General features: G+C 46.0%; 2 protein-coding genes across 7 annotated transcripts; both read right to left on the bottom strand.

The window, feature by feature from the left end:
• Positions 1–43,687: 43,687 nt before the first annotated feature.
• Positions 43,688–68,654, bottom strand: ZNF274 (zinc finger protein 274). Of its 6 annotated transcripts, none has more exons than XM_081030902.1 (8): positions 68,308–68,654; positions 67,831–67,903; positions 66,968–67,094; positions 66,127–66,222; positions 50,809–51,291; positions 47,829–47,929; positions 46,693–46,819; positions 43,688–46,228 (listed from the first exon to the last, which is right to left on the bottom strand). In XM_081030902.1, exons 2-8 carry the CDS (start codon positions 67,861–67,863, stop codon positions 45,306–45,308), a joined length of 1,890 nt encoding a protein of 629 aa, XP_080887028.1. In that variant the 5' UTR covers positions 67,864–67,903; positions 68,308–68,654; the 3' UTR covers positions 43,688–45,305. The 6 variants fall into 6 exon arrangements, with proteins under 6 accessions (XP_080887028.1, XP_080887027.1, XP_080887029.1 ...); XM_081030901.1 differs by having other exon boundaries at positions 68,218–68,320; XM_081030903.1 differs by having other exon boundaries at positions 68,233–68,319.
• LOC308489567 (coiled-coil domain-containing protein 127-like) lies at positions 52,656–53,519 on the bottom strand. The gene is given in 2 exon segments (XM_081030907.1): positions 52,656–53,286; positions 53,290–53,519. Coding segments are annotated over 2 exon segments (780 nt in total). The 5' UTR covers positions 53,491–53,519; the 3' UTR covers positions 52,656–52,707.
• Positions 68,655–72,089: the final 3,435 nt, after the last annotated feature.

Here is a 72,089-nt window from a genome sequence, read left to right as displayed (position 1 = left end):
GCATGTAGTGGACCCCGGCTGTCCACTTGAACTTGATTGATGTTCATGTAACCCACGAGGGGTACGGATGGGGCCTCTGACAACAGCAGGAGCGGCTCCGGTTGCCAATGCAATTTTTTTCCCAATTATGGAAAGGAGCGGAGGTCCGCTACTCTCTAATAGAGAAACAGCTGGCCGCTGTGTACGCAGCGCTAGTGGCCACAGAAGCCATCACAGGAACGGCACGGGTGTTGGTTCGAACAACATGTCTCGTCCAGGGGTGGGTCTGTACGTGGACCCAGGGACTCAAAATTGGGGTGGCACAGACCACCACCCTCACCAAGCGGGGTGCTGGTAAAGCAACATAGCACCCTTAGTTCAAGCCCCTTGGGCACAGAGCTGCAACAGGTCCTGGGGCCTGTGGAGCTTGTAGTCCAGGCTGAGCCAAGTGCTCTGCCTAGAGGGGAAGGACTTGGAGCCCTCGCCCTACAGAGAAGGACAGTCCCCAGTACCTGAGGATGCCTGGTTTACTGATGGTTCTAGTCGAGGAGCTGCAGCCGTTTGGATGGTTATTGTGTGCAGCCCGAAACAGACACCATTTGGTTTGATACTGGGATGGGCCAGAGTAGCCAGTAGGCTGAGCTACGAGCTGTGTGGATGGTAATCAGCCATGAGCCTGGGCCCCTAGTTATTTGTACTGACAGCTGGGCGGTGTTCCAGGGCCTAACGTTATAGCTCCCCACGTGAAACACCAAAACTGGTTGGTAGGACACCATCCACTGTGGGGTCAAGCCATGTGGCAGGAAATCTGGGACCTAGGGCAAAGAAAGGAGGTGACCCTAATGCATGTCACAGGTCACTCCCCCTTAGTGTCCCCAGGTAATGATGAAGCAGATGCCCTAGCACGGGTCTGATGGTTAGAACGGGCTCCTGCCACTGATGTGGCCCATTGGCTGCACAGGAAATTGCAGCACGCTGGAGGCCGAACCATGTGGCAGGTGAGCAGATGCCAGGGCCTGCCTTTGAAATGGCAGGAGATAGCAGATGCCTGCTATGACTGTGCCGTCTGTGCCCAGGACAGCTCCAAAGGTGGGGGCTCCCCTGGGAGACACAGCAGATTACGCGAGGGAGGGTGCCCCTCACTCGCTGGCAAGTGGATTACATTGGACCCCTGCCTAAGGCCCGCAATGCAATGTATGCGTTCACAGCAGTGGACACTGCTACGAGGTTGATGTTTGCTTGGCCATGTCCGGCTGCGGATCAGCGGCATACAGTGGTCGCTCTTACATGGCTGTGCGCCCTCTACGGTCGCCCCCAAGTCATTGAAAGTGACAGCGATACCCATTTTACAGGGCAAGAAGTTCAGCGCTGGACTGCCAGGATGGACGTGCAATGGTCATTTCATGCTCCGTATAACCCACAAGCAGCTGGCATGATTGAACGCTATAATGGCCTTTTGAAGCAAGGTCTCCGGGTGTCAAAACACCCTCCCACAATGCGTAACTGGGCCTCGCGTCTATGGGACATCCTGAGAGTCCTGAACGAGAGACCATGGAAGGGAGAGCCTGCACCAGTAGAAGCTCTGCTACATCAAACGGCCGCTCCCATTCAGTTTACTGCAAGTTACCACCAGTGAGACTCTGGTAAAGCTGGGCTACGGCAGAAATGGAAACATTTTGCTGCCAGCACCCACATGCTTGAAAGCAGGGGAACAGCAGCAATGGACTTGGCCCTGGTGGGTCAAAAGCCCCACTGTCGATGGTTGGGCCTGATAGCCCCATGGTGGGACTGGTTTGACTCATGATTTGCAAGTGACGCCATGGGTGGTGGCTGAGTGGCCACCGCAAGTGACTGTGGTGTATGGATGTCCCAATGCCAGGATGATTTTGCGGGGAAACTATGTGCTGTCACTATGGCCTATTATGGGGTCCCCTGTGCTGTTACATGTTGAAACTATGCAAGGGACCCCAAGCACTGCCATAAAGGTCTGGTACCACAAACCGGGAAAGGTGCCAGTGGCAGCGACCCTCCTTTCCCAGGACAAAAAGCTAGCATGTATCCTCCCAGATGGAAGGGATTTGCCATTATTGATTCCCAAGACTACTATTTCTTTCCGTCCTTAGGTGCCTATAGACTAATATGGCACTGGGACCCTCATGGAAGATGCTTATTGAGTAGATTGTGAGGCGAGATCCTGTAGGGGTGGAGTGTGGGGACAGAGCCCCAGAGAGCAGTTTCCAGGCTCTCGGCCTCACACAGAAAGGTGCTGGCTCAGGTAGTAAATGGCCATCAGCTGTGACTAGTTGGCCATCGGCTGTTACCAGTTAGCCATTAGCCACTGATATAACTGCCGCGGCTAAGCTAGAAAGGTGGTGTAGTGGTGGTGTAGTGGCGTGGCAGAGTGTGGATTATGGATTGCAGAGAGGAGTATTACAGTTAGCAAGTGAGGTTGGTTGGCAGAGACAAGTGGACGGCGGGTTGCGGATCACGTGGCTCCTGCTTCCTGTGTCTCCAACTCAGCTGCCAGCGAGACTATAGTGGTATGACTCCCCTACCTATGGCTCTGTGGGTGTTCCTTTCTGGCCTCGCCATGTCCTGTGTTCTTATGTGGGGAGTGGGTCTAGAGACCATGCATGACACCCCGCATGACACTGCCTTAGCACTGGAACCAACAGTTGTCCCAATACCTGATTCTAGGCCAGGAGAATTAAAGGATGAGGAGGAACTCAATGTCCTGGTAGCTGAAAATCAATACCCAGGACCTCCAACCGATCCCCCACCACCAGGGGTGTCTGAAATAGATAGGGTTGATAGAAGGGTGCCATGCTCCCGCTCCCCGCATGAGAACGCAGGATATGGTTAGGCCAAAAAGGAACACCCACGGACCATGGATATGGGGTTCATACCACTATATATTCTCGCTGGCGGCTGGGTTGGAGATATAAGAAGCAGGCTCCACACGATGCGTAATCCACCATCCGCTTCTCTGCCAACCAACCAACCCCACAACGTAGCCACAGCAATTATATTAGTGGCTAATGGCTAACTGATTACAGGTGATGGCCACCCAGCCACAGCAGATGGCCACCTGATTACAGCTGCTGGCCATCTAATAAGCGAACCAGCCCCTCTCCACGTGAGGCCGAGAGCCTGGAAACTGCTCTCTGGGACTCTGTCCCCACAGAGCCTCAGGTACAATTGACAGTGGGGAACAGGAAAGTAGACTTTCTTCTTGATACTTGTGCTACATACTGTGTTTTAAATGAGAAAATTACTGGACTTACGTGACAAACTGTTCAGGTTACTGGGGTGACGGGCAAGCCAGGATATCAACATTTTCTGCAACCATTACAATGTGTAGTAGGAGATACACATCTGCAACGTAAGTTTCTATATATGCCTGATTATCCAATACCTCTGCTGGGCCAGAATTTACTCTCAAAACTGCATGCTCAAATAACCTCTGCTCCTGAAGCAAACCAGCTCCACCTACAGGTTCCGATTGAAAACGCATATCGACTCCAGAAGCTCCTGGGAGACCTGACTGCAATGCTGGAGAACAGGTTAAAAGATTTTGCTTTCTTATTCCGGGTCAGTCCCTCTGTCTGGGCAGATGGGAGCCCTGGCAGGGTCAAGAACAGTGAACCAACAAAGATGAAACTGAAGGAGGGGGCATGAACTCTTGGGAAAAGACAGTACCCCCTCAAAACGGAGGCCTTGAAAGGCATCCAAACTTTCATTCAGAAATTCAAGGATTTAGGCCTATTCAGCCTTGCCAGTCACCATTTAACACCCCCATTCTGCCGTTTTTGAAACCTGAATTTCAGGAATACCGGCTTGTTGAGGATTTGCGAGCAATTAAGGAAATTACAGAGGATATTCACCCAACTGTACCTAATCCCTACACCTTATTGACTGGCATTCCCGGCACTTCCCAGTACTACACTGCACTAGATTTGAAGTATACATTTTCTGTACTCCTCTGGACCTACAGTCTCAAGAGTTGTTTGTCTTTGAATGGCAAGACCTGGATTTGCTAGTGAGGACGCAATATTGCTGGACTGTGTTGCCACAATGGTTTAAGAACTCCCCCACCCTCTTCGGGGAAGCCTTGGCCCACGACTTATAGGCCTAAAAAAGGGAGTGCTTCTGCAATATGTGAATGATTTGTTAATCACTGGTGACTCTGAACAAGATTGACTAAACAATACAGTAGAGACTTTAAACCACCTGGCAGAATGTGGATACAAGGTTTCTTGAGAAAAAGCCCAGATATGTAAAAACTGGGTCACCTTTCTAAGATTTCTTCTTGAGCCCAGAAAGAGAAGCCTCTTCAAACACCGAAAGGATCTAATAACACATCTGGAAACTCCTACAACTAGGAAACTCCCACAACTCCTACAACTATGGGGATTTTGGGGAATGGCTGGATTTTGCAGGATTTGGATTCCTAACTTTGGCCTCATTGTCAAGCCCTTATATGAGGCCCTAAAAGGAGAGGAAAGATTACCCCTTGATTGGACTCCTGAATGTCAAATCACTTTCCAGAAATTAAAGGAGTTCTTAAGCTCTGCTCCTGCTCTTGGGCTACCCAATGTGTCTAAGCCATTCCACCTATACGTTCATGAGAAACAAGTTTTTGCCCTGGGGATGTTAACCCAGATGACTGGGACTATTCAACAGCAAGTAGCTTAGCTTTCTAAGAGCTTGGAAAATGCAGTGAGGGATGGCTTAGTTGCCTACGGGTTGTAGTTGCCACCTGTGAACTTGTACAAGAGGCAGAAAAGTTCTCTCTTGGGTAGCACATGACTATACTAGTGCCACACCAGGTATAATACTACTAGAACAAAAGGGCAGACTATGGTTGACAGCCAGACGGATGGGCAAATATCAAGCCATCCTGAAATATAATCCAAACCATCAACTCCAAACCATCTCTATCCTAAATCCAGCAATACTGCTACTCCTTCCCCATGAACTATTAACTCATGATTGTATAGAAACTGGAATTAGTCTATTACAGTCGGCCAGATCTACAGGACCAGCCCATCCAGGACCCAGATTTGACTCTTTTTGTGAATGGAAGCAGCTTCGTCAAGAACAGGAGACGAAAAACGGGGTATGCGGTAGTTACTCTGGACTGAATGTTAGAGGCCCGACATTTATCGGCAGGTACATCTGACCAAAAGGCTGAACTTATTACACTAACCCTGACCTTGAACTATCCAAGGGAAAATGAGTCAATATTTACACTGACTCAAAATCTGCTTTCCTAGTATTACATGCACACGGGGCCATTTGGAAAGAACGTGGCCTCCTTACAGCTGGGAAGAAAGAAATAAAACACACCTCAGAAACTTTACATCTACTTAAGACTGTCCAAGAACCCACCCAGGTCACTGTAATGCATCACTTGGCAACAGGAAACAGACGGGCTGAGTTTACAGCCAAGGACGCAGCCCACCTAGATACAGTGATAACCCTGATTCCCATGAGAGATCTCCAGTAGCATCAGCCTGCCTATTCAGAAATGGACCTGTTAAAGGCAGGCATCCAAGAGGGGTTACACACAAAGTAGTTCCACAAGGAATAGAAGGTCAACTCGGAAGAGAAAGTCTTCATCCCCTCCTCACTCCTGCCATTGATTCTCCAAGAAATACATCAGGCCACACACTTTGGGAGGATGCTTTACTTGATTATGTAGCTCCCAAATCACTGGAATTGACTTGACACAAATAGTTCAAGATATTATCAATAAGTGCTCAGTTTGCCAGAGAAATAATCCAAAAGCACATTCAGACTCCAGAGGCCAAGGTCGTCAACACAAAGGCCAGCTGCCCTTTGATGACTAGCAGATTGACTTCACTCAAATGCCCAGGGCGCAGGGAAATTACCACTACCTGCGTGCATGTATCCTTTCTCAGGCGGGGTAGAAGCATTTCCTACTCGAACAGAAAAGGCAGCCGAGGTAGTCAAGGTACTACTCTGGGAGATCATCCTCAGGTACAGACTCCCCCGAAGTCTACAAAGTGACAATGGACCATTGTTTATCTCAGCCGTCACCCAAAATGTGAGTAAGCACCTAAATATTACCTGGAGACTTCACACACCATGGAGGCCCCAATCCTCAGGCAAAATAGAAAAAATGAATCATATCGTTAAAAAGGCCATAGCAAAACTCTGCCAGGAACTCAGCTACCACGGACTTAATCTCTACCATTTGCCCTGCTGAGGGTCTGGGTGGCTCCCCAAAGCAGGCTTAAATTAAGCCCATTTGAAATTGTTTATGGAAGACCATTCCAGGCCCTAAGGGACATAGCTCCGTCTGAGTTTAACCACAATTTACATGTTAGGAATTATCTTAGGGAACTTACCCAGGTAGTAGAGATTTTCCCTGAACAGGGAGTGGGCTCCATCAGAAGGACCCTACCATCCTCTCAAGATGGGAGACAAAGTACTGCTCAAAACGCGGAAACACCAAGGACCTGCAGATCAGCTAAACGAACAGTGGACCGGACCTTGGATTGTGCTGCTGACCACAAACTCAGCCACCAAACTTGAGGGAATCTGGCCCTGGATTAACCACACCAGAATAAAGAAGACAGAACTGGAAGACAGAAGAGAAGATACTACAACATGGAAATCTACACCCTTAGGGGACCTCAAATACTTGTTCTCACGGCAGTCCTCCTAGGATGCCCCTAGGAGAGGGGCATGTTTACCTTTTAACTTTTTGTTAAAAGGTCCCTCGGAGGGACCAATACCATTTGTGAGGAATAAAAATGTCTGGGCCTATCTGGCTAAACATGTACTTAATATTTCTGATTTTGCCTTTCAGGAGGGACGTATGTAGCACAGACCTTCGCCTCCTGCTTAATAAGAGTTTGTACCCCACAAGGGACTATCAGGAATCACACAATGTTCCAATCTATTGACAAGTGTATATCATACTCTGACATCTATAACTGGGGTCCTGTCGTCACCAGGAAGGACAAAGCTACCGTGTTTCCCCGAAAATAAGACCTAACTGGACAATCAGCTCTAATGCATCTTTTAGAGCAAAAATTCTTATAAGACTGGATCTTATTTTACTATAAGACCTGGTATGATATGATGTGATGTGATGTGATGTGATATAATACCGGGTCTTATATTAATTTTTGCTCCAAAAGACGCATTAGAGCTGATTGTCTGGCTAGGTCTTATTTTCAGGGAAACACGGTATGTTTTCCCTCAAGGTCTGGCCGTGACCCCAGCAGGGGTCTGCGTTATGTTTACTGGTTGTACCTATTCTTGTTTTGTTGTTACAGCCAATGCAGACCTCAACTGCAGTCCCACCATCTAAATAAGTTATGCCAACGGACAGGTTAAGTTACCTGCTGGGCGGTTCCTCAGCTGCAGAAGAACTGTCTATGCTTATGTGCCTACCAATAGTTCAGGAGGGCCTTGCTCCCTGGGAAGACTTGCTGTTTTTCTGCCACAGAGACCCCACCATCCAGACAATCGCAGGGAAATTGCTCTAGGCCCTGACTGCAATAGCGAGCTACACTTGTTTAGTCCAGTTGAATACGCAGCCTTATCTCTCTTTGTGATGCCAGCTATGACTATTGCCCCGAACATAGAAATAAGCAGAATGGCCTGCTCTACGGTAAAAGTCCTGAATGCCACCTCTTAGGCCATCCATGCTATCGGGGAAGAACGAGGACAAGTTAGAGAGGCCGTTCTTGAAAATCTGGCCGCTGTAGATTATTTGTTGCATAGCCATAGATGTGAAGAATTCAAAAGACTTTGCTGTTTTAAACTTACTGATAACTCACACCGAATCGAGGGGAATGTTAAACAAATTTTTGATCTCGTATCTAATATTAAACAGGGAGAAGGGTTTTTTGATCTTGATCTATCCCAACTCACCTCCTGGCTCCCCAACCTTGCTGGTTTAAGGGAAACATTCCTTATTTTTCTTTTGTTTGTAATTGTAGGGTTTATGTCTTGCTGCTATATTCAATGTACCCCTGCTTATAGGTCTGCTGCCAGCTGGCTGCTGAAGGCCCAACAGACACCGGAGGTTCAAGCCTTTCTTCAACATCACAGTGACCAATGTCACTGCAAACTAGTCCCATAGATATGGACCTTGCCTATTGACAGTGGGAAATTGAAACAGGGCCCAGTTGGGACCCCCCAAAAACAGGCCTTGCAATGTCCCTGGCCTCACCTCTCCCTGCTATGGTGCTTAACAATTGATCAATCCCCTCTCTGCAGTTTGAGCTTGGAATGTCCCCTGTCCCACCCAATTCCTGAGTTTAGAATGTCCCAGTTTCGTGCTTTAGATAATTACCCTGAAACTCATGCTTGCTTACTGATCACAATACTCCCCCACTTACTGATCACAATATTTATGGTCTAGCATTCTTTTCAGGTTACTGTCATCACTGCTCCTGGGTTGATGACCATGAAGGGGAGCCATATCGCCAGAGGGAAGGCTCCATGCAGACCCCTGGCACCATCACGTAACCTCTGGAGAAACATCCAGATTTTCCTTTAAATATCGTAAACCAGACTAGAGAATGTTAAGGCAGTTTTTGAAGGTGTTAACCTGCTGCCTTCTCAGACCACCAGCTCTCTGATAATAAACGCTTATTCTAAGACCCAACTCCTGTGTTGATCTATTGGCTGAGTGGCATAGGCAGCATGAGCCCAGGACTCGTTTGGCCTCTGGTTTCAGGGCTATGGTTTATATATGTTTCTTGTTTCTATGGAAGATTTCTTGTTATAGGGAACTTCTGCAAGGTACAAGAAGGAGAGGGGCATGTTTACCTTTTAACTTTTTGTACAGCCTGTGGCCAATTTGTAATAGGTTTAATTACGGGAATGGCCATTACAATGGAATCTCTTTGCCCAATAAGGTTTCAGATGGTCTGTTCCATGTGATTAACGGCTGTCTGAGTTCTGTGTCTTGGAACACATAGGTGGGAGAGGCTTGGAATCCAACCTCTTAGTTCCTTTGTCTGTAAAAATAGTCTTTATGTGCTGTCCCTAAATTACCATCACCTTGTTTTGACCCTATTGACCCTCTTATAATAGGCTTTTTCAAAAAGCAAGCTTTGATAATTTTGTATGTATTCCTATGGTTTTACTATGGAGTATTTTAATTTTTTTATCTAAACAAATTCAGATTCCCCCCCCCTTTCTTCTCTCTCCCCCACCCCCACTCCGGTTCAAGGCGTTGTTTCTCAGTCTAACGTGTAGGACACAGCTCCCTGGCCCATGCTGGTGTTATGAGCCTTGTGCTCCCTGCAGCTGAGGCAGTTGGTATCCAGCCATCGGTCGGCTGCTCATGGTGGCCACCGGCCGCTCATGGCAGCACACGGTAGCCCATGGCAGGACACAGCAGCCCACAGCAGCTCACTCTGGCTGCCGGCCACGCCCACTGGAGACTGGCGGCTCCTGGCAACACATGGCAGCACTCAGCAGCCCACGGCAGCTTACGCCAACCTCTGGCTGCTCACAGCAGCCCAGAGAGAGCTGTTCACAATCTTAATGTAGAGAGCACAGCTCACTGGCCCATGTGGGAATAGAACCAGCGACCTCAGCGTTAGGAGCACGGCGCTCCAACCACCTGAGCCACTCGGCCGGCCCAGATTATTTTTTTACATTATTCATTTTATTATTTTCCTCTTTGACCAAATAGCTTTCAAAGGATATTTTTAAATTATCCAAATTGAACTCTTTCTCCCAATTAATTTGTAATTTTGTCATACTATTAGAGAATATAGTGACGGGATATTAGTTTTTAGGATGGATGACTGGGTGGATGATCAGGTACTAGGCACATCTGAGATTACTTCTCTTTAAACATAAATCTAGTAAGAATGTGCTACTTCAAGCTCATTGTTGTATTACTAAACTTTTTTTGCGTGTTCACTTATTCTTTTTGTGCTTAAATAGAATCTTCCTGGTTTGATGGGACAGGACCCCATGGGATCAGCCTGGCTCATGTGCCTAACACTGGGCCAATGAGAGTGCCTTGAAAGGATCAGAGAATTATGATTGGTTCACCCAGTCATGTACCCAGTGGAGCCAGGGGGTATGGCTATGGAGCTAGGTGACTGATTGGTCCAGCTTCTGGTCATGTGTTCGGCTTGGCTAATAGGCGTGGCCAAGTGGATTGGCTCAGCATGAGTCTCCAGGATGGGAGTTAGTGCACGTTTCTAAAGGAAAGGTCCCTTAATATCACGTTACTCATCACTGCTCCAAAATTATGGTAGTTATTAGGGTCTCTAATAAATTGTGTCATTTAATGCATTAATAAGGGAACTCCAATGTTACTGTAATGGTTTCTTTTTAAGTATTTTGATAACTGTATTTCAATATAATTGGCTTCCTTTGTAATCGTATGCATTTTATGTTATGCATTTACAAACAGAGTTCTGAGAAGGGGTCCCCAGGTGTCACCGGATCGTCAAAGGATTCTAAGGGACAAAAAGCATTAAGAATCTCTGTGGGATGCCACTGGGGGACAGCTCTTCCTCTTTTCCTCTGTAACCTCTGCCTTAAGCAGAGAAATTAAAACAAAAAATTTTAATGTTGGAGCCATACTTTGGGTTCATTTTTTTATGTATGTATGTTTGGGTCTACTTTTTAAATGTATGTCAAGCTTACCTTGACTCAAAAGCCAATATGAAAATGGTAGAGAATTCCAACTCTACCTCTAAGCCACTTCAAGTGAAGAAAATGGAGAATGCAGCATGTCCTGAGATGGCCAGTAATCCACATAAATGTGGAACAGCCCAGTGGGCAGGTTGGAGACCTCTTGCACACCTTCATCCAGCCTCCAGAACTTACTTTACCTCCTCCATCTGTATTTATTACAAATTTGTTTCAATTACAGTTGACATACAATATTACATTAGTTTCAGGTGTACAACATAGTGATTAGGCATTTCTTTTTAAAACCCCTTTATAGCGTCCTCATGCCATTTTCCTATATGTTTGAAAATCCACTCACTAAAGAGAGGACATGCGAGCAGAGGCCTGGAAGAGATCGGAGAGGGAGCCATGGGGGATATTTAGGGGTAAAGTCTCCCAGGCAAAGATCACAGCAAATGATCTCTACACGCTCAGAGAACACACTTTCATGCTCTCTTGTGAGACCTAAATAAATAATGGCATATACCATGGTTTTTCCTGACCTCGACTAACATTTTTGTTTTTCATTGGGGAAAAGTGGGGAACTGTGTGTTTTTCCAGGACCCATCAGCTCCATGTCAAGTCATTGTTTTCAATCTAGTTGTGGAGGGCACAGTTCACTGGCCTATGTGGGAATCGAACCGGCAACCTTGGTGTTATGAGCACCATGCTCTAACCACTGAGCCAAGCAGCCACCCACCGGTGGCAGCGGCTCAGCTCCAAGCTCAAGCCGTTTCTCACTGGTCCACATGGGAATTGAAGTGGCGACATTGGTGTTATGAGCACTGCACTCCAACCACGAAGCCAACCGGCCATCCCTTTGACTAACATTTTAAAGTGGGCAGATTGATCTCGATGTCCTGTGAGTGCCTCGCTATAACCTGCCCCAAAGCACACGTATTGTTCTTGCACTCCAATCTTGGTCCTGCACGTCACTTCAGGCTACTCAGTTGTCTATCATAATTTGAGGTTACATTAGATTCCTCCTTCTCTATTACACTGAGGCTCCATGGGGGATTAAAGATGCCCCCAAATACTTCATTACTCTTTCCACTAAGAGGTGTAATTTATTTTCCCTCCCCATGACTCTGGGAAGACCCTGATTAATTATCCAATAAAACATGGCAAAGTGATGATGTGTGACTTCTGAAGCTGTATCATAAGAAGCTTTGCAGATTCTGCCTATGTCCCTTGCAATGCTCTATCCTGTGATATTCCCTCTTGGAATCCAGCCACTATGCTGAGGGGAGCCCAAACCATGTGAAGGGGCCCAATGTGATCCTGTAGCCAACAGTCCCAGCTGAGCTCACAGCTCGCATCCAGCATCTCCTGCCAGTTTGTGAGTGTGCTATACTGGACATTGAGTTTTCAGAGGACTCCGGCCCCCACTGCCTCTGAAACTGCATAAGGAACCCTAAGTGAGAAAACCCAGCTGATCCCAATTAACTCATAGAATGGCAAGAAAGGAAAGAAGTCATTATTTTAAACTTCTGTGACTGGGATATTTGGTACACAGCACCGGAAGCGTGAAATTGGCTTGTGAATTTTCACGTCCTAAACATCTCTCCCTCTTGCTCTTTTCTCTTTCTTTCCACCACAAGGGTCTTAAGTTCAGGCTCTCATCGTTGTTTTTTAAAATATTTTCAAATGTTTTTCAACAGGTAATACATTCCCATTGTTTGAAATTCATAAGGCACAATTGGGTATCTGCTGAGATCTCCGTCTCCCCTTGACTCCCACCACTTTCCCTCCTTATCAGCAACTACTATTTTTAGTTTCTTCTGTGCCTTTTGGAGATATTTTATGCATTCATAAGTAAATATGTATATTTTTCACTCTTTTGCACAAGTCGTGGCTACCACACATTGAATTTTATCTTGCTTTTATTTATTAAACAATATTCTGGAAATTTTTCTATACAAGCAAATAAAGCCTTTATTATTTTCCACAGCTTTATTATTACTCACACTCAGCTATTTAAAGGGAGACCCAATTAGAGTATAGAGACTTTCTGGAGCCAACAAAATGACTTTCAAGTTAAGAACCTCAGTAGATAAGCTGAGATAGAGTGTCTCTGTTGAGAATCACAGAAGAAATGGCTCATAAAAGAACAAAAACATAAAGAGATGAGTATCTTGATGGAAAAGAAAAGAGACCAGGTATAAAGACCTAGAAGACATCATGGGCAAATACTGGGGACTCTAGACAGAGAAACAGGAAGAGGGAGAAGCTAATGATGAAGGCAATTGCTGAGGAAATATAGACAGGGCTCAGTGAATTCATGGAAGAAGAAATGTATTAAACTATTTGGTCACAAATGTGTGCATGTGTTTTATGAGTGTGTGAAGGTAAGTATTGTATCAGTGACATCAACCTTGTTAATTATTGCTTCATGGTCAATCACTTATCTGCTTCACCAGCCATTTTTCTGATGTTAAATATGTTAATAGTTTCCCCAAATGACTATAGATTTACCCATATTCCTGGTATTTCAACCAGTTTTCAGTTGGACTATTTCTGGAAGTTCATGGCAATGTAAAGTAGTGGTAGATTTTAACTTCCATCAACATGAAACATCCCTCTGCAGAATAGATAGGGTTATAGGGGTCAACTAATCTGAAACCGTGTAAAGCTCTTCGTACCCGAGACAAGCGCCTTTCCAGGAAATCTGCCCCTCGACAAGTCTCCATCAATGTGTCTCCCTCACCAACCCAACATAGAGCTTTACAATTTTAAAAGAATCCTCGCAAAGCCAATGGGCATGGAACAGTGACTCGCATTTAAATTTGCATTTCCTTAATCATCTATTTCCATCTACATATCTACTGCAAGGCCATGTTTGAATAATTTTTTTCTAAGCATTTTGGGTTATCTTGCTTTTACTTTTGGCAGCTAATTTCAGACCATTTGCTTACCACATGATCATTCTGTGTTAGTCCATCCAAATTTATTGGGCACCCTCTCTGCTCAGGATTCTGTGGGGCAGACCCAGCCTGGCAGCAAAGAACAGCTCCCTTGTTCTCCCATTTCATGGGAGAAAAATGCTGGGGAGCTCAGCACAGATGGGGACAAACACCAGACTTGCTGGTGGAGGCGACCCCACCAGAGTGGAGTGTTTCTGAGGACAGGCTGCAGGGTGACTGGAATCTCGTGACCTCCCAGAGAAAGGCTCCTGTTGAGAAGTGGCCAGGTGTAGAATCCTCAAATTTGGATTCTTGGTCAGGCAGCTTTCCACCTGGGATGGCTGGATGTGTGGACTCAGAGTGCAGTAGGCTAAGGGTGATCCCTCCTTACTCGCTCTTAGCCCAGTAAAGTGGGCTTTCCCTCTGTGCAGGAGCCATAAGCCACCATCGAACTACAAGACCTGACAATTTAGTTTGTGAACTCATCCTAGAAAAAGTGCTACGTACCTCATTGCTGAATATCACTATGGTCACCTTCGAAGCACTCCCCTTGGGAAGCTATGCACCTATGCCAGCAGGTAGTCCACTCAAAAAATCAATTTTGGAACTTTTTTCTGGAATGGCCATCAGAGTTTCATCATATTACCCTTGATGTCCTGAATGTCATTAAAATGTCTTCCTTTCACTATTTCCTTTATCTTCAGCTGAAAAAAGAAGTCATTGAGGGCCAGATCAGGTGAGTACAGAGGGTGTTCCAATAGTTATTTGATTACTGGCTAAAAACTCCCTCACAGACCGTGTGAGCAGTGAACTATTTGTCCAGTTGGTACAAATTCATAATGAATAATCCCTCTGATATCAAAAAAGGTGAGCAACATCATTGCAACAAGTTCACAATTGTTAGATCTTGTATCTTACATCTCCAACTAGAGGGCTTCTTTCCATATATTCCATGCCACAGCTAAGAAAACCTGGACATGGCTCTGAGTTGGAGCGAGGCTTGATTTTTTTCCCGATCCTAGTTCCAGCCTGGACGTGGTCATGCACTTGGTGTCCCTGAAGAATTCCTCACAGGATGATTGCTTCATTCCCATCCCCTGAGGGAGTGACATTAACATCTCACGTGTCAACATCTCTCCTCTGGAAGTCAGGAGATTGGAACTGGCCTGTGCAAGAGAAAATGGGACCTAAACATCCTTCACCTATGGGAAGGACTGAGGAACAGAGAGGTGGGCCTAACTGCCTGTGGGGACAGAGCCCTAGAGAGCAGTTGCCAGGCTCTCGGCCTCATGTGGAAAGGTGCTGGCTCAGGTAGTAAATGGCCATCGACTGTGATCGGATGGCCATCAGCTGTGGCTAGTTGGCTGTCAGCTGTAACCAGTGAGCCATTGGCCACTAATATAACTGCCATGGCTACGCTAGCAGGAAAAATGGGGACTAGCAAGAAGATGGTGGCTAAGCTAGCAAGCACGGATTGCAGTTAGCACAGTGGAGTGCGGGTTGCAGATTCAGAGAAGTAGACAGCAGGTTGTAGATAGTGTGGCTCCTGCGTCCTGTATCTTCAACCCAGCTGCCAGTGAGAGTATAGTGGTATGACTCCCCTATCTATGGCTCCGTGGGTGTTCCTTTTTGGCCTCACGGTATCCTGCGTTCTTATGCAGGGAATGGGACCAGAGACCCCACAGGATGCCTTGCATGACAAATGGCACAGCGAGCAGGGTCCCCTGCATGACACTGCCCGTAGGCCACACAGCATGTTAAGAACTCACTATGACTAGTAGGTCCTCAATCTTGTCCAAACTCTTCTGATTCTTCCCCAGACCTGCTCCTCTCTATTTCCCCCATCATCCCTCCAGTGCTCAAGTAAAAAATAAATTTAAAAAGGCTGTTCTCCAACATTTCTTCATTGAACAAAGAATGGTTATTATGTACCAGGAACTGTCTGGTGGTCGAGAAAACCACTACCTTCATGAGCTGACATTTTTGTGTGAGTGCTTGGGGAGGCGGTGTGTAGATTTATTAGAAACATCTCTTAAAACTAAGTAGTTTTTATGCCAGATGTTATCAGTCAGGATGGACTAGGTTCTACTGAAGTAACAAACAAGCCCCACTCTCAGTGGCTTTGGTCTGTTTACAATTGACTTCCTGTTCACACTGCAGTTGGCAGGTGAATGGGTGGGGAAGGGGTTGCTGTTCATCTCATCATAACTACTCTGCATAGAGAAGTCACCATTTTGGATGTCTGTCACCAGACTCCCACCAGAGCCTCCTTGTCTCAATTCCCTCTTCACCCCCTGCAGCAGGTTTCACCTAGTCTGGATGAGTCTCTCTTCATGAGATCAGCAACCACCCACCTCAGCTGCTTGGGGGAGCAGGTGACACATTGAAGTATGGGCAGCTGAGATGATGATAGTCTCCATGGGAATTCAGATTCCAGGGGAATTCCACTGTGAGAACTTGAAGGTCAAAAAGGAACATGGTGGGGTGGGGCCATGAAGATGAAGTTCTGATGGGGTGGGGATTGGGGGCAAGAGGTTATAAAAATAGGATTATAAAAATAGGTTATAAAAATAGGTTATAAAAATAGGATCTAAAACCTGAAAGAGGAAGAAGGATCCTAATACTCAGAAGCTGCTCCACCATTTTAGATCTCTTACAAGACTGAATATGAAGAGTATGAATAATTCTTGGGTAATGTCAGATATACAAGGCACATTGTTCAATGGCCAATTGGCAAAGTTCATTCGTTTAACATGTAAATTTGTGTTTTTATGTTCAGGGTGTTTATGGGGGGGGAAATGCAGCATTTTTGTTGTTATTATTGTTCTCATACCAAGACCCTGGTGTTTAAGCTAAGCCTGGAGCAGTCCAAATGGGTATTAGGTCTACAAAATGGAATTATGGCAAGAAACGTCAACCTGGAGGTGTGACAACAGGTTCTTGAAAATCAATTTGAAGCAGGAACTACATGACACCTTTGTGCTTTCTCTGTGTTGCCACAGCTGCAGCTTAATGGAACAGGTACTGTGAATATGACTAACTGTACTCATGTTTGAAGAGGTATGAAAGTTTATGTAAAAAGGATTAACACAGCAGGTCGAGGCCGTCCGTCCGTCCGTCCGTCCGTCCGTCCGTCCATCCGTCCATCCATCCATCCATCCATCCATCCAAAACAGCAGACAACTTATTGTATGAGTTACATTCAGCCACAACTGAGAACAGAACTTGTCCAGAATGTCATAGATCCAGAAAAAAGGACTGTTTTTGTATGAGCAAGGTGAATCTCTCAAAAGGTAATCATGGGAAACAGATGGTGATGTATGTTCTAGGTCCATTGCATTCTAGACAGCAGGCATGCAGCCCAACAATTTGTACCAGTGTCTCCGGCCCCTGGCTTTCCTCATTTCTGCTCCTGTGGCTTCCATAGGTGCACAAACTAGCAGTTTACTTGGACCTCTGCCTGATCTTTCTTCTTTTGTGCTTCAGCCTGTGCATTCACTTCTTCCTCCACTTGGCTCTCATGGTACGGAGGTTTCTAAGATGACACTAAGGTTGAGAGCTGAGGCTTCACACTTTAGGTCCTGTTTGCAAGGTTGGCCCCTGGCTGGCATCTGGGAATTTGGCTTTTAGAGTGTTGTCTGTACCCTAACTAATGTCTCATTGTGCCTACACTGCTTGTGCAAACAATATGATTTACACTGAGCACCTGATTTCTGGGAGTTTGGACTTTGGTACATTCTGGGCTGACAGTGCCTGCTTGCCTAGTCCCCAGTGCTTTGTGCAATCCCCTCAGGGAAGCGAGCACTGGAATCCTGCACATGGATCCCCCCAGACTTCACCTGTCGTTTCCCTTATGAACCAACTGTTTATCCTTCATACATCACTGCAATAAATTTTATCAACTATATGCTGGGTTCCAGGAAATTTGGAAAATCTCCAGATGGGGTGGTCTTCTGAGGCCCCAATTGTTCCACTGCTAGTTGTATCAAAAATAAGTTTAGGATTTTTTTGATATCTGTATTTATAAAAAGGGGCGGGGGATGGATTTCAGTTTTCTGTTAAAAGCAGCCCTTCAGTCACATGTAATGAGTATGGTATCTGCTTAGGGTCTTTTTTTTCAAGTAAGCCACAAATTGAAGTGAAACCAACAGAAAGGAAATTGATATATAAACAACAATTTTGATTACTCTTTTAAAAATATTAAAAGTTACAGATATAGTGTTCTCAAACTATGCAAATGTCAGCATGACCAAGTAGACTCTGAAGGTGGGCCCAACACCTCCTTTCAGGTGGTTCTTACACGTTTTCATTTAAAATCACTGGCCTCTGGGTATGAGAATCATTTGACGTGGAAATGTCTCAGGTTTCTGATTTGTGAATGGGAAGAATTCCTCTCAAAGCAGGGCCTAATTCACTTACTGCACATGCAGATACTGTCCTTCCATTTCCTGCACATGTATCCTTCTCCCTGTGTGTGATTCCCGCTGGGCGTTGTCTCCAGCACATAAAAACCAAGCCCCTGTGTGGAGCCCCCCATTTTGGAGAGAAGGGATGTAAGAACACTGTGGTATTGCACACACCTTCCGTCCCTGAGCCTCCAGTAGTGCTTTCACTGAATGAGACTACTTTCAGGACTTGCTGAATAGAACTTGCTCTCAGATGTCTGGTCAACAAGAATTATCAAACAAATTTCATATTGCTGAAATCGGTTCGGCAGGTCCTTCCTCCAAGGCTCCATCATCTTCTGAAAGCTGCACCACAATGTTGGTCCCAGCAGCAGGACCAACTGTCTCCCCAGGAAGCAACGTCCCCACCTGCTCTGCTCAGGCCACCCATTTCAACTTAATGGTCACACATGAATGACGAGGGCTATTTCCTAAAGAGTTTTATAAAAGGTATCAGGTAACTGCCAAAGGGACCTTAGGGAAATACATTCAGTACTTGGTGGTTATGCAAATTCACGCATCCATCTTGCCCCTTCAGAGGGAACCTGACCAGTAATCCCAGGATACCAGCCCCTCTCCAGGCCCCAAGAGATTTTCTGATGATAAAAATTCTGGAAAATCAAGTCTTAAAAGAATAACCCATGCCCTTTAATTCCAAGGACTTCTAGAAGCCAAGGGACCTTTCTGCCCTACTGGAACCAACTCTAACTGGTCCAAAAGAAGAGTCTGACATCTTTTCTTCTCACTCTTGCTGTTTTAATTGTCAGTTTACTGACAATGCTCAATCAAAGAAGGAAAATTACACAAATCAGTTAGAGATGTCATCATGTACTGTGGTTTTCCTCATCTATAGGTACACATTTGAAATTTGTTACTCAAATAAGAAGTGTACCATTAGGGAAAGAAATATTACAGAAGGCTTAAAATGGAAAGCAGTTGTCTTGGCCCCACCCTACCTTACAGTCACACATCCCACCAACCACTTTTAATCATTTCTATTTCAGTTCCACTTGAAGCTACCTCTAAAATTCGGATCTTTCATGGCCTTTAGCGTTTACTGACTTCTTTCTATGATAAGGAATTAAGATTTGACCCCCGTCTCTGCTCCTCTATTTGCTTCCAGCTTTTGTCATATTCCTGTTTGGAGCTCTAATTTTTGTCTTCTACATAACCAAACACATTATATTGAAAAGCTCACTTCCTAAAATGAGGATACAGGGATAATTCCCCCTCAGCCATTCTGCCATTATGAAATCCTGTCACAGCTCTGGATTTCTTCCTAAATTAAAGAAAATCAATACCCACCGTTTATATCTATGGAAATAGGGTTCAGTAAAGGGCCAAGCAAAACAATCGGATTATATTTATCCTTATTTGATTCCAATCTTATGAGTCCTCTGCCTCTTCTAGGAAAAGAATATTAACATCAGAGTCAAATGAATACTCCTTTCTAAAGTTTGGTTCACATTTGGACTATAGTTGTCCAGTACGATATTTATATTTTCTTGAAGAATTTGTTTACCCTGAAGTCTGATTACTTTCCTTTTCCTTTTTTAAGTTAGAAAGCACATGGGAGTCTCCATAGATGGGTCGGGCTGGCTTAATGGCACGCTTCATTTTGGGGGAAAAGGGCAAGAACCAGGTGTTAGGATAAAGGTTCTTAACATGCAAATATAAGGCAGTCCTTTTTCTGGGGGCATAATACACCAGATTTCCTAGTTCCCAGACTAATTTTTATTTTAGTACTTAACTCATTCCCTATTTTATTTTGCACACCCACAGCCAGATATTTAATTCAAGACAAGAAAAAAAAAAAGATGGAGGACATTTGCAGTTTCATGAACAGACCTTCAATTAACCCTCCCTGTGCCACATGTCAGTCTGTAATGCTGCCAGGGGCTATGACATCCACTGCTGCAGCCTTTTTCTCATGTTCCTGGCTTCAGTCTTTCCTACTCTGCATCTCCAGGTGACACTCTCCCACCTGCTTTCACCTTGCTCAAATTTGCAGTAATGGCCTCTCCCACTTTCTTCACCATTGTTGATGTACACTTTCGCCTTTTTTTCTGAACATTCTACTGAGCTGACCTTCTTAACCAAACATCTGTGCACATGTTGTTATGTGGTTGTAACGTTTTGTGCATATACGACTGTGGGACCTGTTCACTTGATCTGATATTTTCCATATTGCTATGCACCCAGTTTTAAATACAGTTAACCCACTGAGCAACAAAATTAGAGCATAACCGAGTTCCTAAAATACTCAATCTACTTTTTTAAAAAATCTACTTTTAATTCCAATAAAACCATTTCAGAAGATTTCCCACCTCAGTCCTCCTTCGTGTTCTTAATTGCTGGTTTATATTGAACGTGGCTGGCTTCATATTTCATCACTCATGCAATAGTTTCTTCTTAGGTTGAGTGTTCAAGTCTCTGTATCAAGAATATCTTCCAGTCTCTCATCATTTTCAGGAATGTGTTACAAGGATAACATCTGCATAAGTTTAGGTGGTTGTTTTCAACCACCTAAATGATAATAAAATGATAATCTGGTGGGTAGAGCTCCATTCTGAACTTCCTAACTATTGCTAAGAGCTCTGACTGAAAGTTTTCCATCAGTGGTCATGTTCATACCTTCTCATCTAAATGCAGAAGTAAACACATTTTAGTGCACTACAAATAACATGTGCTGGTTTTAGAAATGACAAGCTCCTGGGTTTGCCTGTTAACAGATTCTGACATAGTAGCTCAGGGTAAGCCTGGTAAAGTGCAGTTTCAATACACACTCCAAGTGATTCTGATGCACATGGATGTCTGATATCTAGAACAAAGTTTCTGACAGTCAGCGTTCCCATCTTATTTATTTATACGGCTTCTCTCCCATGAGTTTTCTCATGTGGAATAAGGGATTTATTATAACTGAAAGCTTCCCCATATTTGTTACATTTATAGGGTTTCTCTCCAGTATGAATTCTGATACAAAGTAAGGCCACTCTGTCAGCTAAAGGCCTTTTCACAATTACACTCATAGGGTTTCTCACCATGTGTGTTCTCTCATGTTATCTAAGGGCTGACCAATCATTAAAAACTTTCCCAGTCAATACATTCATAGAGCTTTTCTCCAGTATGTGTTCTCTGATGTTCAATAAAGTGTGATCTCGGACTGAAGGCTTTAGCTCCGTTTTATAGTGCTTCTCTCCAGTGTGTGTCCTCTGAGTAATGAGGAGAGATGTCCATTTGAAAGACTTTCCACAATGACTGCAGTATTTCTTCTCCTCGGTATGGGTTCACTGATGCACAAGCTATGATTGTTGCCAAAAAGATGTCCCATAGTTGTTACATTCATAGGGTTTCTCTTGGGTGTGAATCCTGTTATGTGCAACAAAGCCAGAATTATGGCTGAAAGACTTTTTCCACAATGTGCAAACTCATAATGTTTTTCTCCAGTATAAATTATCTGAAGCCTACTAAGCTGACTGCTGATAAAGGCCTTGTAATGATGATTACTTTCATAGGGTTTCTTGCTAGTGTGTATTCTCTCCTATTTTCTAAGAGCTGACTGATCACTGAAAACTTTCCTACAGTCAATAACATTTACAGTGTTTCTTGCAGTGTGTTTTCTCTGATGTATAATGAGAACAGATTTATGCCTGAAACCTTTTCCACAATGATTGCATTCATAAAGTTCCACTCCAGTATGTGTTCTCTGATGCACAACAAGCTGTGATCACTGTCGAAAGATTTCCCACAGTTGTTACATTTATAGTGTTTCTCTCCAGTGCATATTGTCTTGTGTGTTCTAAGAGATGACCGACTACTGAAGGCTTTCCCACAGTCAATAGATTCATAGGGCTTTTCTCCACTATGTGTTCCCTGGTGTTCAATAAGGCTTGACTTTTGACAGAAGGCTTTAACCCATGTCACATTGATAGGGCTTCTCTCCAGTGTGTATTCTCTGATGAATAATGAGGAGACACTGCCATTTGAAAAATTTTCCACACTGACTACATTCATAAGTTTTCTTCACAGTACAGGTTCGCTCATGCACAACAAGCTGTGATTGCTGGTGAAAAAGACTTCCGACAGTCGTTACATTCATAGGGTTTCTCTTTAGTGTGAGCTCTCCTGTGTTTTCTAAGAGATTATTGATAACAGAAGGCTTTCCTACAGTCAACGCATGTCTAGGGTTTTTCTCTGGTATGTGTTCTCTTGTGTTTTTAAAGATATGATCGACTACTGAAGGCTTTTCCACAGTCAATACAGTCATAGGGCTTTTCTCCAGTAGGTGTTCTCTGATGTTCAATAAGGTGTGACTTCTGTTTGAAGGCTTTAGCACACATGTCACACTGGTAGGGCTTCTCTCCAGGGTGTATCCTCTGATGAGTAATAAGGAGAGATCTCCATTTGAAAGATTTTCCACAATGACTGCATTCATAAATTTTCTTTTCCCCAGTATGGGTTCACTGATGCACAATAAGTTGTGATCACAGCTGAAAAGATTTCCCACCGTCATTACCTTCACAGGGTTTCTGGCCAATGTGTGTTCTCTGGTGTGAAAGAAGGTGAAAGCTCCCAATAATGGCCTTATCACAGTGATTGCATTTATAAAGCTTCTCTCCAGTGAGTGTTCTCTGGTGTACAACAAGCTCAGAGCAACAGCTGAAAGATTTTCCACACAGATTACATGCATATGGCTTATTTCGGGTCTGAATGATGTCACAGTCAGTAAAAGATGAGGCCACGCAGAAGGTATCATAGTCCTGCTGACATCCAGGATCACCAGCAGTTATTTCAGATTTTATGAAGCATCTATTACACTCATTCTGACTTTCTCCAGAATGTACTGGATCTTTTTCATTCAGAGACATACTGTGATTAATGATGCTTCCATAGTCCTTACCATCATTGTTCTTCTGTGCTGAAAGAATTCTATTATGAAAATGAAGACAGGTGCTATAGTTTAAAGAGTCATTCCTGACAGTATATTCAGAAGGCTTTTTATTTTCTGTTTCAACATGTGCAAGTTTATTCAAGCAAATGCTCTGAGAGAAGGCTCTGGCACTTTGATGATTTTTGCAGAGCTTCATATTGGCCCAGCCTTTCTGATGATTGATGGAAACTGAATTCTGTTTCAATTTTTTAACCTGCAAGTCAAGCTTGTGGAAATTTGTTGTGGGTAATGTAAGAGGTAGAAGGTTTATACTCACATAATTTCCCCCAAAGTCATACTCACAATGTTCTCCTTGAGCAAAGAGTCTCTCCTCCAACGTAAGCACCGTTTGACTCAAAGATTGCTTCTGGTGCTCCCCTGGCTGGTTCCTCCAATTCTGTAATTCTCCTACTGACATTGACAAGCATGGAGAGATGGTTTTTCCACAGTAATATGCTCTTCAGAAGCTGACTCTTTCTTTTCAAGTATAGTCTTCCAGTCTTAAAGAAATCCAAAATGGCTGAATTACTGGAGAGACATTACGGGGAAGAGGGGATGAAAGAGACCACCAAATATGAGAGGAGTCTAACCCATGGACTGAAATTTCATGCAGGATGTAAAAAGGGTGGGATGGATCAGTAAATAGGAAACCAGTGGTAAGGTATAAAAATACAAGCAAAGATAATGAAGAGAAGATCCAGGAGAACTGGTCCCCAAAGAAGGAGCAGAGGAATAAGAATAAATAGAAGAGCATGAAGATTAAAGGAGAAATCCACTGAAAGCTTTGAGTCTGAAGGTATATAGCGTTCAATAACCACAAAAGATACCTATGTCATATTGCTGGGACCTGTGAATATGGTACCATATTTGGAAAAAGCATCTTTGCAATCTGTTAAGGAGGTTGAGATAGGGAGATTGTCTGGGTGAGCCCTAAATGTCACCAACAGTGTACTTATAAGAGGGAAGCAGAGGAAGAGTTAATACACAGAGATAAGGTAACTTGAACACAGAGCAAAGAGATTTGAAGATGTTGAACTCAAAAGAATGAAGTCATGTGGGCACAAACCAAGGAACACCACAGCCACCAGAAGCTGGAAGAGACAAGAAACATTTCCTCTTCAGCCAACTGAGAGAACATGGCCCTGCTGATACCTTGATTTCAGTCCAATGATACTGATATTTCAGGTTTCTGGCCTCCAGAAGTGTGGGAGAATAAATTTGTGTTGCTTTAAGCCACAGGAAAGCAATACAAAATCTTAACTGGTGCCTTACCCTGTATTATTGACCCAGAATCTTAGTCTCTTTTCTGATTCTGAATCTTGAAACAGGATCCCAAACACCAGCAATGATTTAATATTCATAACACACTATTTATACCACTTCTTCAGGCTGCCTATAGAGAAAGAAAATCTCTTTAACCAATCCAGAATTGATGTTACAGACTTTCCAGAAAAGCACTGTGGTCCCTGAAGCAGTGTGGTTGGCCAGTCTGAGCTGCAACTAGGCTTCCTCAGCTGGTGACTTCTGAGGCTCATCTTCCTCAGCGGTAAGCCAAAAATAAGAATGCTTAGCTTATAAGGTTTACTTTGAGGCATAAATGAGTTAATACATGAGGTTCACACAGTGTCTGGCACAAGATGCACTGTTACTATACAGTACTGCCAATATTATCACCCTTGTCTCAATGGGGATTCCTCCTGGTGTTGAAGATATTGGGCCTCTAACGATGGCTACAAGCCCCCAACTCAGGAGCCTCACTGGGGTCCTCCAAAATTCCCTTTACTGGTCTCTCTGCCCATTTCATTCATGTAGTCACCCACATCTAGTACTACAAAGGCCTCTGCTCAAGTCCCTATGCTTCAATATCCAAGCCCACCAAGGAGACAAAAACCCTCCATCACTTAGCAAAGTATTCATTACACTCTCTGGCCTTCCCTTGACTTCCAGGAGGACGCTTCCCTCATGTCAAACAAACACCCTCTTTGGCAACATCCTTATCTATACCCAACAAACCCCACAACCAACACAATCTCCTTCCCAAGACTCTGCTGGTTCCTTGTGGTGTTGCCTTGGAATCCCTGATTATGGGGATGAGAACTTTTTCAAATGAAACAATGATCCAATAAAGGGGAGTGAAAGGATACTTGGGGACAAGAAGAAAAAAACAAATCACTGGGTGGGTAAGATACGCCTGGCTGTTGGAAACTGGGTAAAAGTTTTACACCAATGTCTCTGTCAGGATCAGGTAAAGAGGAACACAAATTGTGCACATCAGCCAAAAAGTCACTTCTATGACAGACAGAAGGAAGACACTGCTAGTAAACTGAATTCAGAATGACATTTGAGGACCAAGGATGAGTAAAAATAGGTGAGACTTCAGAGGAAGAAATAACAAATGCTACAGGCTACAGATTACAGGGTAAGAAGGAGCAGAAACACACAAGATAAATTCAATGACTCCAGGTGGTGTGAAGGATACACGTGATGCTAACTGATACCAGTCAGTCAGAAAAGGGCACACAGTGCTTTATCACAACTATAAAACATTCTAGAAAAGGCAAACTACAGAGACAGGAAAATAATCAGTGCTTACCAGGAGTGACGACGGAGGGAGTGATGAACAGGTGAAGCACACAGGATTTTTAGGGCAGTGAAATTACTTTGAATGACACTGTAATTGTGGACACGTGTCATCACACATTTGTCCAAACCCTTAAAACGAAATTACACCACCAAGAGTGATCATGTCAACCATTGATCTCTATCGATAATGATGTATTAATCACTACAGGTTCACCAACTGTTAACAAATGTACCACAGAATGCATGATCTTATGGGGGAAATTGTGAGTGTGGGGGTGAGCGGTATATGGGAACGCTGTACTGTGTGTTCAACTTTGTGTAAACATAAAACCGTTTTAAAAATAAAGTCTAGAGTGAAAAAAATGAAAGGGATTAAGCAGTACAAATTCCCAGTTATAAAAATATTCACGGGGATACAAAGCATAGGGAATACAGTCAGTAATATTGTAATAACTGTGTATGGTGCCAGGTGGGTACTAGACTAGTCAGGAGATCACTTCGTAATGTATATAAATGTCTCACCACTATGACGTATACCTGAAACTAATATAATATTGAATGTCAACTATAATGGAAAATAAATTTTAAAAATTATTCTATGCATAAATCATAAACAGTCTATTAATTAAAACAACAAAAAGACATCAGAAGCAGACAGTCGAGGTGATGAACATGTTCTAAAATGGATTCTGGTGACGTGACTGTGTGAAAAGCCTTTGCGTGCTTTAAATGGGTAATCTGTATCTTGATCCAGCTGTTTAAAAAAAGAATTCAAATGAGGATGACACACTGGGAGATATGAGGAGGTGGGTCTACAGGATGAGAAGATGTAGGGAAACAGGTCCAGGGTTGGCAACATAGGAGGAATCCTTCTGGAAGGAATCGGTCACTGCCATTTCCCAGGATGCACAAGTTCTCACCACAGTGCAGGGTCATTTAGAAGTCATGGGAACATCCACACGGAAGGGGTGGACACCCAACTGTAAGGCAAAGAACAGTCCTGAAGGGGAGGCTTGAGGAGCTGCTGCCCCAGGTGGAAGGCATGACGAGGGGCTCATGGAAAAGAGGGGCCATGAGGACCTGGGAATAAGACGAGGTGGCTGAGGGGTGAAGACCAAAGGGAAGATGGGAACAGAAGTGAATCCCCTCCTGAGAAGTGTGTAGACAACAGTGGCATATGTTCTCCATGGGCTGGGCATGTGCATAAGGAAGTGGTTGCCTTGTTGGACATCAGGCAGCAAAGGAGAATACAGAGGAAGCTCCCTGCAAAGGCCTTGCTCCACCTCTGACCTGGGACCTCTCTGCCCATGTTAACCAATGACTCACCTAAGGGAAGAGGTTCCTCCTTCACCCTCCATGGTCCTTCACACAGCTCCAGCCAGGATATCACATCTGGTTTGGAAAGCAGAAGCCCTGGTCAATGGGGGGTGAAAACACAGGACTTGGTGATCTGCTTGGAAACGAAGAGAACCGTGTCCTCAGGACCAGCCCTTGGCCCCTGGAGATAGACATGGATGGACTAAGAGAGGTCTGGAGCCATTCTGAGAAAGTAAGTCACAAACCTGCAGTGCAGGTTGAGAGAGCAGAAATACCCGGGATATGCATCTCAAGGGGACCCACTTTAGGAATGCTTCAGCCCAGCCCTAGCAACCCTTGTGAAGAGTCACAGCTCTGAGTCCCAGAGGCAGAAAGCCCGTGCGATGGGCAGAGCCCGCTTTACCCAGGGAGACCAGGTGGTCACAGGTCTCCAGAGTGATGGAGAGATATAATGTCCTCTGGGCCGGGTCCAGCTGCCCCACTCCTCCCTCGTGAAGGTCACAACCACGTACTTGAAGCTCACAGGTGGCTGAAACATCATCTGAGTCACCATGGGGCGTTGCCTCCGCAATGTGCAGGTTGGGGGATGACAGAACAAACACATGGGAGGGAGATGGCGTAGTCTGGAGACAACATCCATGAGAATCCACGGGGTTCTCGCCGTGGGCAGTGCTTTGATCAGACACCCACCCAGTCCCATGGCGATTTCACTTCTAAATGACTGGTCTATTATGGGTCACACCAGTGATCTCAATTTTCTGTTCTGGGAAACAACGGGAACCCCACTCAGATAACCTCCCCCCATCCCACTTCTCTAAAAATCAGACTTAAAACCAGTCAAAGAAGATGTTATAAATCAGAGAGGAGCAAACTACAGCCTGAGAGACAAATCAGGTGTCTTTAGAAGGCTAATGCCATGAGCTGAAGTGTTTCCCCCCAATTCACATGTTGGAGCCCTACCCCTTCAATGTGACTGTATTTGGGGACAGGGCCCTTACGAAAGTAATGTTAATGGGGGTCATAAGGGCACGGCTCGAATGTGGTGGGACTGGTGTTCCTATAATCTGAGGAGACACAAGAGGCCTCCTTCCCCAGCACGTGAGGCCACAGAGAAGGCACCATGGGCAAGCCAGGAAGAGAGTCCTCACCAGAAACCAACCCTTCAGGCACCCGGACCTGAGACTTTCAGTCGCCAGAACTGTGAGGAAATGGTGTTGTTTAAGCCACACATTCTGTGATATTCAGTTATAGCAGACCGAGCAGGCTAAGACATCTAAGAATGGATTTTATATTTTTAAGGGGCCATGTACAAGAAGATAAGACAGAAACTATGTCTGGCCTGCAGAGACTAAGACAGTTTCCACCTGGTCCTTCACAGAAAACAGTGGTAGAGCCTGCTCTCAAGAAAGGACGGCAGGCAAGGGGCCAACTCCCTGGCCCTGGGTGCCAGGCCTGAAATGGCATCTCAGCTTCATGGCTTACTAGCTGGACACCTAAACATGTCTCTGAACTTCTCTGGCACTAGTTGCCCTGACATGACCATGGAGACAGTGTCCCACACCAGGCAGTCTTACAGGATGAGAGGGGAAGAGGCCTCGCCCAGGGAACCAGGTGTGGGAACTCTAGGGGCTCATGGTTCACCCACTCAGGGAAGGTGCTCCATCAGCTGGGAACCCGTGGGTTTCATCTGAAGGCACAAGTCAACATCATGAAGCTCTTATGTGTGTCACCCTGAGGAGGCAGGAGCTATTCCTAGAACTACTTTACAACTGAGGAGACTGAGGCAAAGAGGGCAAAGGTCCCTAACTCATCTGGGATGGAACCAGCTGAGAACGTGCCTCCATTTCCTCCTAAGACCTGAAGAAGCTCTCATGGAAAGGGCAGCCATCTTCAGGAGGCAGTACTGGGGTTGGGGAACAATCAGGGATTCAGTGCCACCTCAGTGCCCAAGCCTCCAAGGCTATCCCCAAGCCCAAACACAGAAGAGAGATGTGCCAGCTGAGGGGACATTCTCTCGGGGTGTGAGGAGCAGGGAGGCAGGGCTCTGACCACCCAGCCTCCCTGTCCACTGCTCTGATGTTAGCTGAGGGGCCACGCCAGCATTCTAATTATGATGTGAGCTCAGCCTGCTCATGCTGGACCAGGGGTGTCTGAACTGTGAGCCCACAGATACACAACTGTCCCTCAACACTCAAAGGAGGGGCCAGTTTTTCCTGTCATTTCAAGAGACTGAAATAGAGGGAGGTGAAGGCAGATGGTCAAAACAATTGTACGATTTTTAACAATTCCAGTGAAACATCAACTGGTTTCCCAAATAACCCCCCAAAACTCTACAATTTTCAAATACCAGTGAAATATGAGCTGGTATCAAAAACTTGCACACTTAAACTTCTCACAATGACACATCAGCTGCTTTCCAAAATTGTGTGGGGGATGGGAACAAGGAGGATATGAGAATCCCCAGGAGAACAGCTGAGGACACTTCATAAGGGGGTGTCATCCCAGGCGCACCCCACTCAAGACATCTTGGAGGCACCAGAAAGCTACCCCACTGCCTGGGGAAGAATAACAGAATAGAGAGCCCAGAAACAAACCCATGCCTATATGGTCAATTAATCAATGACAGAGGAGGCAAGAATATACATTGGGGTAAAGATAATCTCTTCAATAAACAGTGCTGGGAAAAATGACAGATACATGCAAAAAAATGAAACTAGATCACTTTGTTACATCATGTACAAAAATAAACTCAAAATGCACTGAAAACTTAAATGTAAGACATAAAACCATAAAACATAGGCAATAAACTTTTTGACACTGGACTTAGCAGTATTTTTTGGGAAAAGTCTTCTAAGGCAAGGGAAACAGAGACAAAACTAATCAAAAGGAACTAAATCAAACTAAAAAGCTTTTGCACCACAAAGGAAACTATCAACAAAACAAAATGACAACCAACTAAATGGGAAAAGATATTTGCCAATAATACATCTGACAAAGGGTTAATACCCAAAATATATAAAGAACTTATACAACTCAACATAAAAAAACAAACAAACAAAAAAACTGATTGAAAAATGGGCAGAGGACCTGAATAGACATTTCTCTAATGAGGACATACAGATGACCAATAGACATATGAAAAGATGATCAACCTTACTAATCATCAGGGAAATACAAATTAAAAGCACAATAAGATGTCATCTCACACCTCTCAGAATGTCTATTATCAATAAATCGACAAACAAGTGTCAGTGAGGATGTGGAGAAAAGGGAACCCTCGTGCAGTGCTGATGGGATTGCACATTGGTGCAGTCACTATGGAAAACAGTATGGGGATTCCTCAAAAAATTAAAAACAGAACTACGTTATAACCAGATAATTCAACTTCTGGGCATTTATCCAAAGAAATCGAAAACACTAATTTGAGAAGATATACACAACCCTATGTTCACCGCAGCATTGTTTTCAACAGCCAAGATATAGAAGCAACAACCTAGGTGTCCATCAATAGAGGACTGGATAAAGAAGATGTGGTACATATACACAACAGAATATTACTCAGCCATAAGAAAAGAATCTTGTTGTTTGAAACAACGTGGATGGACCTAGAGGGTATTATACTAAGTAAAATAAGTCAGAGAAAGACAAACACCACATGACCTCACTTATATGTGGAATCTAAAAAAAAAACAAAATAAACAAATCAAACCAGAAACAAACTCATAGATACAGAGAACAAATTGATGGTTGCCATACGGGAGGAGGTTTGGGGGACTCGGTGAAAAGATGATGGGATTAAAAGGCACAAATTGCCCATTATGAAATCAGTCACAGGGCTATAAAGCACAGCACAGGGAATATAGTCAATACTGTAATAACTACTGTGTTTCCCTGAAAATAAGACCTAGCCAGTCTTATTTTACTATAAGGTCGAGTCTTATCTAGTATAATATAATACAGTATAATATGATATAATACAGTATATTATAGTAAATGTAATATAATACCAGATCTTATACTAATTTTTGCTCCAAAAGACGCATTAGAGCTTATGGTCTGGCTAGGTCTTATTTTCGGGGAAACATGGTACGTATGGTAGCAGGGGGGACTGGACTTATCGGAGGGGATCACTTTTAAGGTATATAAAAGTCTAACTACTGCATTGTATACCTGAAACTAATATAATATAGTATACTTACTAATTTAAAAAAATAACTTAAAAAAAAAGAAAGCTTAAGTCAAAAAGTAACCAAGGTATCATGATGTGGGAGTAGGAAGCTGGGGCTCTGCAGCCCATGGCCACCCCCACAATGTCATCTCAGCCCCCCTTCAGGTCTAGCCCTGCCCAGCTGTCTTTCCTATCATCCTCCATCTGGAGCCCACTTCTCAGCCTCTCTCACTTGGGTGCTCTGCACACTCTGCCCCATGCCACCAGCTGCCCTCTCTGCCTGCCCCTGCTGGTTTGAGTCCCAGGTGGTCTGAGGCTGCAAGGACACCGACTTGCAGTCTATCTCTGTCCCCTAAGCTGCTCGTCCTCGCTTTCACTCCCCCTTCCAGCGCCTGCCTCCACGACCCCTTCTGTGCAGACCTGCCTCTTAGTTCACTCCAATCAATGGCCCTGGACTCCTCCACTTTCCAAGCCCACACCCTCCCAAGTGGCTCCCTTCAACTTCTCAGGGGTTTCCTTCTGGTGAAGGCAACTCCTGCATCCCAGGGCTCCCCCTTTCCTGGTGCTCCTGTTCCTCACAGCTGAGTGAGGGAACGACACTCCCAGTCCCCCCTTGCCCACCCTCTCCCGACCGCTCACTTCTGAGTGTGCATGCGTGCACACGCACACACGTACACCACACCAAAGAAGGCTGCCCAAAACTCTAGATGATGCTCTTTTGTTCTGATGGGCTCCAGCCCATCCCTGGGCCATCTCCTACTGCCTGTTTCCATTTCCACCCTCTGATCCTCTCCTTGCTTGTCTGGAGGCATCCAAGAGCAAGGGTTGGGAACACTCACCCTATAGCCAGACTGCCTGCTTTCGAAGTCCTAGCTCTACCACTTGCCTCTGTAGGACCCCTAACAGGCCTTAACCTCTCTGGACCTCAGTTTGCTCATCTGTAGATCTGGAAGAATAGCAGGTCCTGCCTCACGGTGCTGCTGTGAGGATGAAATGAGTTGCATTTATAGAGCTTAACATCATGCTGACATACTATGGGCACAGCAGATTTAGTCCTATCTATTCTACTTGGACATAAAATTCCCCTTCCATTCCTCATACTAGACCGAAGAGGGAACTGGTCCGGCAGGGACCCTCTGGCTGAAAGGCTGGGGAGGAGGCTTTCTCTTGACTTTTCAGTTTCCTCTTTCCCTGACTGTGGGTGGGGTTTCAAGGGCTTCTCCAGGCTTCCAGCCCAGCCCAGACCTCCCTCTTGGACTCTCTGACACTGCTATTCCCTCCTCCACATGCAGCCATGTCCCCCATAGAATCAACTCAACACAGCTGTCAGGGACCAGAAATTCCTTCTCTTGTTCTGTTGAAGCAGGGCCCAGGTGGGATCCCCATAGTAGAGCTCTTGCTGTGTCCCCAGCCTCACCTTTCCTCGACTTAGAATGTCCCGTCCCACCCAGCTCTGTTTTAGAAAATGACCCTGAAACGTATGATTAATGCCCTTAGGCTTATTGATCACCGTCTCTATGGTCTAGCGTTCTTTCCAGGCTCCTCCCATCATTGTTCCGGGGTTGCTCATGCCACCAGAGAACCATGTTGCCAGAAAGAAGGCTCTATGCAGACCTCCGAAACTTTCACATAACCTCTGGAGGAACACCCAGATTTTCCCTTAAGTACTTTAAGCTGGTCTGAGAATGTTAAGGCAGTTTTTGAAGGTGTTAACCTGCTGCCTTCTCAGACCACCGGTGCTCTGACAATAAATGCTTATCCTACAGCCCAACTCTTGTTTCGGTCTATTGGCTGAGAGGCGCAGGCAGCACGAGCCCTGGATTCAGTTGCCTTCCGGTTTCACTGTGACCTTCCTGGTCCTCACTAGATATGGAGACTTAGAGTCCCCTCAGAAATTTTCACCCTTTGGCACTCTAGGCCCTTGCACTGAGTTATTTCCACAGCCAGATGATTCTACTCCCTAAAGCTATTTGAAATCCAACTGCAAACCCTCACACACAAGACAGCTTCCTGTCTCTATTCTCCCTATCTCCAGCCCTGCTCACCTTTCCAGCACTTTCCCTCACCCAGCACCTAACTTGGGGCATCAGCACACACAACCAATGTAGGCCTGCAACACCGTGGACCAGTGTTTGCCAATGCCGGTTGCTGTGCCTGGACTACCACTAATTCACTGTTCACTTGTAAAAAATACACTTTCTCTTCAAACCGGGTTCAAAGTTCACATACCAATGGAAGAATATGTGGTCATCTTCTCAGGCTTGGGTGTCCTCTGTGGTACAGGGTTCTGATGTAAGGACGTGCAAACCTGTAGAGAATTTTAATAATAATTTGAGAAAACAGAGGATCCACATGGAAGCAAAATTTCAAGACTGAAGAAAAGCTTCCCATAAATGACTTTGCAGCTTCTTTTACTCATTAGGAATTAAGGAAGATTACATGGAGGCAGGATTGTGTTGCAGGATAGGTAACAAGATTATGTGCTTTCTTCAGGGTGGTTATTTCAAAGGTGTGTTAACCTAGAGGCATAGAAACCAGGGACAGGGCTGCTTAAGGCAAAGATAAACCTTTTATTGAAGAAACTGTATGCCTGGAGCTGTGACTACCCCGCCATGAGCTGACCAGTTAGGAAATTATGGCCAGATCACCCTGTGAAGTTACTTCTCATAGTAACATAGTGAAGGGGCATAAGGACTATTTTTACAGAATAAAGAACTAAGAATTCCAAGCGTGCTGCTCCAAGATACAGAACTCAGAAAGACATTAATCAATCTCACAGAACAGATCATCCAAAGACTGTTACACAGATTCCATTGCAATGACCATTCCATAATGAAGCTATTACAAACAAGTCACAGGTTGTGCCTTACAAAACTTAAGTTCCTCATAGCAAGAAGTTTTCCATGGAAACAAGAAACACATATAAACCTTAGCCTGGCAGGCAGAGGGGGACTCTCTTTCATTAGAGACCAGAGACTGCCACTACATCTGTGGGCTGGCCTTTCAATTTTACTTAATCTTTGCTAAATAAACTTACTTTTACTTTAAACTCTGTATCGGCTCACGTTTGAATTCTTTCCTACATGAAACGAAGAACCTTCTTAGCCCAGGGCTTGAGTGCCCACTCTGAGGATTTGCCTCGCCCGCACCACCTCTGGCAACCACGATGGGATTCATCATCTCTGTAAGAGAGGATTGATTGGGACCCCAGGACCATCACCTGGACCCCAAATTAAGACTGTGCTGCACCTTTCGGCCATAAGGATGGATGAGTGAGCCTCAGGGATCCCTTAATCCCTCCCTCTTGACCTTTAATCCTCCTCCCCTGTCTTTTCCTACATTCAAATACCCAGCAAAAGGGTTCAGGACCTCCCCTCGACCCCGTTGAGATGCTGCTCAGAGGGTCCCTCGTCCTCTCATTTTCCCAATTGGTTCTGGGATGCCTGAACAATCTATGAGAGCTGTTTCCCTTGGAATTCCGCTTGGCCGCTCCCAAATGCTTCAGATTGTTGGCCTGTCATCCTGCACAGGGTGAGACTATTAAGGTAGCTCTTCCTTGAAGAGCTAGACTTTTCTGTCCCTTTCTTTTTCTCTCTTCCTCCTGGAAGAAAACTGCTGCATCCTGTGCACATGGTTGAGAATTGAAAAGCTAGTAGGTTGCTTGCCACTTGAAGACGCCCATGACAGGTAAGTCCGTCATGGTAGATTGGCACTAGGACCCCTGCCCACTGCAAGGAAATGTCCGTGCAACAAGGAACACTGAAAACACAATCTCCGCGCCACACAATCACATAATAAGCTATACACCCTCTGGGAGAGTACTTTCCTTCTATCTAGTCTCACAATTCTTCTCTTGATCTAAGCGTAACCTCTTCATATTCTCCTGCACCTTGCACCCCACCAGGTTCGCACCTTCGCTTTGGGCTCGATTGTCTTGCCACATTCCTTCACCTCCATTCCCCAGCCACTTGCAAATTACTTGTTACCTTTGCATATGGCCCTTCTACTGCTCTGCCCCCTCTAATTTCCAACATTAGGGTGCCTCTTATGATACTATTTAGGCAGTCATTTCCCTTGGTCCTCAGTTGACCACCATCTTTTCCTTTATTTTCCTTTATTACTACCACTCTGTCCATACCTGAAAAAGTCAACTTCTTTCTACCCAAAGTTCTTTCCTCAGTCCCAGGCAAGGGGGGTGCCCAGAATTCCTAAAGACACCCCGCTGGGTTGCCTTTAGCCCATTGGAATGCCCTCAAACTTGATAAAGAAAAATAAATTAATCTTTTGCAATACTGCCTGCCCTCAATATGAGCTCAGTGCTCAAGAGGTCTGGCGAAAAAAAATAGTTCATGAAGCTATTATACTATTTTGCATTTATATCTCCTTTGCAAAAGACAGGAAAAATGGGAAGAAATCCCCTATGTTCAGGCATTAACGCATCTTTACCCAGACCTGGCCTTCTGGAACAGTTGTAAAATGTGCCTAGTTCACATTAAGACTAAGCCATTAGGAGCTGTTAGATGACCCAATAACAGGAGCCGCTCGTGGAAGACCTCAGAATTATCAGAAACTATTCTCTCCTTCTCACCCTCACACTCTGAGGGGGTGCCTAGTGAGATGACGACGATCTCATCTCGTTCTTCACGACTCCTGGGAGTCCTCCTCCCCTCCCCACTAACCTGAGCTCTCCTCTGTACCCACCACTCCCTGAGGAAACTAGCCTGGCTAGCACCACCCAAAGTGGAGCCTCCTATCAACCTCCCCACGATAAGGTATGCCCTCTCAGGGAAGTTGCGAATGCTGACGGGAGAACAGTAAGAGTACATATTCCATTTTCTATGTCATACTTAGCCTTGCAAAGAGAAGTGTGGCAGATTCTCTGAAAACCCTAGCAAAGTTACTGATGAATTTGAAAAGCTTACTATGACTTCTGATTTAACTTGGCAAGACTTGCAGATTTTGCTATCTACATATTGTTCTGTAGAAGAAAAAAAATCAAAGAATTATTGGTGACATGAGGGGGCACGCAGACAACATTGCAGTCTGCAATGAGGACCACAACATTTACCCAACAGGGGGAGATGCAATGCCAGACAGGGACCCCCACTGGAACTACCAGAGGGGGATTCAGGACATAGAGTGTAAAAATCATATGATAACTAGAACTATAGAGGGGATGAAAAAATGTTATTAAGCCTGTTAATTATGTCAGAAAATCAGGGAGGTTGCCCAAGGGAAGGATGAAAACCCTGCCTTATTTCAAGGCCATTTAATGGAAGTTCTTAGAAAATACAGCAACACGGACCCCACGAGACCAAAGGAACAAATATTATTAGGGACTCATTTCATGTCACAGTTAGCCCCTGATATAAGGAGAATATTACAGAAGTCTGCTCTGTGACTTCAAACTCCTATGAACCAGCTTTTGGACATGGCCTTTTATGTCTATAAAAATCAGGATAGAGCCGGCCTGGTGGCTCAGGTGGTTGGAGCTCCATGCTCCTAACTCCGAAGGCTGCCGGTTCAATTCCCACATGGGCCAGTGGGCTCTACAACAAGGTTGCGGGTTCAACTCCTGGAGTCCCGCAAGGGATGGTGCGCTCCGCCCCCGTGCAACTAAGATTGAACTCGGCACCTTGAGCTGAGCTGCCACTGAGCTCCCGGATGGCTCAGTTGGTTGCGAGCGTGGGCTCTCAACCACAAGGTTGCCAGTTCGATTCCTCAAGTCCCGCAAGGGATGGTGGGCAGTGGCCCCTGCAACTAAAAGATTGAACATGGCACCTTGAGCTGAGCTGTCACTGAGCTCCCAGATGGTTTAGTTGGTTGGAGCGCGTCCTCTCAACCACAAGTTTGCCGGTTCGACTCCCGCAAGGCATGGTGGGCTGCGCCCCCTGCAACTAGCAACAGCAACTGGACCTGGAGCTGAGCTGCGCCCTCCACAACTAAGACTGAAAGGACAACAACTTGACTTGGAAAAAAGTCCTGGAAGTACACACTGTTCCCCAACAAAGTCCTGTTCCCCTTCTCCAATAAAATCTTTAAAAAAATATCGGGATAGAGCATATGAAGTGGAAAAAAATCCAGAGAAATAGAGAAAAGGCCCATATGTTGACCACAGTCGTAAGCCCCTGCCACCACAGGGAAAACCCCATTTTGGAGTTAAGAGGCCTAATCCCAATGCTGGGGGACAACTGGGCTCACTGCCTCACAAGGCTCCTAACAACAACTGCTGTAACCACTGTGGTCTTGAAGGACATGAGTAGAAACTGCTCACAGCTGAGACAATAGAAACAACCTCCCAGTCCCCATCCCCTGTGCAAACACAAAGGACACTGGTGACAGGACTCCCCCTAACTCCGAAGGAAGATGGGGACTCCCAAGCTGATCCTGGCCAGAAGGGAAAGCGACTGATGGGGCCGCCCTCCACTAGCTCCTAGGGAACAACTCTCCATTACAACTGAAGAGCTTAGGGTAACCTTTGATGTGGCAAGTAGGATTGTTAAATTCTTACTTGTTACGGGAGCCGCTTACTTTGTTCTAACCCAGTTTACTGGGCCCATGTCCCCCAGAACTTGTCTAAGTGCTAGGGTTGATGGCAAGCCTAAGACAAAGAGATTCACGACTCTTAATTGTATTTTAGGAGATCACATATTCACCCATCAATTTTTGCTCATGCCAGAGTGCCCAATCCCACTACTACGATGAGATTTATTACAGCATTTATTATACAAGCTACTATCCATCTTAGCACTCCCATCCTCGTCTGCATTTCTGGGTCTCCATTCTGCTTACAAGATCCTTTACCATCAGTACCGCACAATATTAGCTCACAGGTCAATCCTAAGGTTAGGGCCACAGAAGGCCCCGGAATAGCTATTAATGCCACTCCTATTAAAATACAATGAAAACCTGATACTAACAATCCCCACAGGAAACAGTACCCACTCAAAATTGAGGTACAACAGAGTATACAACCATTGTTAGAAAACAATTTTAAATATGGACTACTAAAGCCTTGCCAGCCACCTTGTGATTCCTCTATTTTACCAGTAAAAAAAAACCTAAAGGAGAGTACAGGTTTGTCCAAGAATTGAGAGCAATAAATGAGGCTGTAGCACCAATTCATTCAGTCCCTATACCCTTCTGACTCAAATTCCAGAAAATTCCCAGTGGTTTACAGTCCTAGATCTCAACGATGCCTTTTTCTACATCCCTCTACATCCTGAGAGCCAGTATTTATTTGCATTTGAATGGATTGATCTCAACTCTCAAGGCACATCCCAATACACTTGGACAGCCTATCCAAGGGCTTCTGGGACAGCCCCCATTTATTTGGAAATGCCATGGTCAAAGAACATAGATTACATTTTCCAAGCCTGCTGCCTAAATGCTCGAAGACACAGAACTCAGGCAGACGTTAATCAATCACACAGAACATACCATCTGAAGACAGTTGAGCAAAGAGATTCCATCATAATGGCAATTCCATAATTAAAGTTATTACACAGACTGTAACTTACAAAAGTTAAAGATAAACCTGCCCATATTTTTCTTGTCCTTGCAGAAATTCCCCATACCAGGAAATTTTCCATAGAATTTTCCGTAGAAAAAAGAAACACATCTCCTCACCTGGCAGATGGAGGGGGTCTCTCTTTCACCAGTGATTAGACGCTGCCACTCTGTCTGTGGGGAGGCCTTTCATTTACTCTCTGCTAAATAAACTTACTTTTACTTTAAACTCTGTATCAGCACACGTTTGAATTCTTTCCTACGTGAAGCCAAGAATCGTCTCAGTCTAGGGCTTGAGTGCCCACTCCGGGAATTCTCCTTAGGGCATCATTAGAATCCCTTTTTCATCCACAAGGGTACTTGCCTGGGCGGCTGCCAGGAAGCTCGTGGCTACCACCTCCTGCACCCACTCCTAGGGGCGGACAGTGTAATTAAACTGAGAGAGGAACAGAGGAGAGGAGAGGAGAGGTCAGAACTGGGTAGGAGGTCCCAGATCACCATACGCCAGCCTGAAATCCTCCACACCTGCTGGATGCTGTCTAGATAGTGCAGCCCTCGACCGAGGGTCTCCCTCTGGGGCCAGAGACCGTCAAGCAGAGCAGCCCCTGCTCCGGCCTGCACCCTACATGATGAGACCGAGCCTGGCTCTGGGGCTGGAGGGGCCCTGAGTCCCTGCGGGTTCCTGAGGCCGGAGCGGCTGGAATCTTACAGGCGCCTGCGCATCCCTGCAGGAGGGGCCCCGGCCAGCCCCGCTCCCCCCTCGGGCGTGGCCAAGATCCCTTCGCCAGGTAATCCAACCCGCTCCACCGGGCGAACAGCCGAGGATCCGCGCCGGGCCGCGCGCCTCAGTCACCTGGCGCGCAACGCAATGGCGGCGCTTCCCCCGCGCGGCGGAAATGAACGCGTGGGCCAACGAACGACGAGCGCCAGAAAGCCGCGCGGGGGAGGTCCTTTCTCGCGCGACGTTGGCCGTATCTCCCCGCAGCGGCGGCGTCGAGGCCGTGGGTGTGTGCCGGGGAATGTGTCACCTGGTGTCCGCGAGGCCCATCTCCCTCCGTCACGGAGGCTCATGCAGTGGTCTGGTGCAGGAGCCCTGCTCCTTACCTCGCCTGTTCCCTTGGAGCCGAGTCAACGGGCGGCTCCGATCCTCCGCATCCGGCCACCGAAGCGACGCCACAGCCGCAGACATTACGAAGCACGTGGAGAACGAGATTCGTGTCCGAACTGTGCCTGATCCTTCCCTCTTGGGCTTTCTGGCTCCTGGAGCCGCTGTGGAAGTAAACGAAGACCCCCTGATGGGGGAGCAAAGGTAGGACACCGGGACAGCCACAAACAGGACAGGCTGCAGCGGTGCCCAAGTTGGAGGCTGCCTAACTAGAAGCGGGTCGTCCTCTGATTGCTTAGGGAAGCATATTTGGCTTTCTCTGGTTGCTCCTCAGTAGTGACCAAGGCTTCACTGGTTTGGGCCTGTTGCTGCAGACATCGTGGGTCAGAGGGATATATTGTAGGTGGTGTGCCACTATTTGTATATTCAGATTCAGTGTGTCCTGGGGCTTAGAGTCTGAGACACACCACCTGCATACACACTCTGGCTCAACAGGAAACTACAGGAAACCTTCCCAGGCTGGCCTTTTGGTGGGAATCACTCCTGCTCAGCTCAAAACTCAGGCATTGTTAAGTGTCTCAGGTGCTCCTGTGACCAGCATTCCTTACCTTGACTCTCCTGAGTTGACCTCCTTGGTTGCTTTACCCAACAGCCATCACCTTGCTTGTGCACTTGCTACTTGGTAACATGACCCTACAGTTTGTAGATTCTTCCAGGAAATGTGGAATTGAACTTCCAAAGGGAGAATCTTGATGGTCTCTTGCCTCTTGCGGTCTGATTGAATTAGGCAAGGGTATTCTGGGCAAGGAGAATGACAAATGTGCTGGGGTCTTCTGGGGAAGTTTCCTTCTCTCTCAAAAATGGACATAATTGTGTGTTCCCTTGTATTACCTCTGGACAATGATGTCTGTGTGTACTGTGTGCAACAGAACCACCCTACCAGCACCACAAGGAAGGCAGCCCACGAGGTAAAGTCAACATGCTGAGAATGGCAGAGCAGAAAAATGGAAAGAACTACAGGTGGCAACGGGATCCTCCTTGAGTCAATTAACACTGCCTATGCCATCTTGGGACTTTTCCTTATGATATAAATAAATGACCTTGTTTGCTTTTATTATAGAAAATTTCAGACATACAAGTGTAAAGAGAATAGTGTGATGAAACCCCGTGCGTTATGCAGCTTCATTTATTGTCAGCATTCTGTTGTCTACACTTAATCTTATCTCCTTCTGCTCCCAACCACCACTGCATTAATTTGAAGCAAATCCTACATATATCATTTCACCAATAATTACCTAAGAATGTATCTCTAAGAAATCATGTTTTTTTCCAGAATAGGAAAATCCATAGAGTAAGCAAATCAGTGGTTGCCTAGGACTTGGGGAATTTGAGGAGAAATGTGACTGCTAAATGGATATCATTTTCTTTTGAGGGTGATGAAATTGTTTTAAAATTGATTGTAGTGATGGTTGTGAAACAGTTTTTTAAAAACAATTGTACAGTTTACGTAGATGGATTATGTGAATTATGTCTCAATAAAGCTGTTTAAAAATAAATACATAAGGTTACCAACACCTATCGGACAAAAAAGATATAATGGGGAAAAATAACTTTTAAAAAAACTACAAAATCATTAATACCTAAAAATGTTAGGGATAATTCCTTAATATCAAATTTCCAGTGTTGAAATTACCCCTAATTGTGTCAATTTTTAAACTTTTTTTTTTCAAATTAGGCTCTGAACAAAGTTCACACCTTGCATTTGGTTAATGTATACTTAAATCTTACAATTTATAGATTTCCCCCCCACGTGTTTTTTCCTTTTATTCCTATCTGTTGAAACCATATACATTTTTCCCCCACAGGATGTACCACATTCTGGATTTTGCTGACGGTAACCTTATGATCTCATTTCTTTTTCCATTTTTCCTGTAAATTGCTCATCAAATCTAGAGGCTTAATTAGATTCAAATTTTTATGTCTGTGGGAGCAAGGAAGAGAAAATAAAATCAGGCAGAGGCATTTTCTGCTCAAAGGGAAAGGAAAGAATCCTAATGCAAGGAGGGAGTGGATTAAGCTACTCCTGGTGAGGGTCAAGACCAGCAGCAGTGGGCATACTTTTCTGAGCCAAAAGACAAGTAAGTATGTGAACAGAGAGAAGAAAGCTCAGTGATGGGGAAGAGGCAATGCCACCTCTTAAGATGGAATCTGCCCACGTCTGTAGCACAGTAGTGACAAAGGGCCAGAACCTGGGGGCACCCACCCAGGGAAGGGTTGAGGCATGGCTGGGAGCAGAGAGATATGGTCTCCAGGGCTCTTGGGCAGGGGAGAGGGTCTTGGCTGAGCTAGGTCCTTCTCTGGTCTGGGGCGGTCTCAGGTTGAGCTGGGGGTCCCCAGGTGGTTAGGTGGGTGTTAAGCTCATCTGGGGATCAACTAGGGGGAGTGGTGGTCTAAGTTGAAGCAGGTGGTCATTGGGCTAATCTGGGGGGCATCTGGGACTGAACTGGAGGGTCAGCGTGCATCATGGGTTTGGGGGTCCCGGGACTGGTTTCTGCAGCTCATCAACCCTATCTCCACTGAACCTTCCCAGGTTTAGTCCAACAGCCTGGGAGCGCGGTCCCATCTGTCCATCCAGCTATAGTTGAGTGCCTCAACCCTCCCTCCAGAAGGGCTTCTCACCATCAGGGAAAGGATGCCAGGCCTCACCTTGTATTGGAGGCCCCAGGTGACCACTGCCCCAACTCCCCAGCTTCCCTTGCCCACCATGCTGGCCTGCCTCAGGTCAGGGGCGTTTACTGAAGGGGAGTTTTATTTCATTCAGTCATTGGGGTTGGAGGAGTGTTAAGAGTTGGTGCCCTGAACAGAAACTGTGAGGAACTCTTTGGGGACCACGCACCCAAGGGCATGCCTGGCATAGGAAGAGCAAGGATGAACTATGTAGGGACTGCTAGGAAAAGCTTTCCCAAACTGGGCATCCGCTCTCATCTTTGTGATTTTATGTCTCGTACCCTCAGTCTTATTTGCTTAAAATTTTTAAATCCACTCGTTAAAACTCAAGACTACTTTTAAAGGGCTCTTTCAGTTAATTTGCTTGTCAAAATAAACAAATTAAATGTGGCTGGCTTAAACAAAACAATATTGCTTGGATAGTAGCCAGATATTGTTTCCTCTAAAAGCCTGTTCTTTTTGTTGAACAGTTTATTAACAAAGTGTGAGAGAAGCTTAAAAACCAGCTAGCACACAAAACCAATACCTTCTCCTTGATGATACCTGGGGAATCTCTGATGGAAAGCCAAAAAGGGAACCTCTTTCTTGCTTTGAGGATTGGTGGTATTTACAGAAGTACAGATGATTTAGTTGCTCATATCCACTGTTTCTGGGGTGATTGTAGAGTTAAACCAGGGGATGATCCTGTCATCAACCCTGAGAAGTAGACATCATGGAATACTGGGGCTTGGGGATGGTTGTCCTGGGAGGGGGGGATGCTTATAGTGGGGAGATCAATTTGTTAATGGATACGTGCAGCAAACATTTCTTGAGTGGAGAGTAGGCTCTGCCCACGTGGTGCTCAGGACCTACCAGCACTGGTGAACTGTAATTCCATCGGTAATATGAGGGCCATGAGAGCTGCGAGGAGCTAAGTCAGAGTGAGGGATTAGGGTATGAGCAGGAGGGTTAGAGAGAGAACCCGAGAGTGAGTGTTCCAGCAACAGGACAGCCACATCATTCTTTATGACTTCATCTCATGGAAGTTGCATGGAATGACTTATGCTGATGCTATTGGTCAAAACAGTCACAAGCCCAGCGAGGTTTTAGGAAGGGAGAAATGGCAAAGCACTGTGGCCATGTTTGAAAACTGCCACAGGTAGCAGTCAGCTCACCTCCTTCAGTGACCATCTTCTGGCAATAAATCAATATGTGACATTTCAAGATTAGGTGACCTTGTTTGAGGACATGGTTGTGAACTTTACAGCCAGAACTGGGTGTGGCGAGCCAGCCGCCACGAATCGAACAGTACCCGAATGGGGGAGTGGGAATGAAAAAGAGACACTCACAAATAATGATGCGGCCGGTCTTCAGTGATGCTGAAGCGCCTGGTTTATTTACCTTCACCATTATATACCCTTTGGGTACGTGCAGTTTAACACTCACGGGTATGTATGTAGTACCTCACAGAAAGTAAATTTTTAACTTCTACAAAGAAACTACAAAATCACTACAAAACTCCCCAAAGTAATTAACATGACAAAGTCTACCAATTATCCTGATAGCCATCAGTTATCTGTATCCGGAAACCGGCCGTTCCCACTTCATTCCTCAGCAACTTGTAAGCACCCGCAGGGTGCAGGCAGAGACAACGCCTTAGGAGCAGAAACAAGTTAATCATAAACTGAGCCAGTCCACAAGGCTCCAGAGCAACAAGAAATCATGGCTCCCCACAACTGGGTACCATGGTGAGGTCACTCCTCAAGAAAATGGACAGTCTCTACATCATCGGGACTTGGAGGAGCTGTGGATATTCCCCATGGAGAACTGAGCGCTCTCCCTAGGAGAAGCCCCCAACTCGTGTGTGGGAGAGCAGTGGCAACCTGGGTAAGGTCTTCAACCCCAGATGTTCTCATCCCTCAAACCACCAAACATGCCACTGTCAGGTTGCGGAAATGATTAAATGTGATCTAGTAGCCATGAGCCCTGTGCCAGAAGAGGCTGTGCAGGGCAGCACTCAACCAACATCTGTTGAACATTAACTACTTCTGACCTAGAGATTTAGAAAATGTTTTGAAATGCTATGCAGAACACAAGAACAAAGGCGGAGTTGTGGAATGGGTTGTAGGCTGTGTGACCTGGAGAATTTTAATGTGATCTCGTGAAACATGGGCATCAAATACATCCTCTTGTACTGCCAGTGTCTTATTGCTTAACTTGGTGATGGACGTCCAGCCAGGGTCATTCCCTCCCTCGTAGGGGAAGTGGAATGTGAAGCCAATGAACGTGCCCAGGAGGCTGCCATGCTTGCCTGGGGTTTCCAGCCCCCCAGACCTCAATCGTTCCTCCAGGTTCCTATTCCCTGCATCTAGCTATATCTTGGTGACACCATAAAGAACAGAATGACACACTCATCCTGAGTCACTTGGAATCTTGGGCCACAGGTGCTGCGGCCTTGCACAGAATCTGCTAGAACTGGTCTGACAATCTCCATCCTTTTGACATTGCTGATTTTAGGTATCAAAACAGTAATGAAAAGATATTCCATTAAATAGGTAGGAAAATATACACGGATTCTATGACAGAAACATATAGTTTATTTAATCCATCTCGTCCTTTAGTACTTGTCCATACGCATAAATACTTTACCACAAATATAAGTGCACACAATTTTTGGTACCTGGCATTTTAAACTTACATTATCAGCATTTTTCACTAATAATCACTTTTAATGACCAAATGAACAAATTATAATAGCAAATCAACTGCAAAATTAAATGTTTTTTCAACTGTCAATATTCATGAGCAACAGCTCCCCACCAGTTTTCTTATCTGTGTGGCAGGACAGTGTCCTTGGCAGTCCTTTGGTCTTGAGAACAACATCAGTCAGTGCTTCTTTTCACATTCAGTTCTGAATCACAACTGGGCCAGTTCGCGTTACGATGCAGGATCGGGTAGAAAAGGCAGTGTCTCTTCAACAAGCCTGAGGGCTGTGAGGTAGGTGTTTCTTACTGTATTTCATCCCACTGTGTGTCTTCTGATGCCCTATGAGGTGCGAGCTCTGGGTGAAGGCCTTACCACACTTATTACACATGTAGGGGCGCTCCCCAGTGTGGGTCCTCTGATGCCTGACGAGATGGGAGCTCTGGCGGAAGGCTTTTCTGCAGATCTGACACTGGTAAGGCTTGGCCCCCGTGTGAGTCCTCAGGTGCTGGGAGATGGCGGAGCGATCATTGAAAGTCCTCCCACACTCATGACATTTAAATGGCCTCTCTCCAGTGTGAATTCTCTGATGCTGTGTGAGGGAGGAGCTCTGAATGAATGCCTTTCCACAGTGGTGACATACATAGGGCTTCTCTCCTGTGTGGATTTTTTTATGTACAGAAAAGTATCTCGGGTTCCGGAACGTTTTACCACAAGCACTGCATCGGCAAACTTGGCTCCCCTTGTGAATTCTTGTAAATGTAACCTGTTGGGTGCTCTGGCTGAGGGTTCTTACACAGCCGCTGCTTTCCCTAGCTTTTTCCCCTTTGCAGCTCTTCTGATGACTTTTTACACGGGACTTGTGTGTCACCTTTTTAACCCGTGAGCCACGCTTTCGCAAGCGTTTTCTAGGGAGGGTTTTCTGGTGTGAAACATGACTTGTGTGAAGACCAGTGTTTGCCTGGGATTTGCGGCCTTCACAGTGCTGCTTCTGAGGGCGGGTTTTCCCCTGAGTCAGCCCCACTTGTTTCGATGCCAGTACTTCCAGGGCCCCACCCTGCAAGATGTTTCCTGAAGTAGAGGACTGGGCATCGGCCCTTGAGAATTCTTCTATTTTTAGGTTGCAGGTTAGTTCTTCCTCAGGAATGTCAGACTTTGCGGTTACCTGTTTGCTTTCCAGTGTAGTCTCCCACCCTGGAAGAAACCAAAAGTTGTGGGTTACATAGGGAGAAAAGACTAAAGTGGGTTGATAGTATGATATAATTATTCAAAAGCTGGACATTTTTTCCCCAAGTACAGTCATGCAACCTGGGGAGAGACTGAAAAGCAGCAAAACAGTATAGGGAGGACACTGACACTAGTGATCACGGGCTGGGGCGAGGGCTGGGAGCCATGTCCGAGCTCTACAAGTTCCTGCTCTCATGTACCCTCAGGGTGGACAGCAAATCAGTCCCTTTAGTGGAACTGAGGCTGCCTCTGTCCACGCAACCACTCCTCCAGGTCCACAGTGCCGGTTCAAGGCCCTGGATGGGAACACATCTCTTGAGGGCATGCTCAGTCCTCATGCTGAGCGCAGAGAAGACACAAAGCCTGACTCAGGGCCCCCAGGGTGCCCCTGTCCTAAAAGTGTGGAGTGGTTTGTGTGGGCAAGGCCTTACCCACGGAGACCAGGTGTCCAAAGGTCTCCAGCATCACATCATGGTACTCGGTCCTTTGTGTTGGGTCCAGCAGCCCCCACTCTTCCCTGCTGAAATCCACAGCCACGTCCAAAAAGGTCACTGGTTCCTGCAATGTCACACATTGTGTGACCGCTCAGAAGGGTCAGGGAGTTGTCCAAGGGAACAGAAGACAGGCTGGCTAGGACATTCGGACAGCTTGTTGTGTTGGGGTACCTCTGCTTTGGAGGTGTGCTAGAAACACTGACTGGGGCCATTAGAGATCCAATGGGGCTCTTCTCACAAAACGAGTCTGTGGCCCAGTCTGGAGAAAGAGTCCCTACTTCACTAAGAGCTGCAAGTGCCGCAGGCACACTGCCTCCACCTGACCCACACCAGTATCCAGCTCACCTTTCCACACAACTCCCCATAGGAGATGGCTCCCCTGGGCACAGCCCCGCCCCATGTGGTGCGTCAGGAGCTGCTTGGGGGTGGGATAGTCAGTCAGGTGGCCATGATGAGTACTTTCTAAGGAGCTGACCAGGACTCCAGGAGGAAGAGGCCTACCTACCGTCCTTTGCTTAGATCGGAGAGGTATTTTGCCCACAAGGGGCAGAGCCACAAGACGGGCTGGAGAGAGCATCCTCCCATTATCCAGGAACCCCTGATTCAGCCTTGCCAGAAGAGCCAGTACGTGCACTCCTATGCCTGAGCCAGTTGTAAACCACTTGCAACAGAAGCAGCCCTGACTAGTGCCACATACACACCATGGCTTGGTCATACCGAGCCTCAACAGTTCTGTTTTGTCCATGCCTCAGCTTTGGGTTACTTTGAAGGAAATTCCAAACTCTCAGTAATAAACAGCTAAGTGTTCATTTCTGAAGGATGAGGGGCTCACTGGTTCTAACAGGATCCAGATGGGCCTGCTTGCTCCTGGCTGAGGCTGCCCCACCTCCAAATATCTGTAAACACCATCCTGCCTCCAGATTTCTGGAGTCCCAGTCACTGCCCTTTCTTGTCTTCCAATGACACCGCATGGCTGGAGGGCAGGCCTGCCTTTCAGGCTCAGAAGTTCTGAGGGTAGGCCCACCTCACAGGGGATGCTGTGACCAGAGGAGAGGGTGACACTCCCCACTCACCTCAGACAGTGCCTTTACTGGCCAGGAGGTCTCATTCTCCTCCTTTTCTTTCCGCGGAGCTGTGGTCTCCAGAGAGCAGGTGGGGTCCTGGGCGGTCGACGCTGGGAGCACATGTCAATATAAGGGATCAGCTGGATGTGATCAGCACAGGACCAGCCCACGTCTCGGACGCACAAGGCCTGCACAAATATCTCATCCTGCTGTGGCCCTTTCCTCACAACGCCAGCTGCTCCGTACAGTCTACGCCCAAATCCCCACACCTGAAGAGCTGACACCCAAAGGGTACAGGTGCCCCGACTGCTGAGAACCCTGGACCCAGTCAGTCCTTCCTGAAGCAGCCACCTCATCTCCACACTTGCCTCAGCAGTTGGCCTCATACCTCCTCAGAGGCAAAGACCCCATTTCTGGCCTCCAAGTCCACCCCCTCTCCTGTCACCATGGGGGGCAAGGTGAGACTTGCCCTGGCCCCCAGGACCAACCCCTCTCTCCAGGCACACCCATCCTGATGTGAATTTTACCAAGTCTGCTATACCTCAGCCCTTCCTGGCCTCGCCTTCTCAACCCCGGTTCTTTCATGTCTGAGTTTCCTCACATATCCCCACATAGTCCATGGCCTTCTATAATGATGACTCCACCGTCACTATTAAGGGGCACATGATGTGACCCAGGCTGGCCCACCAGTCTGTTGCTTCCCCCTGGCCACAATGACTGAATCAAGGATGAACACGGGGCCAATGAGAGCCAGAGGCTTTGTAAGAACATTTAAGAGAGATTCCATGCGGGGAGGTCCCACATGGAGACAGCCTGCCTATGGGTGAAGCCAGCATAGGCCAGCAGCAGTGGGACACAGAGAGGACCAGTCCTACGGACACTATTAGAGCCCCTAGGTCCAGCCATGCCTGAAGCTAGACCACCCTGGGACTTTCTCAATACATTCTCCCTGTCCCTTGGATCATTCTGTACAAGGCTTTGTGGCAGTCACACCCAAGAGTTCTAGCTGACATGCTGACCACAAACGCAGGATTCTCAGGGTTCTCTGGAAGGCTTCTTGTTGTCCTCTGTAATGCTGACTTAATTCACCCCCGAGGTGTCACACAGAGGATGGACTTACTTTCACGAACTCCACAATGGTTTCCTTGGCACCTGTATTAGTTTCCTATTGTTGCTGTTAACAAACTGCCACAACAGAGGCACAAAATAACACAAATTTGCTATATTATGGAGCTCAGAAGTCTGACAGAAGCCTTATAGGGCTAAAAGAAAGATGTTACCAGGACTACCATGTTTCCCCGAAAATAAGACCTAATCAGAAAACAAGCCCTAGCATGATTTTTCAGGATGACATCCCCTGAACATAAGTCCTAATGCGTCTTTTGGAACAAAAATTAATATAAGACCTGGTCTTATTTTCAGGGCAACATGGTATGTTGCTTTCAAAGGCTCTAGGGGAGAATATATTCCTTGCCTTTTCTGTTTCTAGAGGCTGCCTGAGATACTTGGTTCATGGCCCTTTCCTTGCATCTCTCCTGCTTCTGTCATCATGTCACATCTGACTCTGACTTTCCTGCCTGCCTCTTATAAGGACCGCTGTGTTGACAGTGGACCCATCCAAACAGCCCAGGAAACTCCCCATCTCAAGATCCTTAACTTAATCTCACCTGCAAAGTCCCTTTTGCCAAGAGAGATAACACAGTCACAGTTCAAGGGATTAGATGTGGACACGTTTGGGGGCGATTATCCTGCTGACAGCAGCACCCAGACTCTGCATGAGAATCAGACTACTCCTGCTGCTGCCTGCTCCGTCCCCGCCACACTTGCTTCTGCCTGAAGCCCTGTTCTCTCAATCTGCCCTGCACCTTCCTCCTCAATCACAAAAGTCAATCAATTATTCATTCGCTCAAAAACATCTTCAGGGAACCCAGATGCTGGGTGGTCAGTGGAGATTAGCAAAGAAGTGTCTGCTCCATGGAACTCAGCCTCAAAGAAATCAAGCCTCATGGAGTCTGACTTCCAAATGCATCCCATACTCGTACTTGCCCAGCTCCCACTGCTGCCACCCCTCTCGGGGTGTGGTCACAGCTCTGGATGGCGCATCTACTTCCAGTCTTGCCCCTGTCCTCGGCCCACCATCCACAGCATGTTGCGATCCTGCCACCTTGTCCCTAGAACTCCGGGCCAGTTCCCACTACTTTAGACTATTATTTCTCAAGGTCCCTGCCAATCATGCCCTCTGCTCCCTTCTGGTACAGACCTACCCAATTTCTCTGATTCTTGAATATAACATTGCCATCTTGGGCCTTACAGGTAATGCTTCCCCTGCTTGGCACGACCTTCCTGCTCCCTCCTGAGCTCCACTCCACACCACCTACTTGGCTTCCAGGGGCCCCACTGCCAACACCCTTGAGTTCCTCTCAAACCCACCACTGTCTCATACACATTTGTCAAATTCCCATTTTTCCTGCTAGACCGAAGGCTTGTTGAGCTCATGAGTCCATGAATCCTGTGCGTCTCAGTCACCACTTTATCCACAGCCTTCACTGAGTGTGTACATTAGAAGGCACCCCAGAAATATGCCAGTGTGACTGAAGTCAGGGTTTCTATTGGCTTGTGGTGGCAAGAATCCAAAAGGGATGAAAATGAAGCACTTTATCCGTTAGCTTCCCTCAGAAACCTGTGGATGGAGGGCTCCTTAAAGAATGCTGTTATCAGGCCCCAGCCAAGGGTTTCAGTGGTTCTGAGGTGGGGCCCAAGACCTTCCATTTCCACAAACGGGTCGAGGGATGAAGCCACTCTCATAGCCCTTGATCTTGGGGCCATGGCAGGTATGCCAGCGTGGAAGCGTCTGAAGCTCTGATTCAGGAACACGTGGGGGAGGCAGATGCCCTTGGCATAGATGCAGTGGTCACAACCCCTTCTCCATCCTCCATGATGTCCCCACAGCAGTGACCCTCTGACCCCCCCCCCCTTCCACTGCACTCACCTTCCTCCTCAGATATCCAGGTCACATCCTCTACCAGGGCCACTGCCTCCTGGCAGTCTTCTGGGTGCTGTGACTCCACCCACACCCGCAGTTGTCCGGGCAGAGCGCCCAGGAACTGTTCCAGCACCAGCAGCTCCAGCATCTGCTCCTTGGAGCGCACCTCAGGTCGCAGCCACTGACGGCACAGCACACGCAGCCGGGCCAGCGCCTCACGGGGACCCGCTGCCTCCTCAAAGCGGAACCCCCGGAATTTCTGGCGAGCAGCCTCGGGATCAGTTGGATGCCTGCCCTGCCGCTGAGTGGGCTCCCTGAGGACCTCTGGGCTCAGGCCCTCATCTTCAGAATAGAGGGCCCGGATCTGGGCATTCCGAGAACGTGCTACCTCCTGGTTCAATGTGAGAACTTCAACAACCTTGATCTTCATCAGGGGATCCCCAGCAGGAAGAGGACCCAACTGAGGGTCCAGCGGAGCCTCAGGACACCCTGTAAGTCAAAAGCAGAGCAAGACAGATGACCAACAAGCACAGGAAAGGATGCTCAACATCATTAGTCACCTGGGAATGCAAACCACCTCACATAACAGGACGTAAAGAATGTGAACTAGGAAGGCTATCGTCAAAGAGCAACAGTAACAACTGTTGGTGAAGATACGGAAAAGCTGGAACCCTCATATACTGCTGGTAGGAACACAGAATGCTGCACCACCTTGCAAAATAGTCCGGCAGCTCCTCAAAGTTAAACATAGAGTTATGTTATGACCCAGGAATTCTACGCCTAAGTATATATCCAAGAGAATTGAAAATCTACGTCAACACAAAAACTATGTACAAGAACGTTCACAGAAGCATTATTTACAATAGCCAAAAAGGGGAAACAAATGTTCCTCCATTGATGAATAGATGAACAAAATGGGGTATACCCATAGAACAGGGAATATTATTTGACAATAAAAAGGAACGAAGTACTAACATATGCTACAGCATGGAAGAACCTTGACACGATGCTCAGTGAAATAAGTCAGACGCAAAGGCCATATATTGTATGACTCCATTTATATTAAATGTTTAAAATAGATACATAAGAGACAGAAAGTAAATTAGTGGATTTTCAGGAGATGTAGGAATTGAGGGGGTTGGGGCTCTGATGACTAATAGATATGTAGTTTCTTTTTGGGGCGATGAAATGTTCTGAAATTAGATCGTAGTGATAATTGCACAACCTTATGAATATAGTAAAAGCACCAAATCATACATTTTTTTTTTTTTTTTGCTTTTAAATCGCAGGTACCTTTTATTATATGTCACCACTAGTAAACAATATGTGCTTGTTGAATACAGACACAAGCCAGATTCCAAACACACACTAGGGTCAACTGGGTACCAGAAACCTGGTTTTTCCCTCTGGTGGGTGGGCAAGATCTTTAAAACAATATAAAACCTTGGTAATATTACTACTTTCCTATTATCATCTGTTAGGCAGTTCTAGTCACTACCTGACAACTTCTAAATGTAATTTTAGGAGAAAAAAATAATCGAGGCAAACATAGAAGTTATTTAGAGAGTGAGAAAACCACACAGAAAATTATTTATACACAGGAGCGTATCTAACTATTTGACTTTCTTAAAAACATTTTTTTCCCCAGAGCGAAGATACAAAGTTATACTCGCTGCTTAAAAAATCCTCGACAGCTTCCGTAACAGCTGAGATGGTTCCGGGAGGGAATCCTGTCTGCCCAGGCCTGCTGTCCTGCTCAGAGGTGGCAGGCTGACAGGTGGCTGTATGTACACGTGACCACAATGCAGGCAGCACTGGCAGAAGGAAAAAAGAAAACATTGGACAACCCAGGGTGCCACAGGGAGGTCTGAGCTTGAGTCATTAGGAGCTCATGGCAGTCTCCTCTTACTTTTCTAGTATGGCTTTCTCTACTCTCTCAAACTTTTTCAGTTCAACAGTCAGTTCCCAGTATTTGAGATACAGCCACATGAGTCTCCCGTTCTGGCGCCTGTCGGTGTTCCAGACGTCACCACAGTGGGTGTCATGCTTGAATATGTCGGTCAGGCCAGCTGCCATGTCCAGGTCAGCAGCGACTGGGTCAGTGGCAACGCCGCCCAGCAGGCTCTTCTCTAGCTGCAGTCGCCGGCCGCGCGGCAGAAGCAGGCTGCAGTAGATGTTCTGTCTCTCGGAAAGAGCGCCTTCGACGTCCTTGAGCAGGAGCTGGGCCCTCCTCTGCCAATCCTCCTCCTGACCCAGGCAGCTCAGGTATGCACTCCTCAGGGGCTGCACCTGCCTCTTTTCTTGCATGACCTGAGCCCGCTCTTGCTCCAGAAGCTTCTTTTCTTCCACCAGCTTGCGCCCCTGAGAGATAAGGGCTTCTCGGTAACTGGTCGTCCTGTTCTGTTCCTTTTCAAGTTCCAAAGACAAGTGAGCCACGGCCCGCCCACTTTCCGAGATCACGGCATGGTACTTGGCTTCAAGTTCCTACTGGAAAGCTGCTGTTCTCTGGTGGTATGCTTCTCTCTCTTTCTGTATTTCTTTTTGGGACTCCCTAGACCAAATCCATCGAAAAGCAGCCAGCCCCAGCATGGGGACCAACAGGGCATAATTCCACCTGCTTCCATCACCTCCATCAGCCCTGGAATTTGGCCGGATGTTCCAATTTGGGGGATCATTTAAGTTATTCATGAAGACAGACCTGGATCGCAGGCGGAGTCAGGCGCGTGGGCAGACACCCAAGCCCGGAGCTGCACCGGACCCCGGCCGGGTCGCCGGCCCCTCCGCCGCGGGTCTCCCCTGGCTCCACACGGCTGGCGCGCGGCCCGGAACCTGCCCCCCGGGGGGAGCGCCCAAATCATACACTTTCAAAAGGTGAACTTTACGGTATGTAAATTCTCAATACAGCAAGAAAAAAAACACACAAGAGGAAATAGGGGTTGAGAAGAGACCTGGTGCTGTATATGCCTGTGGCCAAAAGGGGAACAGAACCTGATCCTGCCTTCATGGGAGCCAAGAATGAGACTGTCGGGATAAGCAGGGGCTCTGGGTCCTGGCATAAAGTCCACAAGAACATCCACTGAACAGAAAAACTCCAGGATGGCCCTAAATGCCAAGGAGGGTGCACTAAGCAATAGGAAATAAGAAAGCTCTCTACAACTCCAAATATATTTCTCATACATATCAAATCTTCATCCACAGTTCCTAGCTCACAGCTCCCGGTGTCTTGTTTCGTTAATGAGGTGACTTTTAGGAAGCACCTAGGGATGGGGGCTAGTTGCCAGGAGACCCAACCAACTACATATTTAGAGGGTTGGAATTTTTCAGTCCCCCCACTCCCCACCTCCCAGGAAGGAAGAAGGGGTGGAGATTGAATCAGTCACTAATAGCCAGTGATTTTATCAATCATGCCTATATAAGAGTCCTGTATGAAAACCCCAGGGGATGGGCCTAGGAGAGCTTCCCAGTTGGCGAACACATAGAGATGCTGGGAGAGTGGTGTGCCTGGAGAGGGCATGGAAATTACATGCCTCTTCCCACATACGTTGTCCTGTGTACCTCTTCATCTGTTTCTGATTTATATTCTTTTACAGTGATCTAGCCAAGTAACACATTTCTCTGACCCATTCTAGCAAATTAATTGAACCCAAGGAGGGGGTGTGGGAACCTCTGATTTATAGCCAGTGGGTCAGAAGTGCAGGTAACAATGTGGACTTATGAATGGTATTCTGAGTTGGAGGGGGTCATTGGAACCGCCAATCTATATCCAGCTGGTCAGAAGCACAGAGCCTGGGCCGGCATCTGAAGAATGTGTCTTGTAGGACTAAACGCTTAATCTGTGGAATCTGATGCCATCTACGGGTAGATAGCGTCAGGATTGAGTTGAGACCTTGCTGGTGTCTGAAAATTGTTGGTGTGGGAAAACGCTCCCTGTCCTACTATGGAACTGGATCTGGGAACCTAGTTTACGTTAATAACGAATGCTGGTTTACTCCCACTTAGATTTATATTTTTATGAAAACAGAAATGGCATGGCTGATGTCAAAAGCAAATCTGCACTTTGACCCATGCTGTTGTGAGTGTAAGTGGTTGGCACAACTCTACCTGCAAAGGAACTTACAGCATGAACTCAAAGCCTTTGCATCCAATGCTCTTGGACTTTCATCAAGTTCTACCCATGGTCAGGGAACTATCTGAAGAGGAAGACAGATGTAGAGACACCTAGGCAAGGAATATTCAGAGAGACGAAAGCCAGACCACAGGACAATGGAACTCTGTCCCACAACCTCTGTGGCAACAAGCCCAAACGGTTGGCTAATGACTCCGTTTCTCATTTTTACCCCCAGCCCATAACCTCCAATTAGAACCTTCCTATTTTCACTGTAAATCGCCCCATTCCCTGCCTGCCATACAGTCTCTACCAAACACAAGGGATGGTGGCTGAACCCCTTGCTACAGCGCGCTCTGGGTGTCCTTATTTGGGTGGGGTTCATTTCCACAACAACCCCTTCCTGAGTGAGCAACGTGGCACAAGGACGGAGCAACACTGGAAAACACACGTAGTGTTAAAACACGGTTCAGGAAAACTGTGACAAACTCCCACGTAAGCATTAAAAATTACACGGGTTTACTGTGACAGTTAATGACATAGTGAAGTTCCTGCCATGTGAAGTAAAAAAGAAGCAGGGCAGGAAATCACTAGTGAGGAGCACCTGCGGCTGCGTTAAAAAAAAAAAAATTAAGAGCAGCAGCCGCAAGACCACAACACGTCCGTACGTGTTTCTCGGTGTCTGTATCAAGCGCCCGCTGGCTCTGCCATGGCGCGATTTTCAAACGGCTCTGGGAAGCTGGGCGTTCAGAACCCAGGAGCTCCCCGCTGCTCCCGCCAGCGAGACAAGAGCAACGTCCCGCCTACTTGAACGCTAAAGAGCCCACAGCCGCGACTTCCGGCCGGCTCAGAAGTGCGTTACGCGCCCAGCCCACGGCGTACTACAACTCCCAGGAGCCTCCGCAGAGGGACTTCCGGCGCCGCCATGTTGAGGCTTAGGGTGTGGTCAGACCCAGCCTAGTGAATTGCTGGGCGCTGGGCTCCAGTCGCCTCCGCTCCGGCCCCCTCCCTAGAGCACCCCCCCACGATGGCGCCGGTGAAGCTTCCGCCCACACTTCCCGGAACTTCAAGTCCGTCCCTTTGGGCCATGAGAGGTGCGCGAGCGCGGTCATTTTCCCCTAACGCAACGAACACGGGAATACTAATCCATTTTCGCCCCGCCTCTCCTAAATTCTACCCCGGTTCCCGCAGAGCTTCCTGTCTTTCCTTCTTCCTCCAAACGTCCCCACAAACCTGGCTTATTCGTGATTTCCGGTGTTAATCGTTGCACAGACCTAACAGGTGTTGGAAACCGCTGGCGCGCGCGGGAACCGACTCGGCTCGGGGTGAGGCCTCCCCAGGCTGGCCTTGGGCGCACCGGCTTGCAAAACAGGTGCTGAGTTAGATTAGTAATTCTCGGCCATCGTCGGTCACTCCGACATTTAAAGTGTCTTTTTCTTGGTAAGAATTGTTACAGGCGTTTGATCTCTCATTTCCAACCTGTTTCCCCCAAATAAGCTTTTTAATTAAGTTTGGGGGCCTACCCTTCCTAACTCAATTTTATCTGCTGCTATCTTTAGTATTTCCCTTCCTGTCCTTAGGACTTCTGGGGTTTCCCCCCCATCCAAATACTTGATTTGAAATCATAGTTCATTTATTCTTTCAATTAAAGCTTTTAAGGCTTGAAATTCACCCATCTCAGGTAACTCGGGAAGCCAGGAAAAGGAATTAACCGGAGTCCTAGACGCCTGACAAGTCCCCGGATGTGAATATGGGGTTATGTGGGGGCTCCCTAGCGGCTCAGTACTGGACCACAGGCACCATTTTGAGTAATAATCATGCATGACACTTGAAAACAATCTTAGTTCTCCATATTGCTTCACTGCTTTCTAATTTCTAAACTTTTTGTACTCCTTGGTTCATCAGAGGGGTTTTTATTTAGTGCTTTCTCCCTTCAAATAACTGTTGTGTTCTTTTTATTTTAGTCCACTCCCTCTACCCCACTCCGTTTCTAATTTACTAATTTCTCCTTTAATCTTGATCATGTATTTACTTCCTCCTCTTATCTTTGGGGACACCAAGGTGGTTTCTCAAAATCTTGAATGCTCAAAATGTTAACTCTTAAACTGTTTTAAGTCATATAGCCTTTCTGGGTTTGGATGTCAGAAACTGCCAATCATTATGGTGCTGAGAGCCCAGGGGAGCTGCAACACAGCTCTCCCTGCTGTAGCAGCTCTTTAGGCCAACACAGGTCTGCAGTCATCATACCGCGCCTACAGGGTGCTATGCAGTAAATGAGATGTGCCACAAGCCTGGAAGCTTGTGGGTAAATGTCACTCTAGGCACCTCAGTCCTCTAAAAACTTATACTTTGGACCATTCCAAGCCCTCTAAGGTAGAAAATGGAAGCCCTTAAATTTACCCGCTGGCAGGTAGAACTGGATCCGCACGTCACTGGGCCATAGCTGTGATTCAGTGACCCACCCACCTGCCTGGGCTGCATAATCTATATTAGCTGCAGCTCCAAGTAGATGCTCCTTTACTTAAAACCTCACAAACACATCGTAAGTTGAAAATATCGTTAATTCAAAAATGCATTTCATACCCTTAACCTACTGAACATCAGAGCTTAGCCTAGCCTACCTTAAATGCTCAGAACACATTAGCCTACAGCTGGGCAGTTATCTTGAGTTTCATATCAAGAGTTATTGCCTTCCAATTCTTAGCAGAAGCAGGAGACAGATGGGCATTTTGTAGGCATAATGGGATGTAAAAATACAAAGCAACACTTTTGAGTATCGGTTGCTTACCCTAGTGACCCCATGCCTGACTGAGAGCTGCAGCTCGCTGCCAAACCCCAGCATCATGAAAGAGTATCATACCACCTATCACTAGCCCAGGAAAAGATCAACATTATAAATTTGGAGTACAGTTTCGTACCATCATAAAGTCGAAACATTGTAAGTTGTGGACCATCTGTACTGGCTTTCAACTCACCTGCTGAATGACCCTGGGGGAATTTGGGCAATGTAGTTCACTCACCTGCAACTCCTTATTTCTCTAGTGTCTTGTTACACAAATTCAACTTTTGGACGAGGTTTCCTAACTCTGTGATTAGGTACCTAAATGCCAGGTACAGCACATAGTGAAGGCTGATAGGAGCTGCTGTTTCCTTCTCTCGTGTTCCTTCTCTCTGCGGCTTCTCTTGAGACTAAGCTTAGTCTCCCTCAGTGCTCAAGAGTTTCCTAGTGAATGCTGATCAACTATCCAGGTATACTGGGGCTACCAGTCCACAAATGGTTAACTATGACAACCTTTTAAGAACTTGTGGTGAGTAGCGTCAGGATTGCTTCCCTCAGCTCACCCATCCTCTTTCCTCTTTGTCCAGAGTGCCCCCAGCTGTATACCCAACCTCCTCCTCTCCCCATCACTCACTCCTCAGCTCTGCTGGGCACCCTGATGCACTGCCTTCTAAGTGTCACCCCCAAGGGACTGCTGAGGCTGTCAGCTGGGTCTTGTGCATCGGAAACCCCAAAGCCAGGCCCAGAGGAAGATACAGCAGTCTTTAAATCAGTAACAGTAGCTGTCATTTCATGGAGGGTTCCCCAGGACCTGAGCTTCACACTACCACAGTTCCCGTAAGCAGCAGCATCCAACTTTTAGACAAAGATGATCCATGCTGGGAGAGGCTAGGAACCTTGCCTAAGGCTACACATGGGGGAACACAGCAGTTAGGATCCAAACCCTGTTTTTTTATTCCCATTACACTAAATGCACCCATAGCGACCATCTTACATTCCCTCAGACATACCTAAGTCTCTCTCCCAGAGGTCTTTGCAACATCTTCACCGGGTTCCCCTTCCCCATCCAGCTCTCACCTCAGAGTTATCTTCCTGCCCAGATCTAAACTAGTTTTGTCCTCCCACGCCTCCCCACTTCCCCCAGCACATCCCATTTCATTTCTCTTCATAGAACTGACTGCCATTTCAAAGTATCTGATTCATTAATTTACTTAGTCACCTCCACCTTCTCAGAGCAGCAGTGCCCAGTGGAACTTTCTTCATTGAAGGCAATGTTCTACATCTGTCCAACTTAGTAGCCATTAGCTGCAGGTGACCAATGAACATTTGGAAGATGGCCAATTCAACTAAGAACTGAACGTTCACTTTAGTCAGTTTAAATTTAATCAGCCACACATGCTAGTGGCTGCTCTGGAATGAATGGGGGCCGTATGACACGGGCCTTACCACTGTTCACCAGTGACCCAGCCCTGCAACAGTATGTGGCATTCTGGTAGGCTGAAGCAGCATTTGTTGACTCAACACAGCTTCTAAGTGCCTTGAAGGAATTTCTGTCAAATTCCAGGAAATCTCACCAGCATTGTAATTGTGTCCATGGGACACATGGGAGGGTTGCTGCTGCTCGAGTTCCCATCTACCTGGCAGCCTGAGCAATGGCAGGGAGTGCAGGCCACCAGGTAAGAAGACACCTAGTTTACACCCCCACCTGCTCCTCTCCAGACGGGCCAGATTAGGGACTTGAATTCCTGCTCCCACAGGTAAAATGGCTCCAGCAGCACTTAAATGGCTGGGATGACTGTAGAACTTAAACAAGGGACTTCACATACTTCTAGACTTTGTAAGTTCTCAAAAGAAGTCAGTATTTACACTTATACAAGTGTTCCATGTCCCACTAACTTGAATAGAGCTGCTCATTCCTTAATAATTTACTCTCAGGTACCATTTCAAGAGTATTAGTAACAAAATCTTTCTTCCATCTGCGTCAAAAACTATTTCAGAAGATTAGTATTTTAAGGTGGCACTTATGAGCTGCAAGTACTTCTTTTTCAGTATTTTTCTCATTTGTGCGTTGGTGAGAACAATGCTATGTATACTTTGCAGAAAAAAAAACCTGTAAACATGCCAGCCTGTGTTCTGCTGTCACTGAACTGTTCATGTTCCATGGAAACTTACCTTCTAACAAGCTGGAAAATATTCACTGCCCAGGTCCGTACTGAGATGCATCTGACTACTGTGTTCTAAAAAATTTAATTTTGACACTTTTCCAGAGATCTTTCTATCTTATTGTTAATTCCTAGACTCAATGAGTAATTACTGTGCACCTATGCTGTGTCAGGAACTGGTGACACAGCAGGAGGGAGACAGCTGTTTCCATTTTATGAACAGTTGGGGGCAGCACCTCTACAAATGGAAAGTCACCTTCCGACCCAGTTTCCTTCTCAGTTGGCAATCACAGTCTATCAGTTTCTACATTCTCCGTCATAACCAACTGACATTCATATTTGTTTATATGTATATTTTTAAGGAAAACTGCTATGTGCATCTCTATATATGTAAGATACATGTTAAAAGATAAACACACATGTTGGAAATTGTTTCACATAGTATGTAGAGCTGGCTCATTCTTTGTAATAGTTGTGCCAAGTACTATAATGAAAACAACTACGTGTTGGTAAATATTTGTTTAGAGTCTTCCCCCCAAACCCATGTAGATTTCTAGCTTGCCTTTTATTAGCTTCAGGTGTACAAAACATAATGATTAGACATTTACACCCCTCACAAAGTGATAACCCCACCAAGTCTACCACACCTCTTATTTCTATTTAATCAAAATTAGTTCTGCATTTTTCTATCCAGAAAAATGGGCTCTTGGATTATTTTTTCCCCTCCATTTGTTTCATTTATTCCTGCTTTGATCTTATCATTGTTCCTTTTTCCTTAGAACTTTTGGAGGTTTTTTATACCCCCCAAAGAATGTTTGAGTCAAATGATTATTATTAGTTCATTTGTTTTCCTTCCTATTCAATAGTTAAGGCATTTCAGGCTTTGAAATTACCCTAGGTACTACATCTGCACACCAGGGAGCGTGGTCCCAATATATGTGGATCAAGATTACATGGCTCCTAGTGGGTGGAAGGTGACAGCAACATAAAGTGTTCTTGAATAAAGACTGCACACTATGTGACCACACTCTGCTAGACTGGATTCCTGCTAAAGCATGTTTGATAGTTACTCAAGATTCTAAACTCTTGGCCTAGTCCTCAAGAAATGTGAGCCTCTCAAAGTTTTTTGTAGCACTATCTCAAGATTTCCCTTTATTATCCCTTACTCACTCGCATTTCAAAGCCTGGGCTTGTCTTCAGAGTCTCTTTGAAGAGGCTCAATTTCTTCAACCACTTATTCACTCAACTTTCCTGAGCTAGAGATTCAGTCATTGTCTTAGCAACTGGGGACATACTTGGGAAACTGAAATAAGGATGCCTGCTGTCACTTATGTGATTTCAGATGTTCAGGTCAGATAACAAAATAAATTGGAAAAGAATATGGCCTAGTTTACTCTATTTGTGTACTTATGTGATCTAAGTTTTACGTAGTTTGCCTTATGACTTATCTTGTGTAAGAACAGGATCAAACATTTCATTTTTATTCAAAGAGGTTCTCTCCAGTGTAAAATTTTTTTGTTATTGTCATTTCTGTCAAATAAGGTGAGCGCTAAGGCTAATGATTTGCCTGCATAGCTTATATTGCGAGTCTGCTTTCATATGAGTCCTCTGATGCTGAGCACAATGAGGACTCCTACTGAAGGGCTTCATGACAGTGGGTTGTGACTCCTGAAGCCTTCCTAACACTGATTACATTCAGGGGCTCTCCAGTATGACTTGTGATGCTGAGTAAGAGAGCTATGCATGAAACCTTTCCATGGAAGTCACATTCCCATGGTTTCAGAGTTCTCAGATGTAATAATTCAGTGTAAGAACTTTTCCAAAGTCAACAACTGGAACTTTTTTGATCCAGTATGAATTCTCTCAAGTCAGATTGAATCAGGTCAGAAGCCTTTTTCCTGCTATGATCAGATTCCTGGGATTTCATCCTTGTTTTGAGTTCTCATGTTGAAACACTCATGAAAAGGACTTCTTCCATTCCGGATTTTTGCATGTTAGTCTCCTGTGTGATCCTTCTCTTAAAGAGAGTCAAGCTGAGCTGAAAACAGGATTTCTCACTAAAAACACTCATTCAGTCTTGTTCCTGAATGAACTATCCTTTCTTTGTACAAATTGATTGATTTCCTATTCCCCATGTTTGCTTTTCTATTCCCCATGTGAGTCCTCTCTCAGGCTACATAAAGGATGGAATCTAGAGGAGGATTTCCTTCTCTTCCTCCCAATAGAATGATCTCCTTCTTGTATGTTATTTTTTTTCTACTAATGTTGGTACTACTTTGAGAGTTGCCATGGTCATAGTTGTTGGGCTCAATTAAGCTCCTGCTTAATTTCTTGACAGGCTTTCCTACAATCATGACCTTCAAAATAGTGTCTTCATGCCATTGCTATCCTAATGATTAAATAGATTATGTCTCAAGTTTTCTACCTGAACCACACGTATGGAAGTACTTTCTTGAAAGAACATTGAGTGATGGCTGAAGATTTGAGTGCTGTCAAGCATTTCTCCACATTCCTTATCTTCACAGCATCCTTGCAAATCAGTGTCTTCTTAAAGATGAATGCCATCTGTCTTAAGCGTTTACCCAGTTTCCCTTCTACTTCAGCCAATGCCAATGCTGCCGCTGTCGCTATCATGGAGAGCCGGAGAGGCATGAAAACTGAGTTGTGTCAGAAACGCCCTGCTTTCCATTCAGCCCCAGTTCTCCGCCTGAAGCAGAGGCACAGCCACACCAGTATGGGAAGAGAGACCACTGCAGGAGATGGCTGTCTCATGTAACACTCAAGCATACCATTCCAAATGCCTGATTGCTGAGGTCCAGACAAGTGCATTCAGCTAGCTCCACAGCCTCTGCTCAGATGTTCCTAAGTCCCCTCTCATTCCTCATTAACAGGTCAGGACATGGGACAATCCCAATCTCCTGAATCTAGGTGGAAGTTATTAAGTTCTTTGTACTATTCATGTAAGTCTTTGCAAAATTATTTCAACATAACAAGTAAAACAAAACCTCTATTTCCACCCTACAAAAATCTATGCCTTTGCCAGACTCCTCCATGTAACTCCCTAACACCAGAAATTCAGTGTTAGTAATTTTTCTTATTGCATTTTTAAAATGAGATATTGATACATATAAAAAGAATTTATGTAGTACATACGTAACAGTCAGAGGAAATGCCTGGAAGCCTTCACCTCTTAGAGATTGTTGGCAGCTTCCTCTCTTTTGCCCTTTTGGTCAGTAACTCACCTAGCCCCACTGAATCCACCTTTGAGTGGGGAGAAGTCTGCTACCACTCCCTCAGGCCAGGTATCATCACCTCTTCCCATTACCATGCCCCCTGCCTGCTTTCATCTGTGCCCTACCAGAGTTCTTTCTTCACAAGCACCCAGAATGAGCTGTGAAAAGCCACACCACACACTTGCTCAATGAAAATCAACTCCCCTTACAGTGGAGGTCCTGTGTCCTCTGCCAAACTTAAGTTGCATACACCTCAGTGACTTCGTGCCCACCCACTGGGTGACTTTCTGTTCCCTGAATATGCCAAGCTTGTTCCATTCTCAGTCACACAAAACAGTGCCTCCATGCCTGGAAACTCTTCACCACCACTTTCACACATCTGCAGAGTTCTTTTTCTTCAGGAATTGCTTTAAATCTCACGCTTGCAGTGTCCCCTGACCACATCATCTTGAGACACTTGCCACTGCTCCTGCTTTACACTACGCTCTTTTCCTTCTCAGTGCTTACCCCTACTTATCTGTGTTTAGACGGGAACAACAATGTAGCTTTTTGTAGGAGGTTGCCATCTATCAGACTACAAAGTCTACAGTGGCAGTGATTACGCTGGGTCTCTGGTTTACTACCAGCTTAATATAATGCATGGGACAAGAGACCTTCCACAGAGATCTTCAAGGTTACTTGAAGGGCAAAAGAATGGAAGGCATGGAGGGAAAACATCACACAAAGGACTCTGTGTGACAGAGCATAGATGAGTCAAGCACCTGTCACCTCAGGCCTGTTTAAGAGTGTTCTGATAAACCTCCATGCACATGATCTCACTCTGGGACACCACCCTTGAATCTCCTGTCACCTGTCAAGTCAGCTCTCCCAAGATGTACAAAACCACAGGCACCCAATGTCCCCATGGCAGCTACATTCAGGAAACTACTAGATCAGCCAGAAGTGCATGGCCAGAAGGTTTGCCCCCACAGGACATGGGACTTAAACTCCAGGAAGGATGAGACACACACCGACCACAGCCAGAGGCATAAAGACCAGAAGGGACATGAAGAGGCTGGATCAAGGGAAGCAACCACAGGGAAGAGAAACCGTGGTAGGCAGGTGCAAAGCACTTGTGTTGCTGAAGACCTTCCAGGTGAGGCAGAGCTCAGTGACCTGTGCTAATGGTTTGAAGGAAGGGTTTCAATGTAGGGAATGAAAGAGATGAATTTGAATATGGAAAAGAAAAACAGAAAGCATTAATGCTGAGCCATCAACCTGAAACATGAAGTCCAGAAAAAGAGTACGTGGACTGCAGTCTATGTAGTGGTGAACAGGAGAAGGTTGGCACCAACGACGGGATCAGGTGTAGGTTTCACAGCTGCATGCTGCCATAAGCAGGTGATCCCAGTGCCACTTGCATTAAAGCACAAAGAACAAAGGTGAGGGAAAGTATCCAAAGTTTTGGAAGTACCAGCTGTGGTGAATGCAATCACGTGATTGCCCAAAAGTAGTGACAAAAAAATGCATACGATCGCCTCCTCCTTTATCCTTGCTATAAAATGAGGATACTGAGGACATTACAGAAAGATTTTGCAGCATGGCAGGTTCATCTGGAACAAGGCTGCAAGCCTGTAAGAAGGATTAACCTAAGCAGTTAACAGCAGCTATAAGAGCCCAACAATCCTTGCGAGGCTGGACACAGCAGTGGGGCAAGCACATCCCTCTTTGTGCCCTTGTGCCAAAACTTGACCAGACAGACCAATTGTGCATCAAGAAATTTCTAAACGCAATCAAACGTAACACGTATTCTAACAAGGATTTTTCTCAATGAACCCTGACAGACTGAGGCTAAGTATTCATCTGGCAAACTAGGTGGTTTACAACAGCTAGGAATATACATTTTTTAATAGTGAAAGGAACTACCATTTATCCAAATTTGTTAGAAAGCTACAGTAAGTACAGCAATATGGGGTTTACTCTGAGACAGAGATCAAGGGTGGGGCCATGGGGGAGGCCTGCACATGATGATGGCTGAGGGAATTCAGTCCATGATAAAGACATATTTCTAATAAGTGGAAGAATCTAGTCAGAAATGGGTTGACAGAACTTGTGCCCCACACCATATACATGAAGAAACACCAGATAAATGGAACAGCTAAACAGAAAAAAGAATACGAGAATATAAGAGTATTTGTACAATCTGCTTATATATGATACAAAATCTAGACTAGGAATTAAGACAGGAATTTTAAATTCCTGAAATCATAAAACTTTATGGAGTCTAAATAAAGGTAAAAAAATAAATGCTAGTCTGGGATATTTGCAATATTAACATCCATAATGTATATAGAATATATGAACTCACAAAAGAAAAAATGCAAATGGTCCATCATAAACTTATGAAAATGTGTAATTATGTAAAAAAGTGAACTAAACTAACTTGTGATGGGGTTACAAACTGATAAATTAATCGTAAATTGAAAATATTAAATCGAAAATGCATTTAATACACCTAACCTACCAACCATCATCATAGCTTAGCCAAGCAGGCCTTAAACATGCTCAGAACACTTACATTAGCTTACAGCTGAGCAAAATCATCTCACACAAAGCCTACTTGATAACAGTGTTGATATCTCATGTAATTTGTTGAATACTGTACTGAAAGGGAAAAACAGAATGGTTGCATGGGTATTGCTTTTGTACCACTATAAAGTTGAAACATTGTTAAGTTGGGGAAGTCTGTATTTATATATATGTATGTAAAAAAAAAAAAGTCGGGTTAGAGACACTAGTTATTGGTGACTACACAAGGGGAGGGCAGTAGACAATGAGTGGAGCAAAGTGGCCAACCTGCCACTGGCAATACGTTCACGTTCAACAAAGCAGTACACCCGACTCTGAGGCCAGAGAAAAACACAGTGCTTGACTCAGCCATGTCTGCAACCATTCATCACAGCACCCCCTGGGCTTTCTCCTGTCCACCTTCTTTTCTAAGACACCAGTCCTAGACTAACCAATTAGCCCACTCCCTGCAAAGATTCCCATGTGCCTGGTTCTCACCTGAAAAGGTGTCTTGAAGAATTCCTCTCTCCACCGACCAGAGCTCTTCCTCCTCCTCTAACTGAGACACCACATCTGGCTTGGAAAGCTGATGTTCTGCCCAAGGGAAAAGAGACAGGGCTTTGGGGGGTCTGTGTTCGGGAAGAAATGCTTTCCTGCTGCGGCACATGCTGTCCCCTGCTAGGGCATGACTTCTGGTCTAGGGCATCCCCTTTGTCAGCTGCTTGCTTTCCTGGACTCCCTTGCTGGTAAAGGTGGCAGTGGGACCCAGTTCTGGCCAGTAAGACTCAAAGGGAAAGTCTGTCAGTGGGAGCCTTAGGGCTTTTTCTTTCTTGCTCTTTCACAGCTGTGAAAAGAACATTAGCCAGGGCTGTACCCTCCAGATTCCTTTCTGCTTTTAACATGGACGTGATACTGGATGCTCGGTGCCACAATAACGCAGGTACTAATTTAAGAATGGAAAAGTTCACACTAACCACAGACAGATGGAATGAATCAGGGTCTGTGATGACACTCCTGAGCCGTCGGACAAACAGCAGGTCCTCTGGAATTCTTGTTACAAAAACAGTAAGCATCCACTACTGCAGCTGAAAACACCCCTGGCAGATCCACCTCCCTCATATTCAAAGCCTCTGGGGATGGACTAGGTGAAGCTTCAGAAGTCGTATGTGAAGTTGCCCTTTTCCATGGGTACAAAGTAAAGCCCTTTCTCGCAAGAGTCAGGGCCTTGACACTTTGCACTTTGATCCCTGCAGCCCAAGCCCAAGCAGACACATACTTCAGTGGCACCACATTCGTGCTGCAAAGCGCAGATCTTTATTGACATAAAGGCCAGCCTTACCCACTGAGACCAGGTTCCTGTAGTTCTCCAGCATCACCTCCCTGTACAGGGACTTGTGTTCAAGATCCAGCAGTCCCCACTCTTCCGGGGTAAAACCCAGGGTCACATCTTCAAAGGTCACTGGTTCCTAAAACCCACAGGTTGCTGTTCAGCCAAGGCCCGTCCTCAAACACGCTGACAAGAGTGGGAAGCTGACTGAGCACATGAAGGCACAGTCTATAAGATGACCTGAGAGCATTCCAGGTGTCCCATCATGTGTTCCTCCATTTGTCTGAACCTTAGCAAACCCAAGCTTGACCCTATCAGCCTACAAAAAGGAGGACACCAGGAGGCTAAAGAAGGTTCTTCCTTTTCTGAAAACCTCTCTATTTCTTACTAACCTGGGGATTCCAACACTGATGTCAGTGTGTATGCCTCCCACTAGGGGATCTGGTGAGCAGATTCAAACCCAAACCCTCACCCCCCACCCACACTGCTTCTACTTCCTGCACCTGTCAAGGATCCATCCTCCTTTTCTCCTAGTGACTGAGCTCATGTCACCTTTAGCTTTGATGCCAGAGTAACTGTTGAAATCTAAATATACGTCTGATCCCTGCTTAGCTCCGTCAATGTCTCCCCCCAGTTTGAAAAGTTAGAGCCCTCCATAATCTGACCTCTACACTAACCACTCCCTAGGAAAGCTAAGCAACCTACGTTCCTCCGTCCATCAGGGTCTCTTAACGCCCAGCCAATCCCTCTGCTTACCCCAAGGTGCCCTGAGGCCTGGCGGCATCTCAGGGAGGATGGCGTCCTACCCTCTGGCGGCCACCCCCGCCCCCAGATCCAGAGGTACACTCAGAAACTCAAAAGAAGCCTCTACTCACACGGAACCAGGCCGCCGGAAGCCCGGAAGCCATACCTTCCTCCTCGACGTGTCTCGTGGGAGTGGGCAGAGTCCTGAGAAGATTGAATTTGGGAGGTGGGAGAGACGTGAGGGCTACGCCGAAGCGCCCCCTCTTTTGCCCTGAAGCGGCCCCATCAACTGGGAATGGCAAATCCATCCCCACCTCGGAAAACGCCCTGATTGCGTTGTCTCCACCTACTCCCAGACACCTGGAGGGCAGGAGACCCCCGCCCATCTTCATCACCCAGAGGGAGTCAACTCCCGTCCTCGGTCCGCACACGCCCGGGAGGATCGGCCCGCCCCAAGCCTACGTCTACGCCAGGAGGGAGCTGTCTTCCCCCTGAGCCCCTAGTCCCCGACCACATACATCTCTCCTTCTCACCCCGCGACGGGAGGACAGCAGGCAATGCCTGCTCCGCACAGCCCCCGACAGGCGCGAGTTTCGCGCCGCACTCACCCGCGCGCGGCGTACAATGGCGCCCGTAGGCCGGGGGCGAAATGCGTCACCGCGCCGGCCCGGACTACAACTCCCAGACACCCCCGCTGTGTGCCGCGCCGGGCCGCTCCCAGGCGGCGGCCATCTTGTCAGACCAGCTTCAGGTGGCAGGCGAAGCTAGCGCGACCAGCAAAAGAACCCTCTCCCGCACCCCTTGGCGGTGCAGCCAGTCAGGCGGAGCCCTCAGGTGGAGCACTCCAGGTTGCGGGGGCCCAACACCTCCGTGGGCGGCGACGCAGGCCGGGACACAGTCGTGACCAGCAGGGAGGGCGTCCACCCATGGGGCAAACCGGAAGTTGGAGAAAGGGAAGGGCCGGAAGTGCTGCATGGATTAGAGTTAATTGGAGGGGCTGGACTGATTATTACATCCTTGGAGGAAGAAGGGCGGGCAGGGCAAGGCCGGAAGTGTCGGTGTGGAGGGCGTAGCTCAGCTCCCGGTCCAGTTGCGGTTTTTCTAGTTTGGGGGGGGGGCAGAGCCCACCATCCCTGTGGGACTTGAGGAGTTGAACCGGCAACGTTGTGGTTGAGAGCCCACTGGCCCATGTGGGAATGAACCCGCAGCCTTCGGAGTTAGGAGCACGGAGCCCTAACCGCCTAAGCGCGTGGCTGGGCCCCCCACCTGCTACTCTAAACTCAGTGTGGAGGAGGTAGGAGCGGGAACATGGAGGGCGACCGACTATGGGAGACAGAGTTAATGTCCACCAAGTTCCTGGGATTGGAGCAGGAGCGGGCGCGGCTGTCTCTCAGTTCCTGGAAGAGTGAGTTACAGGATAGACGTAAGTGTGTGGGTGGTGGTGCCAAAAGTGCAATCATATCTAATGAAGAGGAACAAGGGGCAGGATTTGGAGGGCAGGAAGTGTGCTGGGGGGCTTGACTAAAATCAGCTCTAGATCATGGGAGGGAAAGGGGGGCAGGCTTGCCCTGAAGTGTGTCCTCCAATCCCAGGGAGTGGCTGAGGAACTGGCCTTAATGTCCTGTCGGGTTGTGAGAAGCAGGGCAGTGTTAATTATACTCTAGGCACCGGGGTTGGGAGTGTGTGTGTCAAAGATAAACCAGAGCTAGACAGAACTTGAAGCGGTGAAAACAGATTGTATTCAATAATAGTACTTAAACAGGGGTAGAGAGACTCCAGTATCGAACTTTGGTCAAGTCTGGATACAGACAAAACAAGTGGGGTTTTATAAGCAAGGAGCAAGTTGGATTGGAAGTAGGGGGTGTGTTGGTGGATAAAAAATTATAGTCTCCTTGGGGGTCAGGGGGGAGAATTCTGCCTGAACCCGCATAACAGGATTCTTACTGAAGGCACGCTAAGGATATGGGGGGGGGAGATAGTGGGGATGAGGAGTTTAGTTAGATATCAAGGGTAGGGAATTTTTGATAACCGATTTTGCAGGATTCTTACTAAAAGTGGATTTCTCAAGGAAGTATATAGATGGGCCTCGTTAGGGTCAGCGTTCAGGGGAACCTGACCAAAGTTTGGTTAAGCAAAGAATCTTTGTCGGAGAAGAGCAATGGACTGGATCCTCTACCTAGTGTCCTCTGCGAGCCAATGTGCCGGTGTCTAGGAAATGGAAGAAGTCTGTCACTGCTCAGGATGTGGTATATGCTCTTCCTCTCTTGTCTTCTTCAGAATCTGGTGTTCTCTCATCTTTCTCAGGTTCCAGAGCCCAGACTCTGATGTTCTCTCTCCTCCATGATGGTTGGGGCTCTCCCATGCTCCTCAGGCCCAGGGCCCCGTTGTACTCTCCTCTTCCTTGGGGTTTCTAGCAGGTTTCAGATGCCCTATGCCACCCTTTGTGTCATCTTGTCCACTGCCTGCTAAAATTGTTCCAGGGGTTGTTAGGTTTTATGGCCACTGTGGAAAGCATCCACCTGCAGGCTGTACATTGTTCATCTTATTTATTGCAATTATCCAGTAAGTCTGTTGACTTTTGCACATTAGTAATTATTCAGAAACCATACATCTGTCTTTTATTCTAACAGCATTTCCTTGGATTTTTCTTGGCTAATACAGATAAAACACCATCCCCATTCCAATTTGTCTTCTTCATTTTCCCTATTTTGACTTTTAAAATAATTGATGTTACATAGTATCTAGGTAGGGTGACAGAGCCGTTTTAATTAGTCATGTTGTTATTGTTTTGTTTTGGATGTGAATGGGGATGCTTCTAGTGGTTCACCATCAAATTTGATGGAGGCTTCTAACATCTTAAGGAAGCAACCCCCATTGGAAGTTCTTTTATTTATTTCTTTCCGTTTACATGGTATAGAATAAGAAATGATTTCAGGTTAAAAGGTGATTTGAAATCAGTATATTATTGAATATTGATTCATGGAAGTCACTTTAATACAACTTTTAATAATAAATTGCTGTTTTTTTCCCATTTAGCAAATTAATCATACTATTTAATTTACCATAATTTGATTATGTAAGAAAAGCACTTTTGAACAAATGTTAACTATCATTCATGTAAGATGTCAAAAATGTTATGTATCTTGTTTTTGTACAGGGCTCCAATCTCTTGTTCAAAACCTTCAGGGCCATAAGTATTTTGAAATCCACAAGTGTTTGAATTTTGGCAGCTAGGAAGGTACATACACCACACAGTATGTAACATTCCCAACAGGTCTGAGGTAGCCTCTGGCCATCAAACACTTTAGTATATCAGCAGCAAAATATATGAAGAATCACACTAGGTTAGAGAGAAACAAAATATAGATAGCCTTGTTAGTTCAGGTAAATTTTGCTAAATACAAAATACAGGAAGAAACTTTTCATTAGAATAGTTTTTTAGAGTTTAGAATTGTAGAAAAGGCATTGTAGACCATATATAAAAGTGTCTGGGTTAGCAATAATAGTTGTTCATTCAATCTAAGTTTAATTTGTACTTTTCCTCTCTTAATATGCTCCACATAGTCAAACACACTTTTGTTGAGCTACTGAATTGTCAAAATGTATTAACAGTCTTCCATGTGCTTTCTTCAATCAATAGTCCACTATTCATTTAATTTAAACAACAAATAACTGCAAATGAGATACAAAACTATATATTGGCCATGGCTATTGCCATGGCATTCAATTGAATCACAAACCAGCCATGTGACTGAATGTTGGCCTGCAATTTGATCACCACTCATCATTCTCTCTTGTTTCATCACACAGAGCATCTCAGATTGTTCCATGTGAAGGGGAACACATGTTTAAAAGTAATTTTTTAAAAAAAGAAAAGAAAGATATACCTGTCTTTAAAACATTAGCTTTGTGGACACTTCTCAGAACTCCGCAGAGCTCGAGAACTTCAGGTTGGAGAAGCAGGAATAAATTACTCATCATTTTACCTGTAAGTTGTTAGTATCATCCTTTGGTGACTGGGGTACAGGCCAGGGACAAGCCAGCCATATACTTAACTGTTGGTCCTGAATACAACCCATTTCAACGTTTCTCTTAGCCTTAGGAATTTGACCTTTTCCTCTGTGATGAAAATTGACTCCCATCTTTCTTCTTGAGTCTCTCTCTTGTTTATTCACGCCTCTGTTCAACAACTGTGGATGGATATACACACCCAAAATGAAAGAAGGATGTCTGCCCTGAGCAATCTTAATTTTAAAATTTCTGGACGTTCTTGTTACCACAAATGAGATGTAAAACAGACCTGAATGCTATAACTACTGAAAAGGAAAATAGAAAAATGCATTTATTACCAGATAACATTAGTTCACTTAAAAAAAATTGGAGGGGCCGG

Source organism: Rhinolophus hipposideros, assembly GCF_964194185.1.
Source record: "Rhinolophus hipposideros genome assembly, chromosome: 21".
In the NCBI taxonomy this organism is placed as follows: Eukaryota; Metazoa; Chordata; class Mammalia; order Chiroptera; family Rhinolophidae; genus Rhinolophus; species Rhinolophus hipposideros.
This window is presented reverse-complemented; position numbering and strand designations above follow the sequence as displayed.

Coding starts and splice junctions, on each gene's coding strand:
- ZNF274 (XM_081030901.1), bottom strand. Junction 47,930..50,808: donor CTGGATATCTGAGGAGGAAG/GTGAGTGCAGTG, acceptor ATGTGCTCCCAG/CGTCGACCGCCCAGGACCCC. Junction 46,229..46,692: donor TGGACACCTGGTCTCCGTGG/GTAAGGCCTTGC, acceptor GGTTTCTTCCAG/GGTGGGAGACTACACTGGAA.